A 72,089-nucleotide genomic window follows, 5' to 3' on the forward strand; every position below is an offset into this window, starting at 1 on the left:
CAATCAGCAAGTCAGGTGCATGTTGTCAACAGTTGAATCAGTGAAGACAGTAGGTTACTGGATAGATTGTTAGTGGCCACTAGTGTCCTGTAAGTTACTGGCAACATTTTGCGAGTAAGTTTTTGAGACTTTACAATATCTAACTGACAAGCGATTGCGATTGCGTCGTCTGTTGACCTATTGGGGCGGTAAGTGGTAAGCAAATTGGAGTGGGTGTAGGGTGTCAGGTAGGCCGGAGGTGATATGATCCTTGACTAGTCTCTCAAAGCACTTCATGATGACGGACGTGAGTGCTACGGGGCGATAGTCGTTTAGCTCAGTTACCTTAGCTTTCTTGGGAACAGGAACAATGGTGTGAGGGTTAACACGTCTGCATGCGCAGACCAGCTGGCTGGTGTTTTTACGGACATATTCAATCAATCCCTATCATGCTTCAAGAGGGCCACCATTGTTCCTGGTGCCACTGCAGAAACATTGATGCACTCCCAACCAAGATGTCGCAAGTTATTTTATACTTCAAGTGTCCTTGAGTACTGCTAGTTTTATGTTGGTGGTGATAATTGGACTGTTATTTACTTGATTCTGGGCATCTTTTAGCATGGTTGCCAATAAGGCTGTGGCATTATCTCTTTCATGCTCAAACATCTTTTGGTGTAGCTGCAGTGTAGCAGGACACTTCAGGCTGCTAGCGACCAAGAGGTTATGAGTTGAAATTACATTTAAGGCCGATTCCAAATTGTGGTCACAGTACAAGATTTTACAATAATTGAAGTCAGAATACTATTTACTGCAACTTTAGGCAAAGTGCAGAAATGTATTTGTGCCAATCTACAGTATCTCCACAGACCTGGTGGCACAGCAGCAACTTCAGGTAGCTAGTAACCCAGAAGTTGAATCCCAAGTAATCAGCGTACAGCAGCATACTGTCCGTTAACATTAACACCTGCATTTTACTGTAACTAGTTCTAGATTTAGCAGATTATTGATGCAACTAGACAAAGCCTGCAGGGGACCATGACTGTTTAAATTGAATTAATGTCAATTATTTTCGAAATGACATTTGACACCTGGGTTTTTATGTGCTCCAATGTTGTCACGTTTATTGTCATGATGTCACATGTTGAAATGTTCCTCTCCTATGTTGTCCCATTTATTTCATGAGATTGTGTTTTAACATGTGCTCACATGTTGTCTTGTGTTGTTAGGTTCTTCTTTTTCAGAGTAAACAACTCACAGACACTAGAGAAGCTTAACCAAGTTTAATTCTGCCCAATTAATTTGCTACTATGGCCTATTTATTGCCTTACCTCCTCATGCCATTTGGACACACTGTATATAGCCTTTTTTTCTATTGTGTTATTGACTGTACCCTGGTTTATTCCATGTGTAACTCTGTGTTGTTATTTGTGTCGCACTGCTTTGCTTTTACTTGGCCAGGTCGCAGTTGTAAATGAGAACTTGTTCTCTACTAGCTTACCTGGTAAAATAAAGGTGAAATAATATATATTAAAAAAGGCTCTTTACAGCTGTAATTCGGACAGCCAAACATTTCTCACCATCACAGATATATATATATCCCACTTAAGACACTCCTCCTTCTCTCCAATCCTTACATCTTCTGGTTCCACAGGAAGAGGGTAACAGGATACTAAACTCTTATTACTCCCTTCGTGGGATCTGACCTCACCTCCTGACCTCAACCCCTCCTTCGCCTAATCCACAGATGTCCATCTGCCTCCCCTATAGCAATCCTGTGATCTCCTCCCATCCACCCAGCACATTCCACAGCCACTCTGTCTTTCTACAGATCTCCTTAATATAATATGCGTCTGATCTATCATGTCTTTAATATCTCAATGTTCAAAATTTCAAATCCAACAGTGTGGTGTCATGGTATTATGCTGACATTTTGCATCCCCTTGTTGTCACATTTATTTAACATGTGATCATGTTTTCACATGTGCTCACATTGTTGATGTCACGTATAGTTTCATGTTATTACGTTGCTTCACATGGAAATGGAAATAGGACAGAAATCAAGTTTGGAAAGAACTTGTAAGAGGTTTTTTGTTTATAGTATGTAGAGACAAGTAATAGGTGCGGCCTGTGGATGGCAAACTATTCATAATGAACTCATATGGGAGGAATACATCATTGGGATCTCATATATTGAATACTGCATTAATAACATTGAGAGGATGGTAAATATATCAGGGCTTTGGTCGAAGAGATCTAGCAGCAAAATCAGTTTCACAAATAGCGACCAATTCCTACCAATGTACTGGGTCTTGGCTTAAGACTGTACCGAGTTGTGGCAAAAAAATGTACTTGTTCATTTGACAAGTCACCAAATACCCCAAAACACTTCAGGTGGATCATGGGCATGGCACAATACAGGATCAAAAAACCATTTGTTTTGGAAATCTCTTTGGTATCTTAGATGGTGCTCTCACTGTCCCTGTCCAGGTCATCTTTGTTCTTAAAGATGCTGACCATTGCATTGGGATTGTTGTTCCCATTGGCCTCCAGGGCTGTAGCCTTGGCCTGGCTTCGCAGTTCCAACTTCTTCTGCCGCTTGGACAGTTGCAGGTACAGCACCACCCACAGCATGTTGGCCAGGCCGTATAGACAATAGACCAGACCCAGGAACGTTATTCTACAGGGGAGAGAAGGGACAGAGGTTATAATAAAGTCCATCCATCCATCCATCCATTTATCAGTTGAGTTCAGTTGACTGTACCTGAATGCATATGAGTCGTAGAGTCTGCATGCTCCTTGACCCCCACATCGCTTTAATCCCCACTTCAGACACGTCCTGTCAACCAAAGCTCCAAAGTAGATAGGGGGAGGGATTCCACCTGCAAACACACACACAAGTTACTGAAGTGTTTTACTTTCTCAAGTTCCTCAACCAAAGAAATTGAATGAAAATAGAACGTTTTGAGAATGTTCCACAAGGTTCTAAGATTGTTCTTACCCTCAACAAACTTATCTTACTTACCCAGAGTTCTGTCTATCAATGTATGCATCCCAAGAGCCAGTGATTTTAAATCGGGGTGTATAGATCTGAAACAAAACAAAAGCAACATATTGAGGTTGCAAACAAAAATAATACAAAAGTGATTCCAATCATAGGTGGGCAGTTTCAGTTGTCTGAAGTAAAAAAAGTACTACTTAAGTCGTTTTTGGGGGTATCTGTACTTTACTATTTACATTTACATTTACATTTAAGTCATTTAGCAGACGCTCTTCTCCAGAGCGACTTACAAATTGGTGCATTCACCTTATGATATCCAGTGGAACAACCACTTTACAATAGTGCATCTAAATCTTTTAAGGGGGGGGGGGGGTTAGAAGGATTACTTTATCCTATCCTAGGTATTCCTTAAAGAGGTGGGGTTTCAGGTGTCTCCGGAAGGTGGTGATTGACTCCGCTGTCCTGGCGTCGTGAGGGAGCTTGTTCCACCATTGGGGTGCCAGAGCAGCGAACAGTTTTGGCTGGGCTGAGCTGGAACTGTGCCGGGCTGGAGGTGCCGTTCCCTTCACAGCTCCGTAGGCAATCACCATGGTCTTGTAGCGGATGTGAGCATCAACTGGAAGCCAGTGGAGAGAGCGGAGGAGCGGGGTGACGTGAGAGAACTTGGGAAGGTTGAACACCAGACGGGCTGCGGCGTTCTGGATGAGTTGTAGGGGTTTAATGGCACAGGCAGGGAGCCCAGCCAACAGCGAGTTGCAGTAATCCAGACGGGAGATGACAAGTGCCTGGATTAGGACCTGCGCCGCTTCCTGTGTGAGGCAGGGTCTTACTCTGCGAATGTTGTAGAGCATGAACCTACAGGATCGGGTCACCGCCTTGATGTTAGTGGAGAACGACAGGGTGTTGTCCAGGATCACGCCAAGGTTCTTAGCACTCTGGGAGGAGGACACAAGGGAGTTGTCAACCGTGATGGCGAGATCATGGAACGGGCAGTCCTTCCCCGGGAGGAAGAGCAGCTCCGTCTTGCCGAGGTTCAGCTTGAGGTGGTGATCCGTCATCCACACTGATATGTCTGACAGACATGCAGAGATGTGATTCGCCGCCTGGTTATCAGAAGGGGGAAAGGAGAAGATTAATTGTGTGTCGTCTGCATAGCAATGATAGGAGAGACCATGTGAGGATATGACAGAGCCAAGTGACTTGGTGTATAGCGAGAATAGGAGAGGGCCTAGAACAGAGCCCTGGGGGACACCAGTGGTGAGAGCGCATGGTGCGGAGACAGATTCTGGCCACGCCACCTGGTAGGAGCGACCTGTCAGGTAGGACGCAATCCAAGCGTGGGCCGCGCCGGAGATGCCCAACTCGGAGAGGGTGGAGAGGAGGATCTGATGGTTCACAGTATCAAAGGCAGCAGATAGGTCTAGAAGGATGAGAGCAGAGGAGAGAGAGTTAGCTTTAGCAGTGCGGAGAGCCTCCGTGACACAGAGAAGGGCAGTCTCAGTTGAATGCCCAGTCTTGAAACCTGACTGATTAGGATCAAGAAGGTCATTCTGAGAGAGATAGCAGGAGAGCTGGCCAAGGACGGCACGTTCAAGAGTTTTGGAGAGGAAAGAAAGAAGGGATACTGGTCTGTATTTGTTGACATCGGAGGGATCGAGTGTAGGTTTTTTTTTTTTTTTTTTTTAATTTATATTTTTGACAACTTTTACTTTTACTTCACTACATTCATAATGAAAATAATGTACTTTTTACTCCATACATTTTCTCTGACATTTTGAATGCTTAACAAGACAGGAAAATTGTCCAATTCACACACTTATCAAGAGAACATCCCTGGTCATCCCTACTGCCTCTGATCTGGCAGACACTCAGAATCATGTCTGAGTGTTGGAATGTTTGCTTAATATAAGGAATTTGAAATTATTTATACTTTTACTTTTGATACTTAAGAATATTTTTGCAATTACATGTGCTTTCAATACTTAAGTATATTTCAAACTAAATACTTTTAGACTTTTACTCAAGAAGTATTTTACTGGGTGACTTTCACTTTAACTTGAGCCATTTTCTATTAAGGTATCTTTACTTCTCCTCAAATATGACAATTGGGTACTGTTTCCACCACTGGGCAGTTCCATCCATCCTATTGTCTTGTCTTACCTGAGCAGGACGATGTATCCAGATGTGCCCCCGCAGGCAGAGACGAAGGCCCCCAGGACAGAGACAGCCATGTAGAACTTAAACATCCTGTCACAGTCACTCTTCCTGGGGCACTGGCCCAAGATGGCGGACATGTTGGTTGGTGGAGCCATCAGCCCCACCTTCAGCTCCTGCATACATGTGCAGTTATGGAACTCCTGTGGAACAGAGGAAGGAGAAGGTGGAAAAACAGAAGGAGAAACAGTGACTTTAAATTCATCAAAGTTGGTTATGGGTTTGACCCACAAGGTGAGCAGGTTTTGGCTCCAGCCCAGTACTACACACAACGTATTGTGTGGTATAGTATATAACATTTCGAAGTGTTCACTGGAGTTCTACACTCATATGTTGTCCCTATGGAAACAGAGACTTCTGTAACAACAGAGAGATGTATGTGTTAGTAAACAAGGCAGGAGGAGTTGAGAGTAACTCAGAACACATTTAGACATTTAGTCATGAGATGTCTTACCATCTCCTTGCCTATGCCCGTGGAGGTCTGGCAGCCAGCAAGACAGGGGGAGGCATAGGTGATGCCATTTCTGGCACACACAGGGTCCCAGTGTTTCAGGGAACAGGAGCGGCCCATGTTACACTGAGACAGCAAGCTCTCCTGTTGGTAAGACACCTCTGTAGCCCTGGGGGATAAAGGTAACAATGTAGCTATGAGTCAAAAGTGTGACAATGTATTGTGTTTATTGTTTTACATGGCAGTGCTGTGCATAGATAATGAATACAAAGACAAAGATCAAAGTCTGTATTTTGTTATCTTATATTATCTAAATCAGTAGCAATAGTAATAGTAAAAAAAAATCTGATTTTGTGGCAATCCAAATATAATAGTTGATGAAGCACACTCACACTGTGCTTCATGCCTTCTCTTAGAATCACTGTATAAACGCTAAGTCTCCAGCTATTACATTTCTACAAATTAATTTACTCTATTTACGCAATATGAACTACAGTATTTACCCTTGGTAACCCACTTCTTGGGTTGTCACACTGTAGGAAGTATTGGATGAGCAGGAGGCAGGAGAGGAACTAACCCTAACCCTAACATTTACAGTGCTTTCAGAAAGTATTCCCTTGACTTTTTTCACATTTTGTTGTGTTACAGCCTGAATTCAAAAATAGAATAATATAAACTCAGCAAAAAAAGAAACGTCCTCTCACTGTCAACTGTGTTCATTTTATGCAAACTTAACGTTTAAATATTTGTATGAACATAACAAGATTCAACAGCTGAGACATAAACTGAACAGTTCCACAGACATGTGACTAACAGAAATGGAATAATGTGTCCCTGAACAAAGGTTGGGGATCAAAATCAAAAGTAAGAGTCAGTATCTGGTGTGGCCACCAGCTGCATTAAGTACTGCAGTGCATCACCTCCTCATGGACTGCACCAGATTTGCCAGTTCTTGCTGTGAGATGTTACTCCAATCTTCATCTAAGGCACCTGCAAGTTCCCGGACATTTCTGGGGGGGAATGGCCCTAGCCCTCACCCTCGATGCAACAGGTCCAAGACGTGCTCAACGGGATTGAAATCCGGGCTCTTCGCTGGCCATGGCAGAACACTGACATTCCTGTCTTGCAGGAAATCACACACAGAATGAGCAGTTTGGCTGCTGGCATTGTCATGCAGGAGGGTCATGTCAGGATGAGCCTGCAGGAAGGGTACCACATGATGGAGGAGGATGTCTTCCCTGTAACGCACAGCGTTGAGATTGCCTGCAATGACAACACACTCAGTCCGATGATGCTGTGACACATCGCCCCAGACCATGATGGACCCTCCACCTCCAAATCGATCCCGCTCCAGAGTATAGGCCTCGGTGTAACGCTCATTCCTTCAATGATCAACGCGAATCCGACCATCACCCCTGGTGAGACAAAACCTCGACTCGTCAGTGAAGAGCACTTTTTGCCAGTCCTGTATGGTCCAGCGACGGTGGGTTTGTGCCCATAGGCGAAGTTGTTGCCGGTGATGTCTGGTGAGGACCTGCCTTACAGGCCTACAAGCCCTCAGTCCAGCCTCTCTCAGCCTATTGCGGACAGTCCGAGCACTGATGGAGGGATTGTGCGTTCCTGGTGTAACTCGGGCAGTTGTTGTTGCCATCCTGTACCTGTCCCGCAGGTGTGATGTTCGGATGTACCGATCCTGTACAGGTGTTGTTACTCGTGGTCTGCCACTGCGAGGGCAATCAGCTGTCTGTCCTGTCTCCCTGTAGTGCTGTCTTAGGCGTCTCACAGTACGGACATTGAAATGCATTGCCCTGGCCACATCTGCAGTCCTCATGCCTCCTTGCAGCATGCCTAAGGCAAGTTCACACAGATGAGCAGGGACCCTGGGCATCTTTCCTTTGGTGTTTTTCAGAGTCAGTAGAAAGGCCTCTTTAGTATCCTAAGTTTTCATAACTGTGACCTTAATTGCCTACTGTCTGTAAGCTGTTAGTGTCTTCACGACCGTTCCACAGGTGCATGATCATTAATTGTTTATGGTTCATCGAACAAGCATGGGAAACGGTGTTTAAACCCTTTACAATGAAGATCTGTGAAGTTATTTGGATTTTTATTAATTATCTTTGAAAGACAGGGTCCTGAAAACAGGGTATTTCTTTTTTTGCTGAGTTTATATTTTTGTACCAATCTACACACAATACCCCATCATGACGACGTCAAAACATGTATGTAGGCATTTTTTGCTAATTAATTGAAAATTAAATACAGAAATATCTAATTTACGTAAGTATTCACACCCCTGAGTGAATACTTTGTAGAAGACTCTTTGGCAGTGATTACAGCTGTGAGTCTTTCTGGCCAAGTCTCTAAGAGCTTTCCACACCTGGATTGTACAACATTTGCCCATTTATTATTTTCAAAATTCTTAACTCTTTCAAATTGGTTGTTAATCATTGCTAGACAACTGTTTCCAAGTCTTGCCACTCAGGAACAATCACTGTCTTATTGGAAAGCAACTAGAGTGTATACTTGGCTTTATCTTTTAGGTTTGTCCTTGAGTAATGTGTTTTATTGGATTTGACCCAAACATAATAACTTGTCTTCAGGACAAAAAATGAATTGCTTTGCCACATTTCTTGCAGTATTACTTTAGTGCCTTGTTGCAACATGAATATTTATATTCTGTACAAGCTTCCTTCTTTTCATTCTGAATTAGGTTAGTATTGTCGAGTAACTACAATGCTGTTGATTCATCCTAAGTTTTCTCCTACCACAGCCAGTCAATTCTGTAACTGTTTTAACATCACCATTGGCCTCATGGTGAAATCCCTAACCGGTTTCCTTCCTTTCCGGCAACTGAGTTAGGAAGGACGCCTGTATATTTGTAGTGACTGGGTGTATTGATACAGCATCCAAAGAGTAATTAATAACTTCACCATGCTCAAAGGGATATTCAATGTTTTTTTTTTTTTTTACACATCTACCAATATCTGCCCTTTGCGAGGCATTGGAAAAACCTCCCTGGTCTTTGTGGTTGAATCTTTTTTTGAAATTCACTGCTTGACTGAGCGACCTTACAGATAATGAATTGTATGTGTGGGGTACACTATTATTGCAGACAGAGTAAGTCTATGCAACTTTTTATGTGACTTGTTAAACAAATTTGTACACCTGAACATATTTAGGCTTGTCATAAGAAAGGGGTTGAATACTTATTGACTCAAGTAATTTGTAAAAATTTAGAAAAACATAATTCCACTTTGACATTATGAGGTATTGTGTGTAGGCCAGTGACACAAAATCTCAATGTAATACATTTTAAATTCAGGCTGTAACCTAACAAAATTTGGAAAAAGTCAAGGGCTGTGGATACCTTCTGATAGCACTGTAAATTGCATGAACTACAGTACTTACCCTTGATAGGTCATGGTGAGGCCAGCCACCTCTGAGTTGTCACACTGTAGGAAGTACTGGATGAGCAGGAGGCAGAAGGAGAGGAAGGAGGAGATGATGGAGAGTCGGGCTGCTCCCAGAACGCTCAGCTTGAAACGCTTCATCACCAAGCCTCCCACGATGACCCCAACTGCCACCGCAGGCAGGTTCATCGAACCTGGACAGAGACAGACAAGTCAAGTTTGTAGTACTTTATTCTCCCAAAAGTGATCAAATCATTTGCCATGCATCACATTTTAAAACATAAAACAGGCTAAATTGAAAGATTTGCAAAGACTGTCAGGAAAGTAGTTGACCATAGATGGATACATGTGTATCAGCATGATTTATAATGTCTAGCATGTGTATAACTAATGCATAGCAGAGTATTTTAAATGCACTGTTACTGCTGAGAGTATAAGTTGTGTGGGAAAAGTGTTGCATGACAGTCATGTACAATATGAGCTAGATACTCGTTGACAAGTGGTGGTGAGTAATCAGGTTAGCTACTGTACTATCTAATAACAGTACAGAGTGCTCTTTCAGTTTAAAGTTGCCGCCCACACATGCACACACTTTTAGTCATGTTTATCTCAGTCACATGTTCTTTCAATGGCAACATGGCTTTGGCTTTCTTCTGAGTGAAGGAGAGAGAAAGTGTCTGTGTGTGTGCCTCTTGTACTGTAGCCTACCTATCAAGAAGATTGCCTTGGAGGGAGACTGCATGTAGACCTGCTCCATGAACTTGGATGGGGTCAGGGGTTAGGGGTCTGTTAAGGGTCAGTGGTCTGACTCTGGATCAGGTTTGTCTAAGCTGTAATGTCCATCAATGATTGAAGACAATGCAAGAATTCTGCCACCCCAGTTCCATTAGTCACTAGCCTCTTTCCCCAGCACCTAACAACTCTGGGATCATAGATTTGAAAGAATTGGACTGATGAAGGTTAGTTAGCAGAAACACAACTTTGGGCAAGGTGGAGCCATTACTTTTTCCAACACCTATCCCACCCTCTCTGAAGCTAGGTGAAGAGACTAGGAATCTAAATGGAATCAATCCCACAATACCTTTAGCCATGGCAGCCATGGTGACAGGCTGTGGTGCATCCTCCTCAGTATTGTCCTCTGGTAGGAAACTGCCCTGCTCCTGCTCCTCCTCTGGGGTGTCAGAGGAGTTCTTCGCCTGTATGTCCTCCTTCTGTTTCTTTTTGCTGGGGCTCTTGCACTGCTTAGCCAGAGTGTTGGGGAGGAACCAAAATGGAATCCCAGCCAGGAGCATCAGGAAGCCAGATACCAGGAAGCCTAACCACCAGGCCCCCACCCAGCGAGAGTCCTTGTGGTTGATGGAGATGCTCTCTGTGGGTAGGAGAGAGATACAGATGTGAGTGAATATGAGGGTGAACAGGGTCAGTTGATCAGCCGTTGCCTTAAAATAACTAACTGGGCTGCTGAATTCATATTCCATTATAATCTGAAATAGCAATAATATCAATATCAATGTTATCAAGTAATGCTCAAAATGTGATGAATCAGCTACATGGCTCAATTAGCTCTATAGAAATCCCTGGTAATCTTAGCTCTCTAAGGACCATCATTACAACACTGTTAAGTCTCCAGTTGAATAAACACCGATTCTTACATTTAACACTGTTCCAGTGTCTATACGGGTCCACACTTTTCAGTGTTAAATTAACACTTTGCTTAGTGTTAAGTCTTGTTCGTATATTTTCCAGTGTGCCTTTCGAGTAGTTACCACCCATGACTGTATTTGTTATTGACAGACATGGTTATTGCATTCATTGTCAGTCTTGTGGCCATCAGCAAGTGAGATCCAAAGTGAATATGTTTTCATTAAAATCTAATTCTTTAAGACACAGATACAATACACACACTGTGTGCACAAAACATTAAGAACACCTTCCCAATATTGAGAACTGCTGGCCCATGTTGACTCCAATGCTTCCCACAATTGTGTCAAATTGGCTGGATGTCCTTAGGGTGGTGGGCCATTATTGATACACACGGGAAACTTTTCAGTGTGAAAAACCCAACAGCATTGCAGTTCTTGACACAAACTGGTGCGCCTGGTACCAACTACCATACCCTGTTCAAAGGCACTTACATCTTTTGTCTTGCCCATTCACCCTCTGAATGGCACAAATACACAATCCATGTCTCAATTGTCTCAAGGCTTAAAAATCATTATTTAACCTGTCTCCTACCCTTCTTTTTCACTGATTGAAGGGGATTTAACAAGTACCATCAATGTGGGATCATAGCGTTCACCTGGATTCACCCGGTCAGTCTATATCATGGAAAGAACAGTATGAAATAATATTTTGTATACTCTGTATTTCATAAGGCCTAGTTTTACCCTAATACAGTGGCCTGAAACTCATGGTTTACAGGCCACTTCAGGTCTGCAAGTCACATTATGTTGGCTTGCAAGGTCATGTGTAATTCCTATTGGAATCCAGCCAGAATGTGAATATCCAACATTTGGAATTGTTATTCACTCACAACCTGCATTCAGCATTACTGCCAGGGTTGGGAAAATAAAGATATGACAGTACCTAAGGCATCTAAACTTGAACAACCATTTCAGTAACGGGTGAAATAAGTTCAAGTAACAGATTGGATTAGTTTAGAACAATGTATGTTATTTATATTTCCATTGCATGAAGTTAATTAATAAATCAATGTACATTTAATAAAAAATATAGAAATTGAAACAAACAATTCTAAAAATCACCCTGTAATAGAGCATGCTAGGAAATATGATAATGATGGGTGTGGTTTTGGTTCAACACTGGTTATTAACATCAACACTGGGGTTATTTTACACCACTGAGTGTTAATTTAACTAGTACAGAGTTAATATAACTCCTGAATTAACATTAGAATGTTATATTGAGAAATCAACAAAAGTTTTCACTGCCCAATTTGCTGTGTGGATAAAAATATACTGTTCTAGATAGATAGGATAATTCTTCTCTTAATGCAGACAGATTTAAATATCTCTATGTTTAGAAATGACCTTCAGCACCCAACAAGTCCCAACCAATAAACCGAGATGACCAAACCATTCTGCAAACAAACCACACAAACAACTACCCTCTGACACGATTTAGCAACATCATAGAAGTTAATCAACTTCAGATTCAACCAAAATAGATGGATTAACAACTTAGTAACTAATAAAATGAGGCAAATGCAACATGATTATTAGTAACACATATTCCGCCATAAATACAATATTGATGTGTACATATAAATTCATCCTAACTTACGTAAAATAGAAAATGTACGATTTGTTAGCTTTTTAGTGACAGGGGGCAGTATTTGGAAATTAGGATGAATGACATGTCCAAATTAAACTGCCTACTACTCGGGCTCAGAACATAGGATATGCATATTATTAGTAGATTTGGATAGAAAACACTCTGAAGTTTCTAAAACTGTTTGAACGATGTCTGTGAGTATAACAGAACTCATATGGCAAGCAAAAACCTGAGAAAAAATCCAACCAGGAAATGGTTTGTAGTTTTTCAAGACTGGGCCTATCAGTACACAGTGACTTAGGGTTCATTTTGCACTTCCTAAGGCTTCCACTAGATGTCAACAGTCTTTAGAACGTTGTTTCAGGCTTTTGCAGTGGACAGAGAGCAAACAAGACCTCCTGGAGTCTGATGACCGAGAGAATGACATGGCCTCAATTGCGCGCATTCACGTTTGAGGTAGCTGTGTTCCATTACATTTTTGAAGACATTTGAGTCGTCCAGTTGGAATATTATTGATGTTAAAAAGGCCCTAAAGATTGATGCTATACATCGTTTGACATGTTTCTATGAACATAAATATAACTTTTTTTGACTTTTTGTCGTGAAATTTTCGGCGCGCTTCCTACATTTGGAGTAGCTTACTGAACACGCTAACAAAGAGGACATAAATGATGGACTTTATCGAACAAAACAACATTTATTGTGGACCTGGGATTCCTATGAGTGCATTCTGATGAAGATCATCAAAGGTAAGTGAATATTTATAATGCTATTTATGATTTTAGACGACTCCAAAATGGCGGGTATCTGTATTGCCTGCTGTTGTTTTCTGAGCGCCGTACTCAGATTATTGCAAAGTGTGCTTTCCCCGTGAAGCTTTTTTGAAATCTGTCACAGCGGTTGCATTAAGGAGATGTTTATCTATAATTCTTTGAATAACAGTTTAATATTTTATCAACGTTTATGATGAGTATTTCTATAAATTGATGTGCTCATTCACCGGAAGTTTTTGGAGGAAAAGCATTTCTGAACATTACGGGATAATGTAAAATGTTTCTTTTTATATAAATATGAACTTTATCAAGCAAAACATACATGTATTGTGTAACATGAAGTCCTATGAGTTCAATCTGATGAAGATCATCAAAGGTTAGTGATTCATTTTAGCTGTATTTCTGGTTTTTATGACGCCTGTCCTTGCTTGGAAAATGGCTGTGTGGCTTTTATTTTTAGGCGCTGTCCTAACATAATCTAATGTTTTGCTTTCACCGTAAAGCCTTTTTGAAATCGGACAACATGGTTGGATTAAGGAGAAGTATATCTTTAAAATGGTGTAAAATAGTAGTATGTTTGAGAAATTTGAATTATGAGATTTTTGCTGTTTTGAATTTGCCGCCCTGCTATTTCACTGGCTGTGTCCCGCAGGTGGGACGCTAGCGTCCCACATAGCCCATACTAGTTAATTCAAGGGTCAGTTACCTAAATCCACAGAGCCAATGTCCACATAGATCTTGGCACAGAAGAAGCCAAACATGAAGCCAAATACAGGCCCCAGGATGCCAACAGTCTGTAAACACGCTGAGGCAGAGGAGACAGAGAGAGTTGATCAGATACAGTGGGCTCATTGTCATGGCTGGAATGGAATAAATGAAACGGAGTCGTGGTTTCCATATGTTTGATACCGTTCCATTAATTCCATTCCATGGACTCCATTGAGCCCGTCCTCATATAGCTCCTCCCACTAGCCTCATCTGGTTTGGGGCTAATACTGTATGTAGACTAAAATTCATAGGAATAATATATTGAACTATGTTCCCAGATGCAGCCAGACTCTGATGCTGTAGTGATGGTGATTAACTCATTACCTGCTTTACTCGCAACTGTAGACTGATCATTTATGACCAGATGACTGGTGTTGGCCAGACAAGGCAGAATACTTTCTGTAGTGTTTTCCTCAGGAATATGTGACAGGGTTGTTTCATATACATACCTGCATGGGAAAGAAATGAAATGTATGTTTCCTCTATAAAGTGATACATTGGTTTTGAGACGCCACATATCACTTCTTCATACCCAATCATTTCTTTGTTGTTTTTTGTACCACTTCTTTAGAAGTGATAAGATTTTATTTCAATTCTTTATTGTCACGCCTTATGTTCATTTATATGTATATACTATTCACAAATATAAACAGTCTAGAGATAAATATTCAATAAACCAAATAAGAGGTAGACTTACTGTCCCTGGAAGAAGTGTGGCAGAGCAGTGAGGAAGGTCCCAGCAGCCATGATGAGACAGCCAATCCCTATCAGTCTGGGCCTGTGGAGCTTCGCCCCAAACTAACTCACAAATGCTATCACCAGCAGGTTACCTGGTAGGAGAAAGAACAGAACCATGATATAGCCAATGAGTAATGTTTATGGAGCTAAAGTTAGAAGGCAAAACCTCACAGGGCGCAGGCTTTTAATGTTCAGAATCTAATCAACCCCAATACTTCTTGGAGTATATTTCTTAAAGGATTGTGAGAAAAATTTTGAAAATTCCACCTAGCCCATTACAGGGCTTTTAACTTTCAACCTTATTTGTCCCAGAGGAATTTTGGTTGTGCAGCAAGACCACAAGTAAAAAGACAAAAAAGAAACATGGAATGGTTAGGTGGAACCCTTTAACTGTACTGTTTACACACTTTCAGATGGTCAGGACAAGTATATAGGGCCAGGGTTTGATGTCCTCTTTAAGAACGATAATCATCATCTATTGATTTCGGGCCCTGGGAAAACAAGACTTTAGGACTAAGTATTAAGACATTAGGATTTAGGCCTACCAATCTCAAAGCTGCCATCAATGACTCCTATGAGTGAGCTTGGGATGTCGAAGCGTTTCTCTGATAGAACTCTTCATGTAGCTTCCCCCGAAGGCTTTTGCGAAGTACACAAAGGGCAGGGAAACCAGGAACAGCTATGAAAATAAACACAAAGCAGAGTTCCATGAAGTGTGTCCCTAGAGTCTAGATGTTGATCTGAGACCAGATTTGTGTTTCCCAGATTATAGTTAATGTTGGTGTTTGGGAAGGGTAAACTGATATCTAAATCTACCCAGAGAACAACAAAACAACATTGAAGGGTCAGGAAAACATGAGTATGGAATGTTTGACACCACTTCCACTGTCCTACATTCAGTTGATTGTTAATAAGACAGGACATCTACTGTAGTTCAAGACAATCCTAAAGCAACGAATAATACCCAGACACAGACAACAAGACTCTGACCCATTTGGAAAAGGTGTTGTCATCCAGCCATGTGCTCATATCGCTTCAGTTATCCTGTTGGGGCTAGGGGGCAGTATTGAGAATTTTGAAAAAAATATGTGCCCATTTTTAACTGCCTCCTACACCAACTCAGAAGCTAGAATATGCATATTATTGTTCAGGTTTGGATAGAAAACACTCTGAATTTTCTAAAACTGTTTGAATGGTGTCTGTAAGTATAACAGAACTCATATGGCAGTCAAATCCCTGAGACAAATTCTGACAGGAAGTGGATACCTGATGTGTTGAATTACCTTTAAGCCTATGCCATTGAAACACACAGGGGCTTATTAATCTTTGAGCACTTCCTATGGCTTCCACTAGATGTCACCAGTCTTTACAACGTGTTTTGAGTCTTATACTGTGAGATCTGACCGAACAAGAGCCTTGGAACGGTGGTGGCCGATTAGACTCTGGCGCGAGTTCATGTTGGGTACTCTCGTTCCAATACGTTTTAAAAGAGAATGCAATCGTCCGCCTTGAATATTATTCATGTTCTGATTAAAAAAGGCACTAATGATTTATGCTATACAACGTTTGACATGTTTGAATGAACGTAAATATTTTTTTCCCCCTCCTTCATGAAGAGAAGTCCGGCAGGCATAGATCATGTGCTAACAACACGGAGCTTTTTGGACATAAATTATGAGCTTTTTCGAACAAAACTACATTTGTTATGGACCTGGGATTCCTGGAAGTGACATCTGATGAAGAGAATCAAAGGTAATGGATTATTTACATAGTATTTTCGATTTTAGATCTCTCCAACATGGCGGTTAGTCTGTATCGCAAAGCGTATTTTTCTGGGCGCAGTGCTCAGATTATTGCAAAGTGTGATTTCCCAGTAAGGTTATTTTTAAATCTGGCAATCCGGTTGCGTTCAAGAGATGTAAATCTATAATTCTTTGAATGACAATATAATATTTTACCAATGTTTTCGAATAGTAATTATTTAATTTGTTGTGCTGATTGACTGGCGGTTATTGGAGGGAAACGATTTCCTCAACATCAACGCCATAGTAAAATGCTATTTTTGGATATAAATATGAACTTGATAGAACAAAAAATGCATGTATTGTCTAACATAATGTCCTAGGAGTGTCATCTGATGGAGATTGTCAAAGGTTAGTGCATAATTTTAGCTGGTTTTCTGCTTTTGGTGACGCCTGTCTTTGAATTGACAAAACATTACACACAGCTATTGTCAATGTAGTCTCCTAACATAATCTAACTTTATGCTTTCGCCGTCAAGCCTTTTTGAAATCGGACAACGTGGTTAGATTAAGGAGATGTCTATCTTTCAAAGGGTGTAAGATAGTTGTATGTTTGAGAAATTTGAATTATGACATTTAATTGTTTTCAAATTTGGCGCTCTTGATATTTCACCTGTTGTTGATAGGGTGTACCAGGGGTGGGACGCTTGCGTCCCACATAGCCCATAGAGGTTAAGGATTCATAACAGACAAAGTAACATTTTACAGGTTTGGCTGTTGGATGACACAGCAAAACATGTAACTCTTGTATCTGCCCCCCCCTCCACCCCCCCCCCCCCCTCCACCCCTCCACCCCTCCTGCTTCATCACCTTTTTGCCTATTTGGCCTCCCTCCCCTTCAGTCCCTTCAGTTCAGATATAGTTAAGAGTTTGTTTGCTCTTTTGTTAGTCAATCTGCCATTGGTGGTTTTTTCTAAAAGACTGAACCTGAGCTGTACAGAGAATAAACAATTAAAGAGCTGTCGGTAAAGGTCTGGATCAGAGGCTGTCCATGGAATACGTTTACACAATCACTGTAATCCCATCTGCCATAGACAACAGCAGCAAATATAACAGCCAGGCTGTCATGTAAAAATCTTCCCAGCGTGAAATAGTTCACAATCGTTCTGATCTTGTTCTGATTGTGATGTCATGCTGTAAAATTTCTCACAGCGTGAAAATAAAGCTCTGCCTTATCTCAGCTCACTGGTCACGATAACAAAACCCACCCATAGCACGCGCTCCAGCAGGTATATCTCACTGGTCATCCCCAAAGCCAACACCTTCTTTGGCCGCCTTTCCTTCCAGTTCTCTGCTGCCAGTGACTGGAATGAATTGCAAAAATCGCTGAAGCTGTAAGCTTATATTTCCCTCTCTAACTTCTAACTTTAAACATCAGCTATCTGAGCAGCTAACCGATCGCTGCAGCTGTACATAGTCCATCTGTAAATAGCCCACTCAATCTACCTACCTCATCCCCATATTGTTTTTATTTATTTTTCTGCTCTTTTGCACACCAGTATCCCTACTTGCACATCATCATCTGCTCATTTATCACTCCAGTGTTAATCTGCTAAATTGTAATTATTTCGCTAGTATGGCCTATTTATTGCCTACCTCCTCACGCCATTTGCACACACTGTATATAGACCTTTTTTTTCTATTGTGTTATTGACTGAACGCTTGTTTATTCCATGTGTAACACTGTGTTGTTGTTTGTGTCGCACTACTTTGCTTGATCTTGGCCATGTCGCAGTTGTAAATGAGAACTTGTTCTCAACTAGCTTACCTGGCTAAATGAAGGTGAAATAAAAATGTTGCCAATTCAATAATTGCACGTGTATCTCTTTATGTGGATGACTGAGCTCGTGAGGATGCCTCCCTCTCACACCTTCACTCGAACTCGAAAAACTATTCTGTGGGCAAGCGCATATGCTTCACACATCTGCCAATCAATGGTGACAAGGAGTATTGACACTGACCAATCAGAAGCTTTTGGAGGCATGAGATCATCATATAAATACCCGGACTCGAGCACCAAAGTGCTAAGGGTTGATGTGAGAAGATATCTTTTTGGCACTACTTTTTTGATTGACAGTGCATATATTTGTTAGTTAGATAGCTAAATCAAGGGCAAGGGAGGGTGAGAGAGAAACATCCGCATGAGCTCAGCCATCCACATAAAGAGACGCACATGCAATTATTGAACTGGGAACTATTTCACGCTGGGAAGATTTTTACATGATTTTTACAATACTTGACTTACTTTGTCGTCTTCATTCCTATGTGGAACATAAGGCTTCTACGAGAGAATGGCACTATTCCCTAGCTTCTCCCTGTTTGGCCAGTACTTCAATCAGGCTTATTTCATCTTATTGAACATTTATTTTTCTCTTTCCAGGATACATATTTTTTAAAAGAGACATCAGTTAAGTTCTTCTTGCAAGTTCTGTGTGGACCACAAAGTTCCAAATGTTTCTTTCCAAGTACATCTAATTTGACTGTTTCTCTTCATCATCTACTAGGAGGCATACGTCCTTACTACCCTGAATACCCTGAAGATGAATTGAGGAATTAAAACACTGACCTTCAGTTTGGAGCAGCAAGGCTCCCGGGGGGCTTTAGTTTCAACACTCATGATGACCTCTGCAGTTGACACAGGTAAATGTAGAGTGAACCAGGAGACCTACAGGCAGACAGACGGCAAGATCTGGGGTTGACTACTGTGGTTATCAAAACCTTCCGGTAGAATCACATTTTCTTAGGTACACAAATGTCAGTGCTGCTATGCAGGTTAAGCATTACATAATAATTTTCTCCTCCTGTTGCTCTAGTCATTATACCAATTATTAATCAAATCAGTCAACATACTATGTACAACACACACTATCCAGCACAAGGAACAGTATGTTGATTAAAAAAATACAAATATACCAGTTTTTACCAGTGCAGCAGCAGAGGTCCCACGAGGAGATGGAGAGATGTGTTAGAGCAGCAGAGGATTTCACTGACAGGACTTTGGTTGAAGAGCAAACCTTTATCTTAAAGAGGCATTATAGCCCAGGTAGTTTGGATCCTGGATGTTGATTGGCTGAAACTCTAACATCCATTCTACAGTAATCAGTAACCCGCAGGCCACCACTCATGTGAACTCTTTGATCATGTTGACATGCAGGTCTTCCCCTAAAAAACGTGAGTGTCCATGAGAGAGGTAGGACCCAATCATAGGAATCCTGGAGCAGAGTCCACAAGGTTCACGGAACACTATGGCTCAGACGCAAAACAAATAGACAAACATGCTCACACATTTACACACACAACCGCTGAACTCATGGAGAGAATATCATATGAGAGACTCCGTGACACACTGTAAATCCTCTCCTTGAGTCCTACTACTAAAAACAGTGTATTTTACAAGCAGGTCACATAGAGTTAAAGTATCAATCTTCTACAGACTTGCAGTGATTAAGGTCCCTTTTCCTCCCTCATGAAACTCATGAATGCTTTTCTAAGGCAGGGTGTAACCATGCCTGTTCAAAGTCTTCCAGGTCTTTGTTGTAGCGTTTCAAACAATATCACTCTCCCTCAACTGAGGATGGGACAGGAGGCTGTGGAACAATGGTTCTCAACCAGGGGAGCTAGAACACCTAGTGGGCCTTACAGAGATCTGACGGGTCTATGGAAAAGCATGGAAAAACATGAACTAACATGCCAACATGAATAGAAAAACATCAGCAACAAGAACATAATATTTTATGGAAGAGCACTGTTAGTTGTTTTAAGGTGAATATGTTATTGTTTATTATGAAGACAAAAGGGTTAGTGACATTGTGCCATTTAATTTCAGTGGGGTTTCCTCTTTAAAATGTTCTCAGAAAATATTTATATTATTCTTACAGGGGGTCTCCACATTTGAGGGGTGTCTCAGTAGGCCCCCCAGAGGAAAGGTTGAGAACCCATGGCAGCCATAGAAACTGATCCTGATTGGTAGGTAATAGTGCACCTATACATCTCTGATAGGATTAGCAACTTTCGTTGAACTCAGCTAATCAATACTGATGTTAATGTATCAGATTATTCTTAATCAATACTGATGTTAATTCAATTCATGCAAATTCATCAATGAAAGTCAACTGATTTTGTTAAGTAAATGGTTATTCAATGTAGAAGCTTCAGTACTTTATTTTAAATAAATCAGAAAAATCAAAGTGGTTACAGTTTTTGAAATAAACATTTCAATAAAATAAGAAAATCACTTTCAAATTGGAGCTGCAGTCATTTATATTAAAAAGTGCTGGGTTGATCATTAGAAGATTTCCTATGTGAAATCTATGGAACACATACACAATCAACAATATGCTACATACAATTGTGCATTTCCTGCACTGGAACAGAGAATATGCAATATAGAAAAAGTCCTTCGACCGATGTGCACTAGGTGAAAAACCTATTACACTAAGGAAACCATTGTTCTGCACGTACCGTACAGTATACCCTCAACACACCGACCAAGACAGTATTATAAGAAGGTAGCAGAATCTAAAAAAAACATTGATTTGGCACATTGTCACCATCTTAATAACAGTTCAATATAGATTTTTTGGTTTGTGTGCATATACGTTCAGAACACAAGGCAATGTTTACTGCAATATACTGCAGTTATGGCACTCGCAGCTGGTAACATGTGCATACAGGTGTGGCATAACGGAGCCTCCATTACAGGTCAGATTCACTGACTTCCTCTCATAACTCCTCACTCTGCAACACTCACACTTCTGTTCCAGGTGGAGAATACTGCGAGCAACAACCCATCTGAGGTTTAGAAAGAGGGAGGAGAGGAAGGAGAAGAGGACCAGACAAGATATTCACATTGTAGTCATGTCACACACTCTTATCCAGAGAAACATACAATAAGTGCATTAATAATCTCTGACCAGTCTTACCTCGTCTCTGTCCCACACTGGCCTTGACACATGGGCAGCTGTAGTGTTGCTGTGCAGTTGTCTACAGTGATGTTCACACTAGAAACCCTGGTAGCACAAGTCTGGTTACCTGGGGTAGAGAGAACGGCAGTGGGTGAGTGGAAAAAAATGCATCAACCTCATCATCACAGTTTTTTCTCTGAACTAAAGGTTTCTATGTTGAAAACTTTAACAATTGTTTTAACAGAGGACTGACAAACAAAATACTAAAATAGTTTTTTTTGTGAACTAACCCTTTAACACAGTTCAGAGTTACATTGTAAATAATCTTCCCTTGGAGCTATAAGCAGTAGATTCAGACTAGGAAACATTCTATTGTTGTTGATTTTCTAGTCTCTCCTTGCAGTGGAAACATCCACAGTGAATAAGTGAACCACCTCAGTTCAACCACTAGATGTCCGACTCTCCATCTCTTCATGGTCAGTGTGACCAGATATGATCATTTACCTACAACACAGACTGGAGATAAGAGTTAGCTTACATGTGTAGCAGCAATGTTGTTCGTCCCATACTCTGTCCTCCTAGAAACAAAAAAGTTACATTGAAAAGAATGTCCTGTAGCTCCATACGTTGTGACAGCTGTTGACGTAAAAATGTCTTCATAAATACATTTGATTGATACAGAGAAAGAGCAGCAGGTACCTCTGAGCAGTTCTGATGGGGACACACCCTTCTCACTGTCTGAGTGCCTTCTCTGGTACAGCTATAGGACTCACAGGGCAGGGCAAGGTCTGTCCATCTGTCTCCCACCTAACCAAACAGGCACATAGACATCAGACAATGAAGAGCTGCCAATGTGTACAAAGGTCTTGTGTGTATATATACATTTTTTCTGGTACAGTAGCTATATAAAATTGGTGTTTCTAAACATCTGGATGCTTACTTTGTAGGTCCTTCCGTCATAGTTACATGTCTTCTCAACTGCAAAGGAAAGTGAGGTAATGTGAGCACTAGGAAGGTGAGTGTATTTAGAAACACCCTATACAAAAGACATGCATCATTATTATTCAGTATCAGATCCATTATCTTACCACAGGTCTGTTTGCCACAGCAGCCGGTGACCAGGACTGAGTTCTGACTGCAGAGAGGTGGGGGGGAGGGGGGTTTAGGTTGACACTCCTCTGTCTTGGTTTGGTTGCTACACGTACACACCTGACAGTTGGATTGCCATGTCTCCCCAAGCTGTAAAACATAAGAACATTAATACTAAAAAGTACCAGTATATCAGCTCTGTAACAGAGCTGTAATCATGGAGCCATGAAAGCACATGGTCTTCTCACCTGCTTGTGTTCTCCCAGTGGACCCTTGCAGTCTGGAAGACATGATGAACAGGTTTAACTTCATACACATAAAACATCAGTATAGTATGAATGGTTGGGGTCAATTCCAATCTAATTGTAATTCACTCATGAAGTGGAGAATTTATGTTGAATTCAATTCGAATGTCAACAATCTTCAAGGTCTTGAATTTATTTGCAATTAAACTGTTTGGACTGTTTGAACTGGAATTGAAAAACATAACATTTTTGGAAGTGAATTGGAATACAATATTTGTATACTTCCCAGTAAATGAAATGAATGCACAAAGTATGACAAAACGCCTGCAGGATTTATGTAAAATTAATTTCAACTTGTATTTCTATATTACCAGTATAGCTAGGCTGTCTAAACAGTGACATGATCAGTCTGAAAGCCTGAAGGAATTGAATTTGAATGTGGAATTGTTGGGGATAATATTGAATTGGGAATTGAATTCATGTAATTTAACTTACTTTAATTCCTCTCAATTCCAATGTATCTCTGAATTTAACTTGACCTGGAATTAGAATTTAATTAAATGGAATTTACAGGGAGAGGGAATTTAATTAGAATTGAAATGGTGAAATTAACCCAACCCTGATAGTATGTATAAATTGCAAACCTGGAGGTCATTGCAGTCAATGTGTTCAGGCCAAATCCTGATTTGGGATGCTCATAGCACAGCATTTCTCAAACTCGGTCCTCAGGACCTCAAGGGGTGCAATTTTTTTTTTTTTACCCCTAACACTATCAAAGCTTGATGATTAGTTGATTATTTGAATCAACTGTGTAGTGCTAAGGCAAAAATCAAAATGTGCTCCCCTTGGACCGAGTTTGGGAAAACCTGTCTTAGCATAACTCAGATGTTCACAAGCTAAACTTCAACCTATACAAGTGGATTTCTCAAGTTAGGATTTGGCCCTAGGCTCAAGAGAGATTCCCAATCTCCACTCACAAGGACACTCCGACACACAGATCTTCTTGTGCTCCTCAGCTCTGAACTGTCCTCTGAGACAGAAACATCCAGCCTTAACTTCCTCCAGTACTCTCCCTTGAACACGGACTCTGCAGAAAGAACGTGGAACACAGAAGACTCTTGAACTTTTTAGACACTTTTTTATACAATTAGACATGTAAAATGTCCTCTGTTAAATAATGTTAGGACACAGGGAGATGGATTCACTTACCCTCCGTGACAGTAGTCATCCAATTGACCTTGGCACTCTCTGTACACCATCCCTGTTGGGCACCCAACAGCTGAAAAAAAGAACGTTATTTAGTGAAATGTTCTTTCGCTCTTCTTGTCCTTGTGTCTTAATGAATTTCCCCAGCATCAGCACACCATGATGGATAAATATATTTTATTATATACACAAATACAACTACATTTCTTAATTTTTTTTTATGTCTCAGCTGATTTTCCAAGCACCAACACACATTTCAGGAAGTTTTAGAAACTTTAAAAAAAGTTAAATTACCACAGGTGCCATTGGTGAGTGTTCTCCAGTTCACACAGATGCCTGCTTTCTTACACTCCTCAACAGCCTGCTCCAGAGGAGAACAAGCCATCTTGTTCCTTCGACACGAATCAAACCTACAGTTCCTCTCAAGCTGGCTCAGATCCACCTGCCTTCTGCAATCTGCAAAAACTCTGTAATGACACATACCAACAGAATGATCAACAAATAGGAAAATAAACCTTCAATAGTTTTACAACACACTGCTTTTGGCACAACACAATCAGTTTGTATGTTGCATGGTTTTATCTCAATATAATGTTTTATCATTGCTGTCACAGCAACATTGAATGAAACGCCAGATTTTTGACCATTTGGGAGATCATCATGTAAAATAAATCAAATTGAATTGAATCATCCTACGGGTGATGGAGAAGGTCACAGAGGGGGCTGCCAGGACAGCTGGAGGTTCGAGGAGGGCCTGTATGATTGCAAGGGACGTCCCTGGGAGCAGCGCTACACTCAGGCTTCAGGGGGTCCTCATAGATCCAGTCATAGGCGGTCTTATCACAGCAGCTGTCAGCTTCGGACTCCCCACTTCTACGCACACAAGAGCTCCCACCACACACACCTGCCAATGGCCAAAAATGTAAACGTAAGCTTGGAAATGCAAACATGCATAAACGCTCGCAAGCATGCACACAGTCAGGCATGCACGCACACACAGACACACTTCCTAGTCTAATACAAACCGCATTGTCCTTGGGTGTTATGCAGGAAATGCTCCATGGCCAAGGTGACAGTCACAGTGTTGGATGGTGTGAGAGAGATATGTGAGCGTATCTCAGGGATGTATACAGACACCATATAGCCGGTCGTCTCAAACCTGATACCATTCTCCTCATAGGGAGGCTTGACGCTCTTCTGGTTCAGAGTAGACTAGGACAGAGAGGAGCAGAATGGTTTGAGTGAGTGAGATCTCAGAAAGATCACTATCATGGCTATATATTCAAGAGTCAATCAATCAAATGTGCTGACTACTGGAATGAATTAACTAATAATTTAATGAATGGATGGACGGATGAATGAATCCTTAAACCAATCAATCAATCAATCAATCAATCAATCAATCAAGTTGAAGACCGGCAGTACCTTCACCCTGTACTCATCCGGTACGATGCTGACAGTGGCCGTGTTGTTCTGGTACTGCAGGATGATGCCTTTGGCACAGGAGCCGTCCAACTCGGGAATACAGAAGTAGTTGTCCACGGCAACAGTCAGATGGTGACGCAGCGTTTTCTCCTTGACCAGGATGTATGTACAATTATCCAGGAAGTCAAAGGTCACACCCTGGAAGGAGATGTAGTGAGGGTCTCCATAGAGGTCACAACGACCTGGGGGACAGGGGGAATAAGAGTAGAGGGGCATAAGAGTAGAGGGGGAATAAGAGAGGAACTGACTTATAATAAGTGCATTCCCTTAAGGAAGACAAAACTACTACATAAAAAGAGCATCAGACTTTGCAGGAAGTAAAACCCTCTTCAAAAACAAGATACAAGGATAGACAAACTCTAGAACTTCACGCAAAGGTACAGAAAGGCAGCCAGACTCACAATCACACTTCCAGTAGTCACAGCATCCGTCTGAGACTCTGACCATCTGTCCCCTGGGGCACATGGTGGGGCGAACTGGATTCGGACAGGTGACCGAAGTCATCTCTATCTTCCCACCCTTACAAGTCTTACTGAAGCAGTCTTCTGTCCACTTATCTCCACACGCCCATATCTGGTTCCTCTTCAGGTCTCTACACTCACAAACTAGAAACAAGGTGAAGATTTCACTTAAACATAGTGGAACAATTTCTGCATCTATTTGTAAGGTCAGCATTAGTGTAGATTGTAGAGATATCAATAATCCAAATTGCCAAAAATATATTTAAATATGTTGGCCTACTTGTACGTGTTGTAGACTCTGTAGATATTGTTGTTGACATGGTTGTTGGACCCGTAGATGTTGTCGATTCAGAGGTAGTGGGAGAACGTGTAGAGAAGGTTGTTGGTTGACTTGTGAACAGGGTTGTAGCTTCAGTCGATGGTCCTTCAGATGTTGGTTTGGTTGTCATTTCAGTAGAAGGAGTTGGTTTGGTTGTCATTTCAGTAAAAATAGTTGGTTTGGTTGTCATTTCAGTAAAAGGAGTTGGTTTGGTTGTCATTTCAGTATAAATAGTTGGTTTGGTTGTCATTTCAGTAAAAGGAGTTGGTTTGGTTGTCATTTCAGTAAAAATAGTTGGTTCGGTTGTCATTTCAGTATGTGAAGTAGTTGGTTCGGTTGTAGATGTTGGTTCAACATATTTGGTTGTAGAATATGAGAATGTAGTTGTGGGTTGTGTAGATGTTAATTTAGTTGTAGTTTCAGTGTATGCTGTAGTTGCTTCTGCAGTAGTGGTTTGTCCGGCGGTAGTACTCAACACTAACACAGCTGCTGTACTAGGTTGAGTATTTCTAGGTCCTGTAACTATCGATGGGAAAAGTGTGGTTGTATATTCAGGTGTGGTTCTTGTTGTTGTGGGTTGTTTAGGTGTGGTTGTATATTCAGGTGTAGTAGTGGGTTGTTTAGGTGTGGTTGTATATTCAGGTGTAGTAGTGGGTTGTTTAGGTGTGGTTGTATATTCAGGTGTAGTAGTGGGTTGTTTAGGTGTGGTTGTATATTCAGGTGTAGTAGTGGGTTGTTTAGGTGTGGTTGTAGATTCAGGTGTAGTAGTGGGTTGTTTAGGTGTGGTTGTATATTCAGGTGTAGTAGTGGGTTGTTTAGGTGTGGTTGTATATTCAGGTGTAGTAGTGGGTTGTTTAGGTGTGGTTGTATATTCAGGTGTAGTAGTGGGTTGTTTAGGTGTGGTTGTATATTCAGGTGTAGTAGTGGGTTGTTTAGGTGTGGTTGTATATTCAGGTGTCATAGTCAGTATAGTTGTAGGTTCAGGTGTAGTAGTGGGTTGTTTAGGTGTGGTTGTAGGTTCAGGTGTAGTAGTCGGTTGTTTAGGTGTGGTTGTATATTCAGGTGTAGTAGTGGGTTGTTTAGGTGTGGTTGTATATTCAGGTGTAGTAGTGGGTTGTTTAGGTGTCGTTGTATGTTCAGGTGTAGTAGTGGGTTGTTTAGGTGTGGTTGTATATTCAGGTGTAGTAGTGGGTTGTTTAGGTGAGGTTGTATATTCAGGTGTAGTAGTGGGTTGTTTAGGTGTGGTTGTATATTCAGGTGTAGTAGTGGGTTGTGTAGGTGTGGTTGTATATTCAGGTGTAGTAGTGGGTTGTTTAGGTGTGGTTGTATATTCAGGTGTAGTAGTGGGTTGTTTAGGTGTGGTTGTATATTCAGGTGTAGTAGTGGGTTGTTTAGGTGTGGTTGTATATTCAGGTCTAGTAGTGGGTTGTTTAGGTGTGGTTGTATATTCAGGTGTAGTAGTGGGTTGTTTAGTTGTGGTTGTATATTCAGGTGTAGTAGTGGGTTGTTTAGGTGTGGTTGTATATTCAGGTGTAGTAGTGGGTTGTTTAGGTGTGGTTGTATATTCAGGTGTAGTATTGGGTTGTTTAGGTGTGGTTGTATATTCAGGTGTAGTAGTGGGTTGTTTAGGTGTGGTTGTATGTTCAGGTGTAGTAGTGGGTTTTTTAGGTGTGGTTGTAGATTCAGATGTAGTAGTGGGTTGTTTAGGTGTGGTTGTATATTCAGGTGTAGTAGTGGGTTGTTTAGGTGTGGTTGTATATTCAGGTGTAGTAGTGGGTTGTTTAGGTGTGGTTGTATATTCAGGTGTAGTAGTGGGTTGTTTAGGTGTGGTTGTATATTCAGGTGTAGTAGTGGGTTGTTTAGGTGTGGTTGTATGTTCAGGTGTAGTAGTGGGTTGTTTAGGTGTGGTTGTATATTCAGGTGTAGTAGTGGGTTGTTTAGGTGTGGTTGTATGTTCAGGTGTAGTAGTGGGTTGTTTAGGTGTGGTTGTATATTCAGGTGTAGTAGTGGGTTGTTTAGGTGTGGTTGTATATTCAGGTGTAGTAGTGGGTTGTTTAGGTGTGGTTGTATATTCAGGTGTAGTAGTGGGTTGTTTAGGTGTGGTTGTAGATTCAGGTGTAGTAGTGGGTTGTTTAGGTGTGGTTGTATATTCAGGTGTAGTAGTCAGTATAGTTGTTGTAGGTTCAGGTGTAGTTCTCATTGTAGTTGATTGTGTAGGTGTGATTGTAGGTTCAGATGTAGTTGTGGGTTTTTTAGGTGTGGTTGTAGATTCAGATGTAGTAGTGGGTTGTTTAGGTGTGGTTGTATGTTCAGGTGTAGTAGTGGGTTGTTTAGGTGTGGTTGTATATTCAGGTGTAGTAGTGGGTTGTTTAGGTGTGGTTGTATGTTCAGGTGTAGTAGTGGGTTGTTTAGGTGTGGTTGTATATTCAGGTGTAGTAGTGGGTTGTTTAGGTGTGGTTGTATATTCAGGTGTAGTAGTGGGTTGTTTAGGTGTGGTTGTATGTTCAGGTGTAGTAGTGGGTTGTTTAGGTGTGGTTGTATGTTCAGGTGTAGTAGTGGGTTGTTTAGGTGTGGTTGTATATTCAGGTGTAGTAGTGGGTTGTTTAGGTGTGGTTGTATATTCAGGTGTAGTAATGGGTTGTTTAGGTGTGGTTGTATATTCAGGTGTAGTAGTGGGTTGTTTAGGTGTGGTTGTATGTTCAGGTGTAGTAGTGGGTTGTTTAGGTGTGGTTGTATATTCAGGTGTAGTAGTGGGTTGTTTAGGTGTGGTTGTAGATTCAGGTGTAGTAGTGGGTTGTTTAGGTGTGGTTGTATATTCAGGTGTAGTAGTCAGTATAGTTGTTGTAGGTTCAGGTGTAGTTCTCATTGTAGTTGATTGTGTAGGTGTGGTTGTAGGTTCAGATGTAGTTGTGGGTTTTTTAGGTGTGGTTGTAGATTCAGGTGTAGTAGTGGGTTGTTTAGTTGTGGTTGTATATTCAGGTGTAGTAGTGGGTTGTTTAGGTGTGGTTGTATATTCAGGTGTAGTAGTGGGTTGTTTAGGTGTGGTTGTAGGTTCAGGTGTAGTAGTGGGTTGTTTAGTTGTGGTTGTATATTCAGGTGTAGTAGTGGGTTGTTTAGGTGTGGTTGTATATTCAGGTGTAGTAGTGGGTTGTTTAGGTGTGGTTGTATATTCAGGTGTAGTAGTGGGTTGTTTAGGTGTGGTTGTATATTCCGGTGTAGTAGTGGGTTGTTTAGGTGTGGTTGTATGTTCAGGTGTAGTAGTGGGTTGTTTAGGTGTGGTTGTATGTTCAGGTGTAGTAGTGGGTTGTTTAGGTGTGGTTGTATATTCAGGTGTAGTAGTGGGTTGTTTAGGTGTGGTTGTATGTTCAGGTGTAGTAGTGGGTTGTTTAGGTGTGGTTGTAGGTTCAGATGTAGCAGTAGGTTGTTTAGGTGTGGTTGTATATTCAGGTGTCATAGTCAGTATAGTTGTAGGTTCAGGTGTAGTTCTCATTGTAGTTGATTGTGTAGCTGTGGTTGTAGGTTCAGATGCAGTAGTGGTTTGATCAGGACCTAAAGAGGCAAAACACATAAATGGATGTGTTAATACCACATTTTTATTTATTATTTCACCTTTATTTAACCAGGTAGGCCAGTTGAGAACAAGTTCTCATTTACAACTGCGACCTGCATTCCTGATAATATAATACTTTAATATAAGTCAGTCACAATTGTGATCAAAGTCTTAACTGATTTACAAATATGTTAATGCCGTCATAACTTATATCCACTTACCACAGTTAATACGTCCCTGTTCACAAGTGCTGTAGACAGAGAACACAGTAAAAGATCAGTTACCATTCTCCTGTATGTTAAATTTATTTTCCCTTTGTCATTTCCTCACATAGGCCTACATGCACTGATATAGTGTAAATAGGTACTCACCATTTCTCAGTGGGTGTCCTGATAACTGTACCAGGTTTAACAATAGTCTCGTTGGAATAACAGGTGCAGTTGTCCAAAGTGGAGCATCTCCTTGTGTTCTCATCATAGTATGGAGCCTCTGCTGGGCATCTCGGGTAGCAGCCTGCACACAGAGACAATGCCAAAGTTAGCATTAAGGTCAACATCACTGTGAGGAGTAGATTCATCTCTCATGACAGATATAAACATAAACGTGAACTTAAACAGAATTATCTATTAGTGTACACAATATTTGGTTCTGGGATCATAGCCTGGTGACAGGTTGGTTTCATAGCACAAACAGACCTGGGACCATGTTAGATGGATCATCCATTTCCATTAATTGAGTCAGTTCAGTTACCTTCCAGCTTGCCATTGAAGAGGTTGTTTTTGCCACAGGTCTTGATATGTCCACAGGGATCGTAGTGCCAACTACTGTGGCCCTGCTCATTGTAGTAGTCGCAGTATACCGCTGTATGAGTAGGTAGAGGAATAGTTCACTCAAACACTGTTTCAATAACACATACATAGACAGTTGAAGTTGGAAGTTTACATACACCTTAGCCAAATACATTTAAATTCAGTTTTTCACAATTCCTGACATTTAATCCTCGTAAAAATTCCCTATCGTAGGTCATTTAGAATCACCACTTCATTATAAGAATGTGATATGTCAAAATAATAGTAGATAGAAGGCTTGATTTCAGATTTTATTTCTTTCATCACATTCCCGGTGGGTCAGAAGTTTACATACACTAATTTTTACATTTTAGTCATTTAGCAGACACACTGATCCAGAGCGACTTACAGTAGTGAATACATTTCATCTACTTTTTTTTTTTTTCATGCTGGTCCCCCGTGGGAATAGAACCCACAACCCTGACATTGCAAACCCCATGCTCTACCAACTGAGCCACACGGGACCACTCAAATAGTATTTGGTAGCATTGCCTTTAAATTGTTTAATATGGGTCAAACATTTTGGGTAGCCTTCCACAAGCTTCCCACACTAAGTTGGGTGAATTTTGGCCCATTCCTCCTGACAGAGCTGGTGTAACTGAGTCTGGTTCGTAGGCCTCCTTGCCCGCACATGCTTTTTCAGTTCTGCCCACAAATTTTCTATAGGATTGAGGTCAGGGCTTTGTGATGGCCACTTCGATACCTTGACTTTGTTGTCCATAAGCCATTTTGCCACAACTTTGGAAGTATGCTTGGGGTCATTGTCCATTTGAAAGACCCATTTGTGACCAAGCTTTAACTTCCTGACTGATGTCTCGAGATGTTGCTTCAATATATCTACATAATTTTCTTTCATCATGATGCCATCTATTTTGTGAAGTGCACCAGTCCCTCCTGCAGCAAAGCACCCCCACAACATGATGCTGCCACCCCCGTACTCCACGGTTGGGATGGTGTTCTTCAGCTTGCAAGCCTCCCCCTCTTTCCTCCAAACATAACGATGGTCATTATGGCCAAACAGTTCTATTTTTGTTTCATCAGACCAGAGGACATTTCTCCAAAAACTACAATCTTTGTCCCCATGTGCAGTTGCAACCCGTAGTCTGTCTTTTTTATGGCGGTTTTGGAGAAGTGGCTTCTTCCTTGCTGTGCGGCCTTTCAGGTTATGTCGGTTGAAAAACGAGTTTTAATGACTCCAACCTACGTGTATGTAAACTTCTGACTTCAACTGTAAGTAGCATTTAATTGAAAGACTATCCTGGGCAGGCTCATACATATTTAAAAAATAACAATAAAGTGTTAGCGTTACTTTTAAATTAAATACTGAGGATAATATTTGCATCAGTTGTGTTACGTACGGCACATGTCTGGCGTTCTCCAGCGGACACACACGTCCTGGTCACTGCAGGCCTCAGTGTAGGCCGCCACGGCCGTACAGAAACCCAAGAACTTCCCCTCAAACTCACAGGAGCACGACTCCAACACACAGGCCTGGTAGTAGGGCTCTGGGTCCACCTGCAGAACAAAGCAGAACATCTTAACTGAATGTCTCCTTAAATGTGTTACATAATAATATAATACATGCAATTTAGCAGATGCTTTTAGGGGTACATAAACATTTAAAATATCTTATACGGGTGTTTGTGGGAATCAAACCCACTATCCTGGCATTGAAAGCACCATAATCTACCAACTGAGCTACAAACGACCCACATGTTTGGGGTGAACTATCCCTTTAAGCCTACCTTTAAGTGGAGGTGTGTGATGTTCGGGGTAAACTAACCTTTTAAGCGTACCTCTTTGGCAGTCCTTAATTAAAGGTGTTTAACGTTTGGGGTGAACTGTCCTTATAAGTGAACTGTACCTTCAAGTGGCAGTCCTTAAAGGTGTCTCCCCTGAGGATCATACAGCGTCTCTCGGCCCAGGCGGAGCAGTAGGAGTGGCGCTGGCACGGAAACACCTCATTGGTCACGTCAGAGCAGGGGGGTGTGGCCGTCTTCCAGCTGTTGCCAAAGGCGAGGGGGCTGGACACCACCGATGACCCGCTTATCTGCAGGTCGTTCATCTCGTTGGAATCGAAGTTCCCGCAAAGTCCACACACTCGGTTCTGTGAAATTACAGCTGATTAATTAGGTAATTAACTTAATAACCATCAAATGAATTGATGGGTTACTAACTTAGGCAAGACATTTGTGCTAACTTAACCATAGCTTAATACTAAACAGTACTTAGTAGCTATGAAATGATATTTCAGCAGTTGAAATGATATTTCAGTAGTTGCAATGATCAACGAGCAATAGGGAAATCTTACAGGTTACATCTTTAACGTCTAGATAGAGACGACTCACCCTCCAACGGTCGTCCAGTATGACGGTAAGTCTGGTGTGTTTGTCCCAGATGAGGGTTAGTCCTCTAGAAGGCACTGAGATCATCATGTAGAGGCCCACAGTGTGGGTGGAGTACAGAGGCTCCGCCTCCAGAGAAGCCCATCCCCCTTGTAGCCGTCTCGTCACCTTCATTTCATTCAGAGTCAGAGTGACATTACCCTGAGAGAAAAGACAAACACCTCATTAATGAAGTTAATAACTCTCCATATTACATTCCTATTACCACAGGTATTCAGTAGAAAATTACTAATTTTCATGCAAAATTTCTGATACGTATTTACATTATTCAATGCAATTAGTATCCACCTGGTGGTCCCAAGTGGTGCTTAGTCCTACTTAACAAAACACATTCCAAACAAACTGAGGGGTAGTTCTATTTAATAATAATGGACTTCAAAAGCATGGCGTGACAGAGGAGAGAAGTGAGCTAAGTGTATTACCAGCAGGTCTAACACGATGGTCCGGGAACAGGTCAGAGCCTCGTCACAGCACGGGACACTCTCCACTTTGACAGAAAACGACCCAGCTTCACTACCACAGCCATCCTATGAGAGAAGGAAGAAAACAGCAGAATTGTAGATGTTTTTTTTGAAGAAGCAGTACTATTAATTTCTCAGCAGTACAGAATAGAAAACAAAACAAACATCCCTAACAAAATGAAGAACAATGCTTGATAACCCAATGAAAAGGTGATATCAGATTGCCTTCTCTGACTCACCTCCACTAATGTGTACTGACAATTCCCATCGTAGCGATACCATTTAGAGTCGAAGGTTTGATAGTGTCCGTTTCCATACACCAGGCATGTACCAGGGCATGGTTCATCTACACAGCTCCACTGGGCATGGTGGCAGGTGCTGGGAAGTGGATGGAGACAAACCTTTAGGGGGCGATTCTGAACTTCCACTTCAGTATAATTTTTTGCTTAGTCATGTATTGATGTTAAAAGGAAACTACGTAAAAAATCAACTTAAGTAGAGGTTAGGATTCAAATGATGGATTACATTTCAGACAGTAAGTATATAACACTATCTTTGCTTCAGCTCAGACAAACACTTCCTGATGTTTGTTAGATATAATACACTTCGTGGTGTGTTTGTTGGTTTGTTTGTCTTTAAAAATAGATACATCCCCAAGTCGTACTGTGATACATTCACTTATGCATGTATCTGTAATTAATACACACTTCAGCAGTTGCAAGGCAACAGTTGTGGCTCACTCACCATGTTCTACAGTTGGTCTTGACACTCTGTCCCGCTTTGAACACTCTGCCGCTGTACTGACAGGTGCAGTTGTCCACAGTGACACACATACCCCAATGGTCTTCCAACTGGCCCCCTGGACAGTAACAGCCACTTGTACAACTCTGAACAGCACTCTGGGAACAAAGAAGATGAGTGTCTCATTACAATTCAATGCTAATTGAATCAATGAACAGTTTTCAGTTCTACTTTTGGGCTAGCATGAAATATTAACTTTTTATAATTTTTTAAATATTAACTCTAATTCTGTGAACTTACTGTTGGTTTGCTCAGACTGGCACATGTTGTTTGAGCTGTGTCTATTGAAAATTGTGAGCAATGCACACAAACCTTCCCCTGGGTGCAACCTGAAACAGACAGTAGCATACAGTATTATATTTGAAGGCATATCAAACACAAAAATAGGGTAATATCATGTAAAAATTAGACCATCGAGAGGCTATTAAATAAAAATATATATATTTACCACAATCTTCAGAGCACAGCAATTCTCCATCCTCACATTTGCTGCAAAAGGGTATAAAAAGGTGGATGTAAGATGTTGGTGTATAGGCTGTCTGATCGTCATCAGTGATCAGGCCAACCACCGCTGTGTCTTCAGCAAACGTAATGATGGTGTTGGAATCCTGCGCGGCCACGCAGTTGTGGGTGAACAGGGAGTACAGGAGGGGACTAAGCACGTACCCCTGAGGGGCACCCATGCCGAGGGTCAGAGTGACGGATGTGTTGTTGCCTACCCTCAACACCTGGGGGTGGCCCATCAGGAAGTCCAGGATCCAGTCAGTTGCAGAGGGAGGTGTTCAGTCCCAGGGTCCTGAGCTTAGTGATGAGCTTGGAAGACACTATTGTGTAGTCAATGAACAGCATTCTTACGCAGGTGATCCTCTTTTCCAGGTGGGAGAGGGCAGTGTGGAGTGCAAGAGAGAGTTTGTCATCTGTGGATCTGTTGGGGCGGTATGCAAATTGGACTGGGTCCAGGGTGTCTGGGATGATGGTGTTGATGTGAGCCATGACCAGTCTTTCAAAGCATTTCATGTCTACAGATGTGAGTGCTACCGGGTGATAGTAATTTAGACAGGTTACCTTGGCGTTCTTGGGCACAGGGACTATGGTGGTCTGCTTGAAACATGTAGATATTACAGACTGTCAGGGAAAGGTTGAACATGTCAGTGAAGACATTTGCCAGCTGGTCAGCACATGCTGCCAACACCATGCTTCACTGTGGGGATGGTGTTCTCGGGGTGATGAGAGATGTTTGGTTAGCGCTAGACATAGTGTTTTCCTTGATGGCCGAAAAGCTAAATTTTAGTCTCATCTGACCAGAGTACCTTCTTCCATATGTTTGGGGAGTCTCCCACATGCCTTTTGGTGAACACCAAATGTGTTGCTTATATTTTTCTTTACAAATAAAGCCCAGCTCTGTGGAGTGTACGGCTTAAAGTGGTCCTATGGACAGGTCCTTCAGGGTTAACTTTGGTCTCTTTGTTGCCTCTCTGATTAATGCTCTCCTTGCCTGGTCCGTGAGTTTTGGTGGGTGGCCCGCTCTTGGCAGAATTGTTGTGGTGCCATATTCTTTGCATTTTTTAATAACGGATTTAATGGTGCTCCGTGGGATGTTCAAAGTTTCAGATTTTTTTTTATAACTCAACCCTGATCTGTACTTCTCCACAACTTTGTTCATGGTATCACTTGCTTGGTGGTGCCTCTTGCTTAGTGGTGTTGCAGACTCTGGGGCCTTTCAAAACAGGTGTATATATACTGTGGCATACAGCAGATCAGCCACCAGTGGGAGACTCGTTGAGGCGGAGTATACATCACGAGGCGATAGCTCCATTTGCTGGACGTGCCAGGTCTCGACGGGCTCTCCGCCCAGGGCTAATTGGGGCTGATTGGGGAGTTGGTGAGTAATCAAGGGCTGATTGCTCACCAGCTGTAAAAGCCCCATAAAGCTGCCAGAAGGGCAGCACACAGGAGAGGACTGGAGGAAGTAAGGTGACTTCTGTGTTGTTGGAGACGGTGCCCGAGCTAAGACGAGGGAGTTTGAGTTTGTGTGCCAAACAGGATACAGCAAGACCTGGAGCCCAGAAGACGGTATCCCGGAGAGGGTCTCATGGGGGAGACCTATCCTTTTCTTTTTATTTTTATTTAATAAACACCCTTGAAACCAAGCTAATCATACTCTGTCCGTGTCTTGACCAAACCCCCTGGTCTGCCACAATACACAGAGATCATGTGACAGATCATGTGACACTTAGATTGCACACAAGTGGACTTTATTTAACTAATAATGTGACTTCTGAAGGTAATTGGTTGCACCAGATCTTATTTAGCGGCTTCATAGCAAAGGGGGTGAATACATAAGCATGCACCACTTTTTCATATTTTTTTTTGTATACTTTTTTTTAAACAAGTAATTTTTTTCATTTCACTTCACCAATTTGGACTATTTTGTGTATGTCCATTACATGAAATCCAAATAAAAATCAATTTAAATTACAGGTTGTAATGCAATAAAACAGGAAAAACGCCAAGGGGGATGAATACTTTTGCAAGGCACTGTATGTATATGGTCACATACTAGGGGAGAAGTGAATGGAAACTGTAGAGTTCCAGTGTGTAGAACAGTTTTTGCCCAATCTGCGTTCTTTAAAAGCTGTTCAACACTGGAACCAACTACCAGAAAACCAAAAATGGTGACTAGTGTCCGTGCTTTTACACAAAAAGCAGTATAAAGAACAGCAGGTTTGTACCCACTTACAAACCTTTTTCTTTGCTGTTTGTTTTTGTTGCTGGTTTTTTACAACTCATGGTTCCAATAGCAATGCATCCAATGATTATTATGTTCAAAACTTGACATTTGTCTGTAAACGTATCTGTATATCCTGACCTCTGTTTTTGTTATTATTCCTAACACAAAAAAAATTGTCTGATGTTTGTATGTTGTCTGTTCGTATATAATGTATTTACTTGTTTATATGTGACTGTCACGTCCTGACCAGCAGAGGGAGTAGTTGTGTAGTATTTTGGTCAGGACGTGGCAGAAGAAGTCTGTATGTGTTTTCTAGTATATCTGTTTCTGTGTTAGTCTTGTGACTCCTGATCAGGAACAGCTGGATATCGTTGTTCCTGATTGGGAGTCATATATTAGGAGTGTGTTTTTCACCTGGGGTTTGTGGGTTGTTGTTTTAGCACTGCTTTATGTTAGCCTGCTAACTGTTACTGTCGGTCTATTGTTTCTTGGTGTTCATTTTATTCTAATTAAATAGAAAGATGAGCATTCACATCCCGTCTGCGTTTTGGTCATCCATTCACCACGACAGCCGTGACAGAACAACCCACCAAACAAAGACCAAGCAGCGGAGAAAGGAGCAGCAGAGGGAATACATGGACTATAGTGAGAGATGGACTTGGGAGGAGATTCTGGACGGGGCAGGACCTTGGCACCAGGCTGGGGAATACTGTCGCCCAAGGGAAGAGATAGAGGAGGCCAAGGCGGAGAGGCGTCGATATGAGGCTATGTACGCGCTGGCGAGGAAGCCGGAGAGGCACCCCCAATATTTTTTTTGGGGGGGGCACACGGGTAGTTTGGCTAGGCAAAGGAAGAGCCATAAGCCAGCTACCCGTGATTATATGGAGGAGCGTATGGAGTGGAGGGCGTCGTGTTTTGCTGAGGTGAGCACAATCTCACCCATACGCACGCACAGTTTGGTGCGAGCTATTTCAGCCCCTCACAGATGCCATGCTAGAGTGGGCATCCAGCCTGGTAGGAGGATGCTTGCGCAGTGCGTCTGGTCGCCGGTACGCCTCCTAGGACCAGGCTACCCTACGCCCGCTCTACGCACGGTAACCATCAAGCCCCTGCACAGCCCAGTTCGCCCTGTACTAGCACCCCGCTCGTACAGGGCTGCTAGTTCCACCCAGCCAGGACGGGTTATGCAGGAGGTGCGAGCAAGACCACCTGTGCGCCTCCATGGCCCAGTCTGTCCGGTTTCCGCCACTCTCGTGCTGACCCGGAAGTGAGTACCTCCAGTCTGGCACGACCAGTACCAGCACCACAGATCAAGCTTCCCATGAGTCAGCCTAGTCCTATTCAGCCTGTTCCCGCTCCTCGCACTAGCACTGAGGTGCGTGTCCCCAGGCTGGTACCTCCACTACCAGCCCCACGCATCAGGCTTCTAGTGCGTCAGACCAGGCCAGAGTGTCCGGCAATAGTGCTTCGTCCAGAGTGTCCGGCAATAGTGCCTCGTCCAGAATGTCCGGCAATAGTGCCTCATCCAGAGTGTCCGGCAATAGTGCCTCGTCCAGAGTGTCCGGCAATAGTGCCTCGTCCAGAGTGTCCGGCAATAGTGCCTCGTCCAGAGTGTCCGGCAATAGTGCCTCATCCAGAGTGTCCGGCAATAGTGCCTCGTCCAGAGTGTCCGGCAATAGTGCCTCGTCCAGAGTGTCCGGCAATAGTGCCTCGTCCAGAGTGTCCGGCAATAGTGCCTCGTCCAGAGTATCCGGCAACAGTGTGCAGTCCAGAGTATCCGGCAACAGTGTGGAGTCCAGAGTATCCGGCAACAGTGTGCAGTCCAGAGTATCCGGCAACAGTGTGCAGTCTAGAGTATCCGGCAACAGTGTCGAGTCCGGAACCGAGGGAGCCTGCCTGTGACCCGGAACCGAGGGAGCCTGCCTGTGACCCGGAACCGAGGGAGCCTGCCTGTGACCTGGAACCGAGGGAGCCTGCCTGCGACCCGGAACCGAGGGAGCCTGCCTGCGACCCGGAACTGAGGGAGCCTGCCTGCGACCCGGAACTGAGGGAGCCTGCCTGCGACCCGGAACCGAGGAAGCCTGCCTGCGACCCGGAACCAAGGGAGTCTGTCGACAATCCGGAACTGAACAAGTGTATATTTAACTGTGAACTAAATGAGTCTGCGTACAGCGTTGACCGGAAAGAGTCTGCCTACAATCCGCAACAGTGAGTCTATCTACGACCCGGAACCCAATGAGTCTGCCTACAGTCTGGAGGGCAGTAGGCCGGAACCAGAGCCACCTCCAGGATAGGTGGGTTGGGGGGGGGGGGTGTAGCACAGCCACCCTCCCTTCCCTCCCTTTTTTGTTTAGGGGTATTATTTTTTGTTGTGGTATTGGGGATTTTTGTGTTTTCTTATAAGGTGCATTCCGGGGTCTGCACCTTTAGAGGGGGGGTACTGTCACGTCCTGACCAGCAGAGGGAGTAGTTGTGTAGTATTTTGGTCAGGACGTGGAAGAAGAAGTCTGTATGTGTTTTCTAGTATGTCTGTTTCTGTGTTAGTCTTGTGACTCCTGATCAGGAACAGCTGGATATCGTTGTTCCTGATTGGGAGTCATATATTAGGAGTGTGTTTTTCACCTGGGGTTTGTGGGTTGTTGTTTTAGCACTGCTTTATGTTAGCCTGCTAACTGTTCCTGTCGGTCTATTGTTTCTTGTTTTTTGGTGTTCATTTTATTCTAATTAAATAGAAAGATGAGCATTCACATCCCGTCTGCGTTTTGGTCATCCATTCACCACGACAGCCGTGACAGTGACCATGCCCGGGGACTGCAGATGGAAATTTGCAGTTGAATACATCTGGTCCAACACATCTTTTCTCAACTGTACTGAGACTTATGTTTTGTTGTACATTGTCCCTGTTCAAATAAACGTAATAACAATAATACCAACAAACTGTAGCATGTTCTGTAATAGGATCTCCTGTTTTTTTGTGCAAGAGTCAAATTATTTATGCTGACACTGTCATCTGTAATGACACCTCCATAGCAGTATGTAAGAGGAACTCACCACTGTCGTCCATCAATGATAACAGGTCCTGGTGGTGTGACTCCTCCCTGATGGTGACATGGACACTGGGCCTTCGGGGTACAGGTGAGCCCCCCGGTCAGATGAGTGCCCTCCAGGCAGCCACAGCCCTCCACAGGTGCATCCTCCACCCCACACCTGGGGTCTGGCCGGGATAGGGAGAGACAGGTGCTGTTGCACACCTGCATTTCGTAGTCAAACCTCTGATTGTTCTCACACGATACCGCTGGAAATCCAAAATGACATTCATGTTAATAAACATTTACAGAAAATGGCAGAAATATTGGTCAGTGAGAAATCCAAACCAGTTTAATTGGAATGAATGGCAGTAGAGAAGAAGTTAATGCATTTCTTGCTTTTACTTTTGCAGCGAAATAAAAGTAATGTGATACAGTATATCAGAAATTGTGTAATAGAATTGTCAATCAAAAATATTGTCATATAAATACGGTTTACACAGGTTTTATACCGATTTTCTGTATAAATAGCCTATAAAATATATGGTGACAGACAATACATTTCTCAATGTTTGTTTTCTTGGAATGCTGTGAGTGTTATTATATGATACATGTTTGCATTTCCAACTTGTCTAAGTCCTATCACAAACTAATTTCAGCCAGTGTATGACTGTGGATTGACTGCATTGTTTGTATGGAATGTAAATTAGAAACATTATTGGAATCATTCCACCTAACAAACATACTGTGCAAATAATATTCAAATATATTGTTTTACACAATATCGTATCACAGCACTGGCTGACCACTGGCTTACCAAAGTGTCTGACCTTTTATACCATCATAAGAAGGTTAATGTCCAGTGTAGTATTCCAATTGCTAACTCTATGGGTGTTACTCACTGCAGTTGGTGGCCCTTCTCCAGTCACCCACTGTGATGCCCTGGTTGGCACAGGCTTTGGCATAATTTGCCAGGGCCACACACAAACACTGCTGCAGCCCAGTTCCACAGGTACACGTTCTCTGGATACAAGCCTGCAAACATGAAGTCACAAATAATTACAAAACATTGTTACATCATCATTTCCTAGTTAAATACAAGGTAAATAGCAATTCAAATATGTATTTTTGTTTTAACTTAATCAATGCATAAAAAGTTCTCAAGATTTGTTGGTATTAGTTAATCCTTGCCTTGTGGTAATTGTCAGTAGGCACGTGATCGTAGCACTTGGCGAAAATCCCACTGGGGTCTCTCAAGGGGTGGCACTTCTCATCTGCAAATATTTCTGAGAGGTAATCGTCCACATGTTAGATTAAGAAGCACAAAAACAGAATTAGGATTTTTCCAATTCTACACTATGTCGTATTGCAAGACGCATTCACATTCCCCTCATTCTTGAAGTCATGTAGACTATGTAATGTACCCAACAAAAAATAGCTATACTATACTATATATAAGTAACACATTGTCACTACATGCATTAGTTTCATAAAGTCATTAAAACAAACTGATTCATTTCCTTCATAGAAAAACCTACTGAACGCATGTAAGAACCTATTTTTTAAGTCATGAGGCCTTCAGAGGGACTTTACCGTTGTCGGAGTTGATGCAGACTTTAGGTATGTTAACAGGACAGTCCCCTACACTCCAGGACAGCGCAAACGGTTCCGCTGCATTTTCTACAATACCACTGCTTGTGGTGAAATCATCAGTGGTATCGGTATTGTAGTTTCCACAAAGTCCTAGTAAAAGGAACGTTACCACGTTATTTTACACTACAGAAATGACCAGATACATGACATCATTTGTTTGTTTGTTCACAGGATTCAGTCAATGTGACTTAAATACTGATATGACAATGATAATATATAATTACAATGATCATATATAGTGATAATATATGATGCAAAACCATTATGATGATGAAAGCAAAGTACCTTCTGGCATCCCTACTTCACTCTGTGGTAGTGTGATATAGAGCTGGAGGTCTGGAGACGTCTGTACTTGGATCTTCATGCCAAAGGATGTCAATACCTGAACATACATGGATGACTGCCAGAACACCATGGCATTGTCTGACTGATGTAGCTCTCGAATTTCCTCTTTCTCAAACTGTACACTGTTGTGAGAGAATCTGTAGGTATTCTGTAATTGACAAACAAAAACGTGTTTTAGAATTTGTTGATTATCATAAACAGACTTTGAATGTAAAGGGGAAGCAAAAGTTACAAACAGACAAACAGTACCTGGTAAATCTGAAGAAACACGTTTTGGATGGAGGACGTCCTCTCAGAAAAATGTATGGATATCGTCCAATTAAAGCCCTGTTTTATTTCATTGATAAAGAATAAGGGAAGTTAGTACTTTAGGTAAAAGTACTGTATGAGTACAACTCAAAATGACCATAGTGCTGTGAGATGATAATCTATTGATTTACCTTAGAGGCCATGTATGTGCATTTACCGGGAAGGGCATACTGTTTCCCATCGAACGTGGTCACAAACTGCCCTTCAATCACACACCTACTAGGGCAGCTGTTCTGAGAGCATATCCACTTGCCATTGTTGCACACACTGTAGAGAAATAAATGAGTATCATGTTACGGTATATCTGATCGGGACAAAATCAATAAGTAGACAAATTCAATGAGAAGTCTGACTAGTTCACAAATGACATCCTTTTAACACAGAGTGCCTTCGGAAAATATTCAGACCCTTTGACTTTTTCCACATTTTCTTAGGTTACAGACTTACTCTAAAACGTATTAATTTGTTTTTTTTCCTTTATCTATCTACACACAATACCCCATAAAAGCAAAAACAGTTTAGAAATGTTTGCTAATTCATATATATATATATTAAAAAATCACATTTACATAAGTGTCCAGACCCTTTACTCAGTACTTTGTTGAAGCACCTTTGGCAGCAATTACATCCTTGAGTCATCTAGGGTATGACGTTACAAGCTTGGCACACCTGTACTTCAGGTTGGATGGGCAGAGTCACTGCACAGCTATTTTCAAGTCTCTCCAGAGATGTTCGAACAGGTTCAAGTCCCAGCTGGCAGGCCACTCAAGGACATTCAGAGACTTGTCCTGAAGCCACTCCTGCATTGTCTTGGCTGTGTGCTTAGGATTGTTGTCCTGTTGGAAGGTGAACCTTCGCCCCAGTCTGAGGTCCTGGGTGCTCTGGAGCAGGTTTTCATCAAGGATCTCTCTGTACTTTGCTCCGTTCATCTTTCCCTCGATCCTGACTAGTCTCCCAGTCTCTGCCGCTGAAAAACACACACACAGCATGATTCTGCCACCTCCATGCTTCACCGTAGGGATGGTCCCAGGTTTCTTCCAGACATGACATTTGGCATTCTTGGTTTCATCAGACCATAAAATCGTGTTTCTCATGGTCTGAGAGTCTTTAGGTGCCTTTTAGCAAACTCCATGCAGGCTGTCATGTGCCTTTTACTGAGGAGTGGCTTCCATCTGGCTACTACCATAAAGGCCTGATTGATGAAGTGCTGCAGAGATGGTTGTCCTTCTGGAAGGTTCTCCCATATCCATGGAGGAACTCTTGAGCTCTGTCAGTGTCACGGTTGTTCGAAGGAGCGGACCAAAATGTAGCGTGACATAGAACAACCCAAAACACCCCCTGTCACGCCCTGCCCTACTCTACTAAAGAAAATGACATCTTACTAGGGTCAGGACATGACAGTACCCCCCCAAAGGTGCAGACTCCAAATGCAATAAATAAATAAACAACAACAAAACACAAAGGGAGGGTAGGGTGGGTAACTAATGTCTATGGCGGCGGCTCTGGTTCCAGGCATAGTACCCCCATCGCCAAATGATCCCCCCGCTTTTGTATGTCCGGAGGAACCAGAATATGGATCATCGCCGGAGGCTTCGTACCGCCAACCGCCGCTGATGACTCTGGGCTAAAGGCTGCCGCTGAAGGCTCTGGGCTGCAGACCGCCGCTGAAGGCTCTGGGCTGCAGACCGCCGCTGAAGGCTCTGGGCTGCAGACCGCCGCTGATGGCTCTGGGCTGCAGACCTCCGCTGAAGGCTCTGGGCTGCAGACCACCGCTGAAGGCTCTGGGTTGCAGACCACCGCTGAAGGCTCTGGGTTGCAGACCACCGCTGGAGGCTCTGGGTTGCAGACCACCGCTGGAGGCTCTGGGTTGCAGACCACCGCTGGAGGCTCCGGGCTGAGGAGCGTCGTTGGAGGCTCCGTACTGATGAGCGTCGTTGGAGGCTCCGTATTGGTGAGCGTCGCTGGAGGTCCGATGCGTGGGACTGGCATAGGTGGCGCCAGACTGGTAACACGCACCTCAGGGCGAGTGCGGGGAGCAGGCACAGGACGTACTGGGCTATGGAGGCGCACTGGAGGGAGAGTGCGATGAGCAGGCACAGGACATACTGGGCTATGAAGGCGCACTGGAGGTAGAGTACGAGGAGCAGGAATTGGTCTCACCAGACTGGGGAGACGCACTAAGGGCCAAGTGCTCACAGCAGGCACGGGCTGTACCGGGTTATGGCTGCGCACTGGAGGAATAGTGCAAGGAGCAGGAATCGGTCTCACCGGACCAGGGAGACGCACTAAGGGCCAAGTGCTCACAGCAGGCACTGGCTGTGCCGGGTTATGGCTGCGCACTGAAAGGAGAGTGCGAGGAGCAGGGACAGGACGTACTGGACTATGGAGGCGGACTGGAGGGAGAGTGCGAGGAGCAGGCACAGGACGTACTGGGCACTGGATGCGCACTGGATGCGCACTGGATGCGCACTGGATGCGCACTGGATGCGCACTGGATGCGCAATGGATGCGCACTGGATGCGCACTGGAGGCCTGGAGCATATGGCTTGCACAACCCGCCGTGGCTGGATGCTCAACTCAGCTCGACAACTGCAGGGTGCGGGCATAGATCGCACCGGCCTGTGAATGCGCCCTGACGACACAGTGCGCATCACCGCTCAACACGGTGCCTGCCCCGTTGCTTGCTCCCCACAGTAAACACGGGAAGCTGGCTCAGGACTCCACGCTGACTCTGCCCAACTCCCTGTGTGCCCCCCCAAACATTTTTTGGGAGGCTGCCTCTCGCACCTGCCTCTTCGTTTGTATCGTGCCTCCTCTCGTCACCGCTCTTCTCTCGCTAAGGGCCGAGTGCTCACAGCAGGTACTGGCTGTACCGGGTTATGGCTGCGCACTGGAGGAATAGTGCAAGGAGCAGGAATCGGTCTCACCGGACAAGGGGAGATGCACTAAGGGCCGAGTGCTCACAGCAGGCACTGGCAATTGATATTCAAGAGGCTGTTCACTGTATTTTTCTCCATACTGCATTTTGCAGATTACTTAGACAATCCATATGTACAGTACAACGTGATATATATATTATATATATATATATATATATATATATATACTGCACCAGTACACAGTACCAGTCAAAGGGTTTTTAGTTATTTGTACTATTTTCTACATTGTAGAATTATAGTGAAGACTTCAAAACCATGAAATAACACATATGGAATCATGTAGTTACCAAAAAAGTGTTAATAAACAAATCAAAACATATTTTAGATTTTAGATTCTTCACAATCACCCGACCTCAACCCAACTGAGATGGTTTGGAATGAGTTGGACCGCAGAGTGAAGGAAAAGCAGCCAACAAGTGATCAGCATATGTGGGAACTCCTTCAAGACTGTTGGAAAAGCATCCCAGGTGAAGCTGGTTGAGAGAATACCAAGAGTGTGCAAAGCTGTCATCAAGGCAAAGGGTGGCTACTTTGAAGAATCTCAAATATAAAATATATTTTGAATTGTTTAACACTTTTTTTTACTACATGATTGCATATGTGTTATTTCATAATATTGATGTCTTCACTATTATTCTACAATTTAGAAATTAGTAAAAATAAAGAAAAACCCTTGAATGAGTAGGTCTTTTGACTGTTACTGTATATATTTAGAAGAGGTACAAAAAATATGTTTCTAAGGTAATCGACCTAGTATATCTGGTCGTCCACAGAGTCCAGTCATTCCAAGGACTAGCTCCTGCTCCAGTTGCACCTGTTAGAGGACAGACCAGGGACCAGTCAATCAGTTATGTATTAATAGGTCATCTCGGCACCAGGAACCTAATCAAATTTGTTAAGGATAGCATGAGAGATTAAATAATAGGTAACAACAATGTATTTGAAGCTGTTCATGGATCAGTCACCCAGAGAGAGTCGATGCCCACGCCCACACTGCTCCAGATGACAGACAGAGGTAGAACAGTGCTCCTCAGCTTGGTGTTGATACCGTACTGGAACACATGTTGATAGGTGTGATCGTAGGGAAGGGACACCCTGTGACAAACACGTCATAGTCAATCGTCATCAATCATCATCATCCTCTTCCTCAATGCCAAGTAGGTTAATGATAATTTTAGACTGTATATTTTGTTGGTGTGAAGAAAAGGGCAGGAAAGTCTAGCTAATATTTGGTGAAATATCTAATTAATTATTTGGTCATGCTCTCAGATTAATGATGTATGTAACTGCATTACGCAAGAGACTATAGTAAGATCACCTTGGTGCATTTGAAGGTAACCAGATTCATCCATTCATTATTTTCGCTTAGAGCTAGCAGTTTATGTAAGATAATTACAGTTACAAGTAATCATAGACGTCAAAAAACTGTGAAGGACAGACATTTCACTATTCAATGTAATCACTTGCTTTGAAGTAATAGTGTAATTGGCAGTATCACAGACCACGATTAAGCACATTGGATTAAAAATCACATTCAATACAGCATACATACATTATATCCAGCGAACATGTTTTAAATCCAGCTTTACAGTTAACTTTATCTGGATCTTGAAGACCCACTCCTGAACTGTGTTATATATGATTTTATATGAAAAGTGACTATTTCTGGAACGTTGCAACTACCCCTTTATGTGTTCTGTTTTTGAAGAGTAAATAATTAGACATAATTTAACAGAATTAAAATAGAGTAAAATAGAGTAAATAAAAACAAACATTCTCTGCTCGACGAAGATGGTTCCATTGTACAGAATCCGGGTCTGGATCTTGTTGACGTTGATCTCGATATATTCCAGCAGGCCGTTTTCACCTCGACGCATGGTGATGTCACAGTCCACCCGGTTGTGAGTAAAATGTGTCAGCGTGAACGGACAGGTGGAGCGGATGTAGAATACAGTTCCGTTGAACATCTGGATGACTCCACTGCCGAAGGTCTTACACACATCTGGAAACAAACACAGAAGAGTCAAAAGTCTGCTGCAGTAATAAATGTACATAGAAAAACGGAATTTAAAGGGAAACTCCGTCACTTTTTATCCTTTTCAATTGTGTTGAACATTTAAGTGTAGTAGAGTTCAGTAGAGTTAATGTTATGTATGCATTAGATATAATTTCATTTCCAAAGCTATTGTTAAATAATCTTGGCTAGCCAAGCAATGTGTTGCTTGCTACAGTGGTTCTTCCTTTAAAAGGTTTGAGCTTATGCCTCCACCGTTTGTGGTAGGTGGTGGCAGATTATGGTAAATTACGCCATTCTGGCAACAATGGCTGACACTTAAAAAACGTACAATAGAATTCTCTGGCACCCTGCAAGATGTCCTATAGTACGCCACAACTTTTAAAGGAAGAAGCACTGTAGCTAGCTAACCTAGCTAGCTTTAGTGAGGGTTGGGTTTCTCTGATAGAAGTGGCTAGCTAGCTAGATTATTTCTAGCAAAACAATTATCAAAATGTTCCTTCCTGCAGTGGATTGTTCTGGTCTGGCACCTCAGCTGCCTATGGACAGACCCCAGTCAATGTAAGTAGTCTTTTGTATCATTTATCTAGCTAGTTCTGAGTGAAATAAAAATATGCTCATGAAAATTAACCCCTTATTTATTCTTAATCTTGTGTGGAATTGTTTCTCTGACTCTGTCTCTTCATTCTCCACAGGGTAACTGTCAACTTGCGAGTCGGAAAATGGACACTGGAGGTGAAGGAATCTGCATTGTAAGAATACATTTGATGTTAAAATACATCATTTTCAAATACAGATGTTAAGTGCACAGAGGTCATTTGTACATTATATTTCATATTTCAGATGCGAGCTTCCAGTGACAATTCAACAATGGACCAAGTTATTTGAGCAAAAAAAAATATGATTATTGAAAGCACTCCTTGTCCATCATGCTATTGTGATTTTGTGCTGAACTTTGTAGTTTTATGCATTGTATTTTAATGTAGCCTAGCTACGGTATGTAAGTTAAAAAGCTACATTTTCCATTAATTAAATTAAATTACATTGCAACATATATTTATGAAATATATTTTGGAATATATTTTACTAGCTACCACAGCATGCTGTCAAAATGTATTTCCACTCCGCGTATTTAAATATATAAATATACATGCAGAAATATATAAAAATTGCCAATTGTGTAATATGTCAATATATGTATGTACATTTAAATATATGTAAATATAAAGCTTAAACATATATTTAGATAGCTATAATTTACATATGTTTAATTAAAGACCTTTACATACAGATTGTTAAATTATATGTCTATATATTATTTGTCAGTATGAGCAATCTAAAGTTTTAAAAACAGTGATTTTCAAGTACTAAGGGATTCATGAGGACGTGGGGAGCAAGAAAATACCGGGCAGGTTTTGAAACTCACCATTTTTCTTACTTGTAATTCTACCCTGTGAAGCATTTTTTAGGACCTTTCTTCTTATGGTATCTTTTTAACCACAGATCATAGAAACTTATCGTTTTCACATATGTAGACTGGTTTGGTGCTGGAGATAATGAATATGAGGTTGAAAAGTGTTGGAGTTGCCCTTTATGGGCCGGTTTCCCAGACACGGATTAAGTCTGGTCCAGGACTAAAAATCACTCTCAATGGAGATTCTCCAATGAAAGAGCTTTATAGTCCAGGACTAGGCTTGATCTGTGTCTGGGAAACTGGCCTTCTATGTATATGTAATTTAGAGGAAGGTACTTTACTTACTTTGATGGGTATCAGAGGTTGAAACAGAACCAACTGGGCCTAGAACTAGAAATAACAAAATATTAATATGCCAGCCCATCCATTCGCAAACTGGAGTACAATTCTGTACAGTAATAACTCATTTTACCATATATACATTTGCAGTGGGGACAATCAGTTAATCCGGTATAGAAATGCATAAAATTTTTTATCACAGTCAAGTTTCAAAGACACCTACTGTACCTGAGACAAGAGAAATTAAGACAGCTACCAGAGTCCACCCTGGAGGAACCATGCTCCCTAGCTCAACAGTCTTAACGAGAGACAGAGAGAGAGAGTGTGGCAGAACCACAGGACAATTCACTAAACTGCCCTTATCTCTGGTCTTTTATACCCTTCTCTGACCCACCTGCTTTGAATAAGACTAGGAAATAAACCAAAGATTAAACATTCAACTCATTCCCCCACCGAGTCCCTATAGAGTTAATATCAATCCCTTTCCAGTTAAAACTTTTCCTGCATATCACCTTACATTGGGTGTATTTTATTTTATTTAACTAATGACATCCAATCCTTTATCAGGACCATGTTCAGTAAGCTAACATTGTTGAACTTTTGTGAGTACAGCTGATACAATTGCTTATTCTACATGCCAGAGAGGGGTGTTTGTTCTACATGCTGTATTTCTATTGCACAACGTTGCGTTCCCCAGCTGAATGTATGTAGCGATTTCAGTGCCAACAGAAATTGGATTTGAATTCCATCATTTTGAATTTCTATCATGGTATTGAAATTGAATGTAATATTTTATATGTTATATTATAACTTTAGTGCCTTGTTGCAAACAGGATGCATGTTTTGGAATATTTTTTATTCTGTACAGGCTCCCATTTTTACAATCTGTCAATTAGGTTAGTATTGTGGAGTAACTACAATGTGGATTATCGATCCTAAATTGGCACTACCCTCTGTAGAGCCTTGCGGTCGGAGGCCGAGCAGTTGCCATACCAGGCAGTGATACAACCCGTCAGGATGCTCTCGATGGTGCAGCTGTAAAACCTTTTGAGGATCTGAGGACCCATGACATATCTTTTCAGTCTACTGAATAGGTTTTGTCGTTCCCACGACTGTCTTGGTGTGCTTGGAGCATGTTAGTTTGTTGGTGATGTGGACGCCAATGAAGTTGAAGCTATCAACCTGCTCCACTATAGCCCCGTCGATGAGAATGGGGGCGTGCTCGGTCCTCCTTTTCCTGTAGTCCACAATCATCTCCTTTGTCTTGATCACATTGAGGGAGAGGTTGTTGTCGTTGCACCACACAGTCAGGTCTCTGACCTCCTCCCTATAGGCTGCCTCATCATTGTCGGTGATCAGGCCTACCTGTGTTGTGTCATCAGCAAACTTAATGATGGTGTTGGAGTCATGCCTGGCCGTGCAGTCATGAGAGAACAGGAAGTACATGAGGGGGCTGCGCACGCACCCCTGAGGGGCCCCCGTGTTGAGGATCAGCGTGGCGGATGTGTTGTTACCTACCCTTACCACCTGGGGGCGGCCCAAAGAAATGCCACCCCACACCATGACTGATCCACCGCAAAACCGGTCATGCTGGAGGATGTTGCAGGCAGCAGAACGTTCTCCATGGCGTCTTCAGACTCTGTCACGTCTGTCACATGTGCTCAGTGTGAACCTGCTTTCATCTGTGAAGAGCACAGGGCGCCAGTGGCGAATTTGCCAATCTTGGTGTTCTCTGGCAAATGCCAAACGTCCTGCACGGTGTTGGGCTGTAAGCACAACCCCCACCTGTGGACGTCGGGCCCTCATACCACCCTCATGGAGTCTGTTTCTGACCGATTGAGCAGACACATGCACATTTGTGGCCTGCTGGAGGTCATTTTGCAGGGCTCTGGCAGTGCTTCTCCTGCTCCTCCTTGCACAAAGGCGGAGGTAGCGGTCCTGCTGCTGGGTTGTTGCCCTCCTACGGCCTCCTCCACGTCTCCTGATGTACTGGCCTGTCTCCTGGTAGCGCCTCCATGCTCTGGACACTACGCTGACAGACACAGCAAACCTTCTTGCCACAGCTCGCATTGATGTGCCATCCTGGATGAGCTGCACTACCTGAGCCACTTGTGTGGGTTGTAGACTCCGTCTCATGCTACCACTAGAGTGAAAGCACCGCCAGCATTCAAAAGTGACCAAAACATCAGCCAGGAAGAATAGGAACTGAGAAGTGGTCTGTGGTCCCCACCTGCAGAACCACTCCTTTATTGGGGGTGTTTTGCTAATTGCCTATAATTTCCACCTGTTGTCTATTCCATTTGCACAACTAATTTATTGTCAATCAGTGTTGCTTCCTAAGTGGACAGTTTGCTTTCACAGAAGTGTGATTGACTTGGAGTTACATTGTGCTGTTTAAGTGTTCCCTTTATTTTTTTGAGCAGAGTATATTCCATTTTCCCCTAACCTTACCACCCCTCTCCTAATAAGAGTAAACTACTGGACAACAACACTTAGGCTTCCACTTCCAGCTTATACCATATAAACTCAGCATAAAAAGAAATGTCCCTTTTTCAGGACCCTGTCTTTCAAAGATAATTCGTAAAAATTCAATTAACTTCACAGATCTTCATTAAAAAGTGTTTAAACAATTTTTACCATGCTTGTTCAATGAACCATTAAAAATTAATGAACATGCACCTGTGGGACGGTCGTTAAGACACTAACAGCTTACGGAGGCAATTAACGTCACAGTTATGAAAAGTTAGGACACTAAAGAGGCCTTTCTCCTGACTCTGAAAAACACCAAAAGAAAAAGAAAAATCAAATCAAATCAATTTTATTTTTATATAGCCCTTCGTACATCAGCTGATATTCTCAAAGTGCTGTACAGAAACCCAGCCTAAAACCCCAAACAGCAAGCAAAGCATGTGAAAGAAGCATGGTGGCTAGGAAAAACTCCCTAGGAAAAACTCCCTAGAAAGGCCAAAAACCTAGGAAGAAACCTAGAGAGGAACCAGGCTATGAGGGGTGGCCAGTCCTCTTCTGGCTGTGCCGGGTGGATATTATAACAGAACATAGTCAAGATGTTAAAATGTTAAAATGTTCATAAATGACCAGCATGGTCAAATAATAATAATAATCATAGTAGTTGTCGAGGGTGCAACAAGCACGTCCGGTGAACAGGTCAGGGTTCCATAGCCGCAGGCAGAACAGTTGAAACTGGAGCAGCAGCACGGCCAGGTGGACTGGGGACAGCAAGGAGTCATCATACCAGGTAGTCCTGAGGCATGGTCCTAGGGCTCAGGTCCTCCGAGAGAAAGACAGAAAGAGAGAAAGAGAGAATTAGAGAGAGCATATTTAAATACACACAGGACACCGGATAAGACAAGAGAAATACTCCAGATGTAACAGACTGACCCTAGCCCCCCGACACATAAACTACTGCAGCATAAATACTGGAGGCTGAGACAGGAGGGATCAGAAGACACTGTGGCCCCATCTGATGATACCCCCGGACAGGGCCAAACAGGCAGGATATAACCCCACCCACTTTGCCAAAGCACAGCCCCCACACCACTAGAGGGATGTCTCCAACCACCAACTTACCGTCCTAAGACAAGGCTGAGTATAGCCCACAACGATCTCCGCCATGGCACATGACCAAGGTCCCTGCTCATCTGCGTGAACGAGCCTTAGGCATGCTGCACGGAGGCATGAGGACTGAGGATGTGGCCAGGGCAATAAATGTGGCCAGGGCAATGTCCGTATTGTGAGACGCCTAAGACAGCGCTACAGGGAGACAGGATGGACAGCTGATCGTCCTCGCAGTAGCAGACCACATGTAGCAACACCTGCACAGGATCGGTACATCCGAACATCACACCTGCGGGACAGGTACAGGATGGCAACAACAACTGCCCGAGTTACACCAGGAACGCACAATCCCTCCATCAGTGCTCGGACTGTCCGCAATAGAAGGAGAGAGGCTGGACTGAGGGCTTGTAGGCCTGTTGTAAGGCAGGTCCTCACCAGACATCACCGGCAACAACGTTGCCTATGGGCACAAACCCACCGTCACTGGACCAGAAAGGACTTGCAAAATTGCTCTTCACCAACGAGTCGCTGTTTTGTCTCACCAGGGGTGATGGTCGGATTCACGTTTTTTGTCGAAGGAATGAGCATTACACTGAGGTCTGTACTCTAAAGTGGGATCGATTTGGAGGTGGAGGGTCCGTCATGGTCTGGGGCGGTGTGTCACCGAGCTAATTTTCAACCTGTTAAGAAAAAAATATGAACACGTTAAATTATGCAGTCATATTCAGGTCCTGATTGGTCAACAAGCTTATTTGACACGTCAAATAGTGTTATTACACATTAACCTGTTAAGGACAGACGTTCCGCTAGCAGAACGCCGTTCCGCCTGCAGAACCCCTAGCCAACAGCCAATGGCATCGCACAGCGCGAAATACAAAACCAACTAAAATACCACAATTCAATTTTCTCAAACAATCAACTATTTTACACCACTTTAAAGATAAGACTCTCGTTAATCTAAGCACATTGTCCGATTTCAAAAAGGCTTTACAGCGAAAGCAAAACATTAGATTATGTTAGGAGAGTACATAGACACAAATAATCACACAGCCATTTTCCAAGCAAGCATATATGTCACATAAACCAAAACCACAGCTAAATGCAGCACTAACCTTTGATCTTCATCAGATGACACTCCTAGGACATTATGTTATGCAATACATGCATGTTTTGTTCAATCAAGATCATATTTATATCAAAAACCAGCTTTTTACATTAGCATGTGACGTTCAGAACTAGCATACCCATTGAAAACTTCCGGTGAATTTACTAAATTACTCATGATAAAAGTTCACAAAATACATAACAATTATTTTAAGAATTATAGATACAGAACTCCTTTATGCAATTGCGGTGTCAGATTTTAAAATAGCTTTTCGGGGAAAGCACATTTTGCAATATTCTGAGTAGATAGCTAGGCCATCACAGGCTAGCTAATTTGACACCCACCAAGTTTGGTGCTCACTAAACTCAGAATTACTATTAGAAAAATTGGATTACCTTTGCTGTTCTTCGTCAGAATGCACTCCCAGGACTTCTACTTCAACAACAAATGTTGTTTTGGTTCCAAATAATCCATAGTTATATTCAAATAGCTCCATTTTGTTCATGCGTTCAGGTCACTATCCGAAGGGTGCATTTCGTGACAAAATTTCAAAATATCCCATTACCATACTTAGAAGCATGTCAAACGCTGTTTAAAATCAATTTTCATGCTATTTTTCTCGTAAAATAGCGATAATATTCCAACCGGGCGATGTTGTATTCATTCAAAGGCTGAAAGAAAAAAATGGAGTAGTCTCGTGGAAGCGCATCTCCAGTGTCACTGTCCCCAGGTTGACCACTCACAAATTCTCCTGCTGTTCTTCGCCCAGAGACTGCAGATACCCCATTCCACTTTCTGGCGCCTTCTGAGAGCCAATGGAAGAGTTAGAAAGTGTCACGTTACAGCAGAGATGCTGTAATGTCGATAGAGATGCAACAGAAGGACAACAAATTGTCAGACAGGGCACTTCCTGTATGGAATCTTCTCAGGTTTTGGCCTGCCATATGAGTTCTGTTATACTCACAGACACCATTCAAACTGTTTTAGAACCTTTAGAGTGTTTTCTATCCAAATCTAGTAATTATATGCATATTCTAGTTTCTGGGCAGGAGTAGTAACCAGATTAAATTGGGTACATTTTTTATCCGGCCGTGAAAATACTGCCCCCTATCCCAAATAAGTTAATAATATGCATGTCAATCTCTCCTGGCACAAAGTGGAGGAGAGATTGCCTTCATCACTACTTGTATTTATGAGAGGTATTGACATGTTGAATGCACCGAGCTGTCTGTTTGAACAACTGGCACACAGCTCAGTGTATACAAAACACCACAAATCACGTTTTTGACTGCGCTGGGCCTTTAAGACCAATCTGCATGTTTTGAATGCTCCCTCCCACTGCTCTTGTCACATTCCAACATCTGGCACTGACTTTCAACACACCACTACTTTCAGTTGTTTATGCATCATGTATACATCATGGCCATGGACACAGTGCTGCTAACCTTGTTTATGTAGACTTCATCCTATTTGTTTGTGTTTAGTTTCAGGTTTTCATATTCTGGTCTGTGACAAGGTTTCAGTGGGATATATCAGGTGTTAGGATAACTGTTGATTTCTGAGACAGACTGTATTGGGAATGCTTCCAAGTGGTGTGCTAGTACAGACATTGAAATGTAGCCAACTAGTTTCATTAAGTTTTTAAAAATATTCATCCATCTGTCATCTGTGAATCGTGTCACATCAGATGGCAGGTCCAGTCTGGACTAGCAGATCAGATCAGTGTAAATGTCAGCAGCAAAGATGTGGATCCTCATCCTGCTTCCAGCTGATGCAACATTCAACATTCAGTGCAGAGCAGGGATATGTTCAAAAGATAACATCAGTTTATTGTTTTTGTAAGTCTAAATGCTACATTGCCATCTAATAAAATGTGCTTCAGCTAGGCTCAAACACAGCCTCCCACACTTTTTAGACATGAGTGTCACTGGCTCCTTGTAAAGTAAGTATTGATTTGTCTTGCTATTGGACATTATTCAGAACAGCTTCCTTGAACTTGCCACAAGTGCTGGATTTATGTCTCTAAAAGCCATAGCTGTCAGCATGTGTCCTTGCATTGTTGTTGTTTTTTTTACTGATTTGACAAGTTGCTTTTTGTGCCAACTCTGAGTCCTTGAAAGTTTGGTTTTAATGATGTGCTCTGCTTTGTGGCAGACTTCTATTTGACAGTCAACCCTGTGAAACCTTTTGAAAAATGTTCAATGACACAACAGAGTTGTTACGTTAGGTTATTATTCACAGTGTTGTTAGCCTGGTAATGATTTCATGTGGGTCCTGAGAAATCAAATCAAATTTTATTTGTCAGATGCTTCGTCAACAGCGGCTGTAGATTAACAGTGAAATGCTTACTTACGGGTCCCTTTGCATTGTTGGAAAAGGACCCATATGTAAGCATTTCACTGTTGGTCTACACGTTTACGCTTGATGAAGGGTGGGAGTGTAACACAGAGATTATGGGCACATTCGAGCGGAGTGCTTTTGTCAAGACCTTGACCAACGTTGGTCACTGCCTTTCAAAGTGTGTTGCTTTATGGGTATACAAATTCTCAGACTTATGACTACATGTCGACTGCATGACATTTACAACAACCATGTGATCATAGGTCATGAACTTTCGAGTGCAGTCGACCGGAAAGCATTGTGGGAGACAACCATATTTTGATTTCTTGGAAGCAAAAGGCAATACATGGTCATAAATGGTTGATCATTGGTTATTATCAATACATGTTACTGTTTTATACATTTTAAGCATTTCGTTGGACGATGTATACCATGCTTATCCCGTACACACGACTAATAAAACTTGAAACTTGCATGTTTACTGTTTTGGGTGGATGACTATTTAGACGTTAAATACATCTTCATCCTTACATCCTTACAATCAAATTCCACAGGCCTTCATGTGATCCAAATGTCTAACACAAATAAATGAAATATCCTACTTGCAACAATATAGCTGTAATGTTGTGTCCCGTGTTATAGCCTATCTGTCTTGTCTCTAATATTAGTTATTGTCGGGGATTTCTTAGCTGGCAATTTTAAAGGCTTAATCTGTTTCTGGGAAACTGGCCCTTAATGAGCAAGTATCCCAGACACCAGTTTTGGGGTTAATACCAAGTGCATTTGACTGCTTGAAATAGTGTTTACCTAGTAACTTATGTGAACTGATGTACATATCGTCTAATCCTTTTCATATTGTTTATCCAGTATGTAAACTGATGTACGGTACAGGGAGTGTTTTGTCCTTTATGTGATTGAATCAAATTCTGTTCTTTACATGCTTACTGACAAAAGGAACATAAAGGTTGAGAATTAAAGAATTTACACTCCAGGCTGTAGTGATGCTGACACACAATCAATTACCATACAGTAAGAATCATGCTGTCACGACTTCCGCCAAAGTTAGTTCTTCTCCTTGTTCGGGCGGCATTCGGTGGTCGACGTCACCGGTCTTCTAGCCATTGCCGATCCACCTTTCATTTTCCATTTGTTTTGTCTTGTTTTCCCACACACTTGGTTTACATTTCCCTCATTACTTGTCGTATTTAACCCTCTGTTCTAACCCCCCATGTCTGTGTGAAATTGTTGTAAGTGCTTGTGCACATTTTGACTGGTGCGCGACGGGTTTTGTACCCATATTTTGTAGTTCTGGATGCCGTTGGTTTTGATAATTAAACTGCTCCGGTTATTACCCAGTTCTGCTCTCCTGTGTCTGACTTCCCTGCCACCAGTTACACACCCATTACACATGCAAGTTTCAGTAAACATGCAAGTTAAATTTAATAAATTCTGTTACAATTCCATGTTTCACAATCACACATAAGGTACAAGGGCATGAAGTAATGGCAAACAGAGCATATCTGTCACGGGCGTCGTAAGGAGTGGACCAAAATGCAGCGGGTATATTGATCATCTTTACTTTATTAACGAGAAGACACTTAAACAAAACAAACGACAAACAGTCCGGTAAGGTGCACAGACTATACTAGGAACAACCACCCACAAAACACAAGTGAAATAAACCCCAACTAAATATGGCCTCCAATTAGAGGCAACGACAACCAGCTGCCTCTAATTGGAGGTCCTACCAAAACCCCAACATAGAAATAGAAAAACTAGATAAACACAGAATAGAAAATGTAGAACTTAAACCGAACCACACAAAACAAACACCCCCTGCCATGCCCTGACCAAACTACAATAACAAATAACCCCTTTTACTGGTCAGGACGTGACAATATCCCATGTGCTGCAAGAAATGTATGTTCTAGTAGCCTACCTGGTTATATTTTGAGAAAACTATCACAAAAATACAAAACAAGGTTTGTGAATTTCTGCAGGTGCTCCTCACCAATTGCAACTTGAATTCAGAATCAGAGCATTGTGAGAGAAAAAGCTTGGGCTAGTATCTAATTACCTCATCAGGATAATAATTCCTTGGACCATGTTAATCATGTTCAGTATCGTGTAGGTGTCACGGTTGTTGTAAGAGACAGACCAAGGCGCAGCATTTGTTGAGTTCCACATATTTATTTAAAGTGAAACTTCTTTAATAACCAAAACTAGCAACACAACGTGACTACATGGTGACACAAGCACCAATACAAACAATATCCCACAAACACAGGTGGGAAAAATGGCTACCTAAATATGATCCCCAATTAGAGGCAACGATTACCAGCTGCATCTAATTGGGAACCATACAAAACACCAACATAGAAATATTGAACTAGAACACCCCCTAGTCAGGGCGTGACAGTAGAACTGGCATTTCGATGGCATCCACTTCATCGGCAATAACAAAGGTGAATGCCATATCTGCCATTGTCAAGTTTCCTAGAAACTGCAGAAGTTGTACCTTCCCCGACTTAATAATTATCATAAAAAACAAACGTCATTACCATCACAATAAACTTAAAAGTGGGCAACAGTCATAATATAATTCGCTTATGAGCCAATGTGTATTATTTAACATTTTAAAATAGTCCTCACTTATAGGAATGGGTAATTGTTTAAAAGTTGCTAGCTATCCCATAAAGCCATCACCGAAAATACATTTTCATCTTCACTTGTTTGGTAACTACCTGTTTTTTGACAACGTTTGGAACATTTTAAAGAATGCAGCGTCCGTCTCGCAACAGAGCCTTCAACTGCAAGGGGTGTGGGAGAAAGGTAGACTTGCTGAGGGAAAGAAAGATAGAAATACATTAGCTAGCGAAAGAGGAGACTGACAGCAGGCCCTGAGTGGAAATAACAGATGGCTATACATCCCCAAGCAGGAACCACGCAAAGGCCAGGCAAGCTGTATGTATGGCCATGACTAAATATATGCCAAGCGTAAGCCTGCAATGCATGCATTATTTTCATATCCATATGAGGAGAGTCTAGCCCCTACTATGTTAGAGCTAAAAGCAGATATGGGCGTTATCCAGCCACTACAATGTTAGAGCTAAAAGCAGATGAGGGCGTTATCCATTGGGTTGAAAGAAAATGGTGGCAGAACGCATAGGGGGTTTTACCTCATTTACATAAAGGATGGACCTATGTATTGTATATGCATAAAAGCAGAGCCGGGGCCAAAGGAAGGCAGTTGTGGTCCGCGGACCGGCTCGGCTTTATTACTCTGTATTAAAGTCTATATTGAATTTACAAGTTCTTGTAAGAAGTGTTATTCTTAAGACAATTTTCCACGACAGGGGGCATTGCCATTCCACTCCGTTGTGGACCTTCCCATTGAAGTGCATGACATCCGGTGCAACGTAACGGAGTGTTTATGGGTAATGTGAACGAGGCTTAAGTAGACCACAGACGTGAATGCTGGAACATTGCTACATTGTGGGAGGCAACCCATCAGTGTTCCCTGCTATGCTCCAGCTCATGGCGTTTCTCCTCTCTCACCCTCTCAGATGAACAGCTAATTTATCTCTGTCTCTCCCCTCTCTCTCTCTTCCTCCCTTTTTCCATCCCTCACCTCCACCACGTCTCCCCCCTCTCCCTATCTTCTCCCCCTCTCCAGGTATACTTTATGTTGGGTCTATTGGTGGTTCCTGCTGTGCTGCAGTTCATGGAGTTTCTCCTCTCAAAGATGAAACAACTAATATATTCAATTCTTTCTATCCCTCGTTACCCCCTTCCTGCCAGTGGTCCCTGCTGTACTCAGGTTCATGGGGTTCCTCATTTTGCAAGAGAGTCACTCTCACAGATGAAACAACTAATATATTGCTCTCTCCATCTCTCTCTCTCTCTCTCTCCCCCTCACTGCCCCCCTCTCTCCCCCTCTTCTCCTCTTCTCCAGGTATATGTTGTGTCTGTCGGTGGTCCCTGCGGTGCTCCAGTTCGTGGGGTTTCTGTTCCTGCCAGAGAGCCCCCGCTGGCTGATCCAGAAAGGCCTTACCCAGAAGGCCTGGCGCGTGCTCAGCCAGATTAGAGGCAATCAGAACATTGACGAGGAGTACGACAGCATCAAGAACAGCATCGAGGAGGAGGAGAAAGACTGCGGAGGAGGTGAGAGGGGAGCAGGAGGCTCAGGAGAAAGACACACATAAATGAATGAATGCATCAACGAACACGCACACACAAACAAACTTGCATACACACACACCGGGAGAGGAGTGGCCCATGTGCCCTCGCTCTCGCTCTCTCGCGCTCTCTCGTGCTCAGAGAGAAATCTTTATCAGCTGTTATATAATCTCGGTGTTACGCTCTTCTGAGTTAGCCTCTTCTGAGAACATTGACCTCTTCTGAGAATCACAAAACAGCACTAAAAGTCAGTCTGTCAGAGCCAGGCGACTCAGAATAGACCAAGGACATTGAAGACTGTTTTTCTATGAACATTTTCTGAAAGAAGCTTATTTATGGTAGTCACTGTGTCTCCATTGAAGGCCAGTGCTAAAGTGAATGTATATGTGTGAGTGTATGGAAATATATGCGTCAAGGCATGGTCATAGACCTAAGCACTGACTCAAACTCAATGAAACCACCATACATGATAAACTGCATATATCCACTTGTTGACATGAATAGCTGATATAAACATGTATTGAAAGTAGCCTACATGGACAACCAATGGTTAGATGAATGAGAGTTTTGTACTGCATTATCAGGTCAATGGCATTGTATACAGTAAGGTCAGTCCAGCCTTCAGCACATGTAATAACTCTTATTAGTCCAATGACACCAAGCCAACTCCTGAAAAGAAAAGAGAGGGAAAATAAAGGAGAGGAGAGGTAAACAGGCATCATTCCTTTGTTCTGCAATTAACCCTTCCTGACAGTCCTACAGAAAACACAAACCTGTAATTGAGTACCTCACGCTGGGATTGGTCCATAATGGGGAGCCTTAGCCAATCAGAGTGCTAGAGTGTGGTCAGTGGGGCCACAATCCAAGAAAAAAATACCCCCCTGGCAATAAATTGTAACTCTGATCATTGTTGGGGGGATAGGCTCACACCTGGGAAAACAAGGGCTTCCTTTGCCCCCTTGCTCCCTGACATCTCTGTTTCCATGGTAACCTCATCCCTTTCTCCCTCTTTCGCTCCCTGTCTCCATCACCTCTGATGTGATGATAGTGTGTGTCACTCTAACCACCCAAACACAGCCAAGAATAAAGAGCAATAATAATCACAATGACACATACAAAGTGGCAGGGCAACACAATGGCAATAACAACAACATCACAACATAGTCATATCTGTAGCAGTCAATTCTCTCTGGATGAAAGGACAATATATTACAGAGACACAGGGTGACAGAGCAACACAACATCAATAACAACAACAACAACAACAACATAGTCATATCTGTAGCAGTCAATTCTCTCTGGATGAAAGGACAATATATTACAGAGACACAGGGTGACAGAGCAACACAACATCAATAACAACAACAACAACATAGTCATATCTGTAGCAGTCAATTCTCTCTGGATGAAAGGACAATATATTACAGAGACACAGGGTGACAGAGCAACACAACATCAATAACAACAACAACAACATAATCATATCTGTAGCAGTCAATTCTCTCTGGATGAAAGGACAATATATTACAGACACAGGGTGACAGAGCAACACAACATCAATAACAACAACAACAACATAATCATATCTGTAGCAGTCAATTCTCTCTGGATGAAAGGACAATATATTACAGAGACACAGGGTGACAGAGCAACACAACATCAATAACAACAACAACAACATAATCATATCTGTAGCAGTCAATTCTCTCTGGATGAAAGGACAATATATTACAGACACAGGGTGACAGAGCAACACAACATCAACAACAACAACAACAACATAATCATATCTGTAGCAGTCAATTCTCTCTGGATGAAAGGACAATATATTACAGAGACACAGGGTGACAGAGCAACACAACATCAACAACAACACAACTAACAACACTTGCTGTATCAGTCACTGCTCTCTGATCTGTTTCACTTTGTTATAGTCTATCATATTAAAGCATTGGGCTATCATCTCTGGTGTAGAATATGATAGAAATGCCAGTCATGTATGAATTTCCTGTGATCTTATTACTACTAAGATAATCTTTCATCCAAGATAATCTTTCCTAAAATTATTTTATCTTAATCCTATACGAAGCTTCCAGAAAACTCACCCCATGTTTTTATTCAGGCCTACTGAACTGATTATATCTACATAGATTAACCTCTTTTACCTGGCGTATACGGCTGGGAGCAAGCCTATTGCCAGTCAACATGATAATGTTTTCCTCTTTAAAAGAGTGTTTCATCTCAGTGTTAGTTAGACACCTTGGTAGCCTAATAGGGTGAAGGACCTTCACACACAGCAAGTCAGACACACAGGTAATTAAAGTAACAGAAGAGGCACCGTGCTTCTCAAAGCTGTTTCCTTTGTGATATTGAGCTCCGTGTGACTGTAGGGCAGCCGTGCTTCTAGCTCATAGGCAACTTTGCAGTATTTTAGTTTTTTGTGTTATTAGCCCAGAAATGTTTTGGTGTTATTACAAACATCTGGAAATAACTTTTGGATATCAGAGCGGCGGTAACTCACCAGCATTATGACCAGGAATACGACATTCCCAAATCGGATCCTTTGTTCGTACCCCCCAGGACAACTGAACTGATTCCAGAAGTTGATCCAAAACACTGCCGGCGGAGAAGAGGTATTCAGAGTGGACTTCTAGTCCAACTCAGGAGGCGCGCACACCACCCACTGCTTCCGAGTGTATTACTCGCTAATGTTCAGTCTCTGGATAATAAAGTTGATGAGCTCAGGGCGAGGATTTCCTTCCAGAGAGACATCAGGGATTGTAACATACTCTGTTTCACGGAAACATGGCTCTCTCGGGATGTACAGTCTGAGTCTGTACAGCTAGTTGGGTTCTCAGTTCATTGCGCAGACATGAATAAATAACTCTCCGGGAAGAAGGGCGGGGGTGCATGTTTCATGATTAACTACTCATGGAGTGACTGTGATAACATACAGGAACTTAAGTCCTTTTGTCCACCCGACCTAGAATACCTCACAATCAAATGCCGACCATATTACCTCCAAAGAGAATTCTCTTCTGTTATAGTCACAGCCATGTTTATTCCCCCTCAAGCCCATACCACGATGGCTACTGTTACTCCAACTTCCGGGATGCCTAAAAGGACCTCCCCCTCCCTCCCTTCGTCAAATGTGATCATGACTCCATTTTGCTCCTCCCTTCCTATAGGCAGAAACTCAAACAGGAAGTACCCGTGCTAAGGACTACGCAATGCTGGTCTGACCAGTCGGAATCCACCCTTCAAGATTGTTTTGATCACGTGGACTGGGATATGTTCCGGGTAGCCTCCGAGAATAACATTGACGAATACACTGATACAGTGACTGAGTTTTAACAGGAAGTGTATAGGAGATGTTGTTCCCACTGTGACTATTTAAACCTACCCTATCCACAAACCATGGATTGCTGGCAGCTTTTGCACAAAACTGAAACCGCTAACAACCGCATTTAATCATGGCAAGGTGACTGGGAATATGGCTGAATACAAACAGTGCAGTTATTCCTTCCGTAAGGCAATCAAACAGACAAAACATCAATATAGAGACAAAGTGGAGGTGCAATTCAACAGCTCAGACACGAGATGTATGTAGCAGGGTCTACAGACAGTCATAGACTACAAAGAGAAAACCAGCCACGTGGCGGACACCGGCGTCTTGCTTCCGGACAAGCTAAACACCTTATTCACCCAATTTGAGGATAACACAGTGCCTCCGACGTGGCCCGCTACAAAGGACTGTGGGCTCTCCTTCTCCCTGGCCAACGTGAGTAAGACATTTAAGCGTGTTAACCCTCGCAAGGCTGCCGGCCCAGACGGCATGCCTAGCTAGCCATGTCCTCAGAGCATGTGCAGACCAGCTGGCTGGAGTGTTTATGGACATATTCAATCTCTCCCTATCCCAGTATGCTGTCCCCACATGCTTCAAGAGGTTCACCATCGTTCCTGTAGCCAAGAAAGCAAAGGTAACTGAACTAAATGACTATCGCCCCGCAGCACTCACTTCTGTCATCATGAAGTGCTTTGAGAGACTAGCCAAGGATCATATCATATCACCTCTACCTTACCTGACACCCTAGACCCACTTCAATTTGCTTACCACCCCAATAGATTGACAGACGATGCAATCGCCCTGCACACTGCCCTATCCCATCTGGACAAGAGGAATACCTATGTAAGAATGGTGTTCATTGACTATAGCTCAGCATTCCACACCATAGTACCCTCCAAGCTCATCATTAAGCTTAAGGCGCTGGGTCTGAACCCCGCTCTGTGCAACTGGGTCATGGACTTCCTGACGGGCCTCCTCCAGGTGGTGAAGATATGAAACAACACCTCCACTTCGCTAATCCTCAACACTGGGGCCCCACAAGGGTGCGTGCTCAGCCCCTACTGTACTCCCTGTTCAACCATGACTGCATGGCCACACACATCTCCAACTCAATCATCAAGTTTGCAGACGACACAACAGTAGTAGGCCTGATTATCAACAATGACGAGACAGCCTACAGGGAGGAGGTGAGGACCCTGGGAGTGTGGTGCCAGGAAAATAACCTCTCATTCAACGTCAACAAAACAAAGGAGCTGATCGTGGACTTCAAGAAACAGCAGAGGGAACCCCCTATCCACATCGACAGGAACACAGTGGAGAGGTGGAACGCTTCAAGTTCCTCGGCGTACACATCACTGACAAACTGAAATGGTCCACCCACACAGACAGTGTGTCTAATTCAGGAAGCTGAACATTTTTGGTTTGGCACCTAAAACCATCACAAACTTTTACAGATGCGCAATTGAGAGCATCCTGTCGGGCTGTATCACCGCCTGGTACGGTAACTGCACCGACCGCCACCGTAGGGTTCTCCAGAGGGTGGTGCGGTCTGCCCAACGCATCACCGGGGGCAAACTACCTGCCCTCCAGGACACCTACAGCACCCGATTTCACAGGAAGACCAAAAAGATCCTCAAAGATAACAATCACTGAGCCACTGCCTGTTCACCCCGCTAACATCCAGAAGGCGAGGTCAGTACAGCTGCATCAAATCTGGGACCGAGAGACTGAAAAACAACTTCTATCTCAAGGCCATCAGACTGTTACATGCTGACCAGACCAGACACGTCGCGTGCGCAAGCGTCGCAAAATAAATTTTGAAATCCATGTTATTCAATTATTGCACCCACACTGCTCGCGTGCGCCAATGAGCGTCTGCGATGCCAAGGGCTAAAATAGAACTCCTTTCTGTTTCTGACGCAGATCGCGCTGAAAGTCCTGCCTCTCCCATCTCATTGGTTTATAGAAGCAGGTACCCACGTGCCATCTCCTCATTGGTTATATCCATGTGGGTGATTGAAAGACGAAATGTTTTGCTGGTTGTCGTGGTAAAAGTGTAGATGCCAATCACCATATAAGTTCAAAGATGAAAAAGCCTGGAAGGAGGAGAGATGACTAGAAACGATTCGGTTGGCCATTTTATGTGTGGATTAATTGTCGGAGTAGAGGACCTTGTGTATTTCAGGTAAAATAACAACTCAATGTTTGTATCCCAGTACAAATTAGCTAGCAACAGCAAGCTAGCTAAATGGACAAATTAGCTAGCAAGTGCAAGCTAACTAGCTAAATTGCCATACATGTTTAATGCTTTTCGACCTGTCCCTAAATTAACGTCATTGGTTCAGAGTTTGTGTTGATATTTTAACCTGCATGTCGTGATCGCGTTTGGTGTAGGGGGACAAAATAAATGTATGCACGATAGCGCACGATGGCGCACAGCCGGTTTGGGTTCCGTGTTAGATAGCCATCACTAGCACATTAGAGGCTGCTGCCCTATATACATAGACTTGAAATCACTGTCCACTTCAATAATGGAACACTAGTCACTTTAATAATGTTTACATATTTTTGCATTACTCATCTCATGTCTATGTACTGTATTCTATTATGTTCTACTGTATCTTAGTCTATGCATTACTCAACTCATATCTATGTACTGTATTCTATGTTCTACTGTATCTTAGTCTATGCCGCTCAGACATTTCTCGTCCAAATATTTATATATTCTTAATTCCATTGCTTTTCTTTAGATGTGCGTGTATTGTGAAATTGTTATATATTACTGCACTGTTGGAGCTAGAAACACAAGCATTCCACAACACCCGCAATAACATCAAATCAAATCAAATTTATTTATATAGCCCTTCGTACATCAGCTGATATCTCAAAGTGCTGTTCAGAAACCCAGCCTAAAACCCCAAACAGCAAGCAATGCATGTGAAAGAAGCACGGTGGCTAGGAAAAACTCCCTAGTAAAAACTCCCTAGAAAGGCCAAAAACCTAGGAAGAAACCTAGAGAGGAACCAGGCTATGTGGGGTGGCCAGTCCTCTTCTGGCTGTGCCGGGTGGATATTATAAGAGAACATGGTCAAGATGTTAAAATGTTCATAAATGACCAGCATGGTCAAATAATAATAATCATAGTAGTTGTCGAGGGTGCAACAAGCACGTCCGGTGAACAGGTCAGGGTTCCATAGCCGCAGGCAGAACAGTTGAAACTGGAGCAGCAGCACGGCCAGGTGGACTGGGGACAGAAAGGAGTCATCATGCCAGGTAGTCCTGAGGCATGGTCCTAGGGCTCAGGTCCTCCAAGAGAAAGAAAGAAAGAGAGAAAGAGAGAATTAGAGAGAGCATATTTAAATTCACACAGGACACCGGATAAGACAAGAGAAATACTCCAGATGTAACAGACTGACCCTAGCCCCCCGACACATAAACTACTGCAGCATAAATACTGGAGGCTGAGACAGGAGGGATCAGAAGACACTGTGGCCCCATCCGATGATACCCCCGGACAGGGCCAAACAGGCAGGATATAACCTCTGCTAAACACAGGAATGTGACCAATAAAATAGGATTTGATTTGAGAACGGCAGCCTCTGAGCTACTCACTGACCCTGGATTGTTGGTCTTTTAAATTACTGAGTTACAGACAGGAGAGGATTCAATATATTTTGAAAGATTGATGGGTCTATGGGTTAGTGAGTAAAAGCGTGGTTAGCGTGCGTGTATCCACATGTGTGTCTCTCTCTCTCTCTGTGTGTGTCTCCATTTGTGTGTGCTGTTTTGATGTGCAGCGGCTGTGTGATCAAGGCTATAGGTTGATTGAGAGAGGGAGAGGCAGAGGAGCTGTTAGAGCTCCTGATGATACCAACCACAGGACTGATACTAACAACACAACACACTAGTCAATGGACTCTGATTACTGTGTTCTTAGAGGGGGAGAGGGTGGGGGGGGGGGGGTCTAAAGACTGAGAGAAATAGAAATAGGGGGAAGACGAAAGAGAGGGAGAGTGATAGACAACTGAGAACACAGATTCTCTTCCAGCTAGGGAGAGAAGTTAAGAAATAATGAGCTTACATGTTTTGACAACCAGTGAAACAGGAGTAATTGACATGTGGATTGATGTACTAAATGTAGCCTGCACTTTTAGAAAAAAGGATCCCAAAAGGGTTCTTCGGCTGTCCCCATAGGAGAACCCTTTTTGCTTCCAGGTAGAACTCTTTTGGGTTTATGTCATGTTTTATTTAACTAGGCAAGTTCCATGTAGAACCCTCTGTGTAAAGGGTTCTACATGGTATCATGACACAAGTCGAGACCCAGATGCAGATGGTTGGAGTCTTATAATATTTATTAATCCAATAGAGTAAGGCAAGAGAATGGCCGTGGACAGGCAAAAGGGTCAAAACCAGTTCGGAGTCCAAAAAGTACTGAATGGCAGGCAGAATCAAGGTCAGAGCAGGCAGGATGATCAGGCAGGCAGGAAAGTAGTCCAGAGTCAGGCAGGGGTCAAAACCGGGAAGACTATCAAAAAGAGAATAGCAAAAGGAGTACGGGAAAAACACACTGGTTGACTTGACTAACATACAAGACGAACTGACAGGGATAAATACACTGGGGAAAATAAGCGACACCTGGAGGGGGTGGAGACAGTCACAGGAACAGGTGAAACAGATCAGGGCGTGACACATGGAACCAAAAAGGGTTCTTCAAAGGTTTCTCCTATGGGGACAGCCAAATAAACATTTTATATTCTAGATATCACCTTGTTTTTCTAAGAGTGTATGCACTGCATATAATGCTAATAATTTATTACATTTGGAAAGTGCTTTTCATTATACAGAATTATCTCAAAGTGCATAAAATAACCCCCCACATATTTTTAAATAACCCCCTGGGAGGGCATTCCAGAGGCTGGGGGCGGTCGAGCTGAAAGCCCAATTCCCCAAGGAGCGGAGCATGGAGGAGCAGGCTATTGCTTGACCTGAAGGTGCAAGTGGGGTTACGGAGGGAGAGCAGTTCTTTGAGATAAGAACGGGCATTTCCATGACTTTCCATACACTGGAAAGTCAGCAGGAGGGTTTTCAATTCGATCTGGAATGAGACGGGAAGTCAGTGCAGAGATGCCAGGATGGGGGTGATGTGATTATTTTAAATGTAACCTTTATTTAACTAGCCAAGTCAGTTAAGAACAAATTCTTATTTACAATGACGGCCTACCCTGGCCAAACCCGGACGACGCTGGGCCAATCGTGCACCGCCCTATGGGACTCCCAATCACAGCCCAATGTGATACAGCCTGGATTTGAGCTAGGGACTGTAGTGAGGCCTCTTGCACTGAGGTCCAGTGCCTTAGACCACTGCGCCACTCGGGAGCCCAATGTGATGGTGTTTCTGCACTCTCATCAGGATCCTGGCAGCCCTGTTCTGGATGTATTGGAGCTTCTGGAGACTCCTGCCAGGGATGCCGATGAAGAGTGCGTTGCAGTAGTACAGCATTGAGGAGATAAGGCATGGATGAAATTTTCTGCATCAGACTGAGTGAGGGTAGATTGGAGTTTGGCAATGTTCCTGAGGTGATAGAATGATGCTTTACACAGTTGTTTGATGTAGCTGTCACAGGTAAGAGGGGAATCAAGTTTCAACACCCAGATTGGAAACTGAGTGGGAGAGAGCGATGTTCTGTACTGCGATACTGTATAGATGTTACAGCTGTCAAAGGCTTTGTCTTTCAACTATATAATTAACTAATCTTCAACAGGTTTCTTGACAGGCTCTGAGGTAGTTTACTGCCTCCCAAATTATTGTCACAGACCTTTTTTTTGCCAATTTAAACCAGATTTTTCAGCCATGAAGAAAATTATTTATCCTGTGCTTACCATCCACGGCAATTTCCCCACCGCACAATCTCCCCATTTTATTCATAATTTCCATTTTGATGTCAATGGCTGCTGTGTTTTCAGGTAATTGAATGATGCAGTATGTCATTCAAAATGAGTACAAGGTATGCTACTATTGTCACATCCTGACCATAGAGAGCTCTTATTTTCTATGGTAGAGTAGGTCAGGGCGTGACTGGGGGGGTTTATCTAGTTTAATGTTTTGGTTCTAGTTTCCTTTTTCTTTGTTGGGATTTTTGTATGATCCCCAATTAGAGGCTGCTGGTCATCGTTGTCTCTAATTGGGGATCATATTTAAGTAGTTGTTTTTCCCACCTGTGTTTGTGGAAGATTATTTTTGTGTTAGTGCATGTTGCACCTCTTTCATCACGGTTTGTGTTTTGTTTGTAGTTTATTGTTTGTTTTGCAAAGTTTCACATTAAAATAAAAGATGTGGAACGATACCCACGCTGCACTTTGGTCTCCTTTCTACGACGAAAGTGACAGAATCTCCCACCACCAGAGGACCAAGCAGCGTGGCCAGGAGTGGACATGGGAGGAGATCCTGGATGGCAAGGTGCACTGGACGCAGATTGTGGAATATCGGCGTCCAAGGGAGGAGATAGAGGCAGCAAAAGAGGAACGGCGACGCTACGAGGAATTAGCACGGCAACAATGGAAGCCCGAGAGGCAGCTCCCCAATTTTTTTTTTTGGGGGGGGGGGGCACACGGAGTGGTCGGCGGAGCTGAGGGGTGAACCAGAGCCAGTCAGGGAGTCGAGTGAGGAACTCGACGAAAGATTCCCGGAGAGAGGTGTTGGCGTTGAGAGCGCTGCAGAGCGGGCGTACTTACTGTGGGGAGCGTGTGACCAGTCAGGCACCGTGTTATGCGGTGATGCGCACTGTATCTCCAGTGTGCATTCATAGCCTGGTGCGCACTGTGCCTGTGCCCCGCATTTGCCAAGCTAAAGTGAGCATTCAGCCAGGACAGGTTGTGCAGGCTCAGCGCTCCTGGTCTCTTGTACGCCTCCTCGGTCCAGGATAACCTGCGCCAGCTCTATGCACTGTGTCGCCAGTGCGCATTCACAGCCCAGTTCGTCCTGTGCCAGCGCCCCGCATTTGCCGGGCTAAAGTGAGCGTTCAGCCAGGACGGGTTGTGCCAGCTCTACGCTCCAGACCTCCAGTGCGCCTCCACGGTCCAGTATATCCTGCACCGGTTCTACGCACCAGGTCTCCAGTGCGCCTCCACAGCCCAGTACGTCCTGTGCCTCCTCGCACTCTCCCTGGAGTGCGTGTCCTCAGTCAGGTACGTCCTGTGCCTCCTCCTCGCACTCTCCCTGAAGTGCATGTCCTCAGTCCAGTACGTCCTGTGCCTGCTCCTCGCACTCGCCCTGAAGTGCGTTTCACCAGTCTGGTGCCTCCTGAGATGGCCCGCAGCCTGGAGCCTCCTGGGACGGCCCGCAGCCTGGAGCTTCCTGGGACGGCCCGCAACCCGGAGCCTCCTGGGACGGTTCAGAGTCTCCAGCGACGGTCCGGAGCCTCCAGAGACGGTCGGCAGTCTAGAGCCTCCACCGATGCTGGCGAGTTCACAGGATGAGAGGGTTCTTCGTCCCGCACCAGTACCGCCTCCAATGCGGGAGGATCCGCGGGATGAGAAGGTTCTTCGCCCTGCACCGGAGCCGCCACCAACACTAGACACCCCCCCAACCCTCCTTTTTGGTTTCAGGTTTTGCGGCCGGAGTCCGCACCTTTGGGGGGGGGGGTACTGTCACGTCCTGACCATAGAGAGCTCTTATTTTCTATGGTAGAGTAAGTCAGGGCGTTACTGGGGGGGCTTATCTAGTTTATTTAGTTCTATGTTGTTTTGGTTCTAGTTTCCTTTTTCTTTGTTGGGATTTTTGTATGATCCCCAATTAGAGGCAGCTGGTCATTGTTGTCTCTAATTGGGGATCATATTTTAGTCGTTATTTTTCCCACCTGTGTTTGTGGGAGATTATTTTTGAGTTAGTGCATGTTGCACCTCTTTTGTCACGGTTTGTGTTTTGTTTGTAGTATATTGTTTGTTTTGCAAAGTTTTACCGTTTTACCGTTTTAACATTTTATGGAATCTGTTGGTTGGCGCCTTAGATCTGATTAAATCATGTATCTGTTGGAACTTCGTTTATGGGAAAATGATAGGAATATACATTATATTTAGATTTGCATAATAAGAAATGAGGGAATGCAAAAAGCACCTAGGATAATTTGGACTTTTATGAAATGTAGACGTTGAAATAGATTCCTTTAGTCATTAATGCCTGAAGATGGGATACATCCAAAATGGTACCCTATATAGCCTAAAAGGACTCTGCTTCACCCGTATAGTCTTATTTTTCTGTCATTTGGATTTACTATGAGGCGTCAGTTCAGCTAATCGAGTTTTGAATTAATATTCCTTTTCTTCCACTCTCATTTATTCTGTTTTATTTTCAAGCCCAAGGGAAACAATTTAGAAACAAACTGAATTAGTTTATCTTGCTGAATATGTTTTCAATGATTTTACCCGTAAATATATTTGACCCGTGGATGCAACATTTTCACAGACATCAACTATTACCTACTTTATAATATTAGATGAGCTGGTATTGTACAGAGAGGGCCATTAAATTCAACAAAGATCCCAATGAAGTCATGTAATGATGTAAAGGAAGCAT

At 42.9% G+C, this 72,089-nt stretch overlaps 2 protein-coding genes across 3 annotated transcripts; both read right to left on the reverse strand.

Annotated features, from left to right (window-relative positions):
- Window positions 1-2,041: 2,041 nt before the first annotated feature.
- On the reverse strand, window positions 2,042-19,524 carry LOC106575963 (solute carrier organic anion transporter family member 1C1). Of its 2 annotated transcripts, XM_045699677.2 has the most exons (13): window positions 19,351-19,523; window positions 18,994-19,092; window positions 15,171-15,304; window positions 14,585-14,717; window positions 14,212-14,336; window positions 13,826-13,924; window positions 10,134-10,421; window positions 9,051-9,246; window positions 5,646-5,811; window positions 5,138-5,334; window positions 3,002-3,066; window positions 2,741-2,858; window positions 2,042-2,656 (listed from the first exon to the last, which is right to left on the reverse strand). In XM_045699677.2, exons 4-13 carry the CDS (start codon window positions 14,632-14,634, stop codon window positions 2,437-2,439), a joined length of 1,524 nt encoding a protein of 507 aa, XP_045555633.2. In that variant the 5' UTR covers window positions 14,635-14,717; window positions 15,171-15,304; window positions 18,994-19,092; window positions 19,351-19,523; the 3' UTR covers window positions 2,042-2,436. The 2 variants fall into 2 exon arrangements, with proteins under 2 accessions (XP_045555633.2, XP_045555634.2); XM_045699678.2 differs by lacking the exon at window positions 15,171-15,304 and having other exon boundaries at window positions 19,351-19,524.
- A 1,472-nt stretch (window positions 19,525-20,996) lies between these two features.
- On the reverse strand, window positions 20,997-59,830 carry muc5e (mucin 5e). The gene is made up of 37 exons (XM_082963326.1): window positions 59,809-59,830; window positions 46,978-47,206; window positions 46,170-46,299; window positions 45,955-46,018; window positions 44,696-44,756; window positions 42,397-42,532; window positions 42,189-42,283; window positions 41,897-42,093; window positions 41,552-41,701; window positions 41,150-41,244; window positions 40,861-40,993; window positions 39,984-40,227; window positions 34,650-34,690; window positions 34,442-34,530; window positions 34,145-34,299; window positions 33,640-33,778; window positions 33,362-33,466; window positions 32,883-33,080; window positions 32,399-32,641; window positions 31,893-32,049; window positions 30,437-30,547; window positions 30,058-30,199; window positions 29,908-29,936; window positions 25,758-25,961; window positions 25,297-25,538; window positions 24,897-25,083; window positions 24,568-24,775; window positions 24,166-24,338; window positions 23,875-23,926; window positions 23,643-23,752; window positions 22,669-22,700; window positions 22,420-22,570; window positions 22,272-22,309; window positions 22,031-22,138; window positions 21,870-21,909; window positions 21,350-21,458; window positions 20,997-21,218 (listed from the first exon to the last, which is right to left on the reverse strand). Exons 1-37 carry the CDS (start codon window positions 59,828-59,830, stop codon window positions 21,047-21,049), a joined length of 4,791 nt encoding a protein of 1,596 aa, XP_082819452.1. The 3' UTR covers window positions 20,997-21,046.
- Window positions 59,831-72,089: the final 12,259 nt, after the last annotated feature.

This window comes from Salmo salar, chromosome 17 (assembly GCF_965601325.2).
Source record: "Salmo salar chromosome 17, fSalSal1, whole genome shotgun sequence".
NCBI lineage: Eukaryota > Metazoa > Chordata > Actinopteri > Salmoniformes > Salmonidae > Salmo > Salmo salar.

Bases quoted from the DNA above. Each gene is read 5' to 3' on its own strand.
- LOC106575963 (XM_045699678.2), bottom strand. From the start codon at position 14,634: ATGGCTGCTGGGACCTTCCTCACTGCTCTGCCACACTTCTTCCAGGGA. The intron at 13,925-14,211 runs GTAATGAGTTAA...CCTCTGCCTCAG, and splicing joins TACAGTTGCGAGTAAAGCAG to CGTGTTTACAGACTGTTGGC. The intron at 3,067-5,137 runs GTAAGACAAGAC...GTTTTGTTTCAG, and splicing joins GGATACATCGTCCTGCTCAG to ATCTATACACCCCGATTTAA.
- muc5e (XM_082963326.1), bottom strand. From the start codon at position 59,830: ATGAGGAACCCCATGAACCTGA. The intron at 30,200-30,436 runs GTAACTGAACTG...CTCTGTGTGCAG, and splicing joins CTTCAATGGCAAGCTGGAAG to GCTGCTACCCGAGATGCCCA. The intron at 23,753-23,874 runs GTAAGTGAATCC...TTCTTTCTGCAG, and splicing joins GATGACTACTGTCACGGAGG to AGTCCGTGTTCAAGGGAGAG.